The 72,089-nt window shown below is 37.1% G+C and overlaps 3 protein-coding genes and 1 pseudogene across 6 annotated transcripts in view; 3 read left to right on the top strand and 1 right to left on the bottom strand.

Annotated features, from left to right (window-relative positions):
- Nucleotides 1-3,318, top strand: part of LOC18791962 — a 10,381-nt gene extending 7,063 nt beyond the window's left edge. Inside the window, exons 11-12 of the mRNA XM_020554930.1 lie at nt 1-94; nt 245-3,318. The exon at nt 1-94 is cut by the window's left edge and continues 144 nt beyond it. Coding sequence (XP_020410519.1) covers nt 1-94; nt 245-3,000 — 2,850 coding nt within the window. The 3' untranslated portion in view covers nt 3,001-3,318. The remainder of the gene's footprint in view (nt 95-244) is intronic.
- On the top strand, nt 37,959-45,285 carry LOC18789962 (annotated as a pseudogene).
- LOC18789739 (protein MEI2-like 4) lies at nt 50,724-58,467 on the top strand. Of its 3 annotated transcripts, none has more exons than XM_020555950.1 (15): nt 50,724-51,580; nt 52,067-52,157; nt 52,373-52,418; nt 53,445-53,759; nt 54,084-54,496; nt 54,594-54,752; nt 54,935-55,051; nt 55,136-55,287; nt 55,550-55,647; nt 55,728-56,150; nt 56,287-56,956; nt 57,054-57,138; nt 57,256-57,324; nt 57,407-57,586; nt 57,736-58,467. In XM_020555950.1, exons 1-15 carry the CDS (start codon nt 51,321-51,323, stop codon nt 57,892-57,894), a joined length of 3,237 nt encoding a protein of 1,078 aa, XP_020411539.1. In that variant the 5' UTR covers nt 50,724-51,320; the 3' UTR covers nt 57,895-58,467. The 3 variants fall into 3 exon arrangements, with proteins under 3 accessions (XP_020411539.1, XP_007225366.2, XP_020411540.1); XM_007225304.2 differs by having other exon boundaries at nt 50,725-51,580; nt 55,740-56,150; XM_020555951.1 differs by having other exon boundaries at nt 51,499-51,580; nt 52,008-52,157.
- Nucleotides 59,276-63,318, bottom strand: LOC18789468 (ubiquitin thioesterase otubain-like). 2 transcript variants are annotated; one of them, XM_020555953.1, is made up of 10 exons: nt 62,913-63,318; nt 62,412-62,582; nt 62,258-62,323; nt 62,087-62,170; nt 61,825-61,947; nt 60,993-61,045; nt 60,825-60,874; nt 60,649-60,749; nt 59,968-60,248; nt 59,276-59,671 (listed from the first exon to the last, which is right to left on the bottom strand). In XM_020555953.1, exons 2-9 carry the CDS (start codon nt 62,577-62,579, stop codon nt 59,985-59,987), a joined length of 909 nt encoding a protein of 302 aa, XP_020411542.1. In that variant the 5' UTR covers nt 62,580-62,582; nt 62,913-63,318; the 3' UTR covers nt 59,276-59,671; nt 59,968-59,984. The 2 variants fall into 2 exon arrangements, with proteins under 2 accessions (XP_020411542.1, XP_020411541.1); XM_020555952.1 differs by having other exon boundaries at nt 62,412-62,585; nt 62,913-63,316.

Below are 72,089 nucleotides of genomic sequence, written 5' to 3'. Positions count from 1 at the left end.
GTTCTTAGGGAAGCTGCTGAAATATTTGATGCTATAGGCAAGGCAGATTCCGCTGCCAGATGCTTTTCTGATTTGGGCGAATATGAAAGAGCAGGTATGACTATTTAACATATGTTATCTTTAGTTTGTATTTCTTGTTTCAAGTACAAGATTTTATTTCACCATCATTTACAATCTTGCACCCCTGCCTGTAATGTTATGTACTTCCACTTAATGTTGAAACCTCTGGACTTTATTGATGCAGCTAGGATTTATTTGGATAAATGTGGCGTGCCTGATCTGGAAAGAGCTGGGGAATGTTTTTCTCTAGCTGGATGCTATAAAGATGCTGCGGATGTGTATGCTAGGGGCAATTATTTCTTCGAGTGTCTCACTGTTTGTTCCAAAGGAAAACTGTTTCAAATGGGTTTACAATACATCAAGTATTGGAAACAGCATGCAATAGAGGATGGCGTTGTTGCCAGAAGAGGTGAAGGAATAGATAAAATTGAACAAGAATATCTGGAGAGCTGCGCATCCCACTATTATGAGTTGAAAGATAAGAGATCCATGATGAACTTTGTTAAAGCGTTTCATTCGATTATTTTGATGCGGAACTTTTTGAAGAAGTTGGGTCTCCTTGATGAGCTTCTTTTGTTGGAAGAAGAATTTGGAAACTATCTTGAAGCTGCGGACATTGCGAAGCTGAAAGGCGATATTCTACTCGAAGCTGGTTTCCTTGGAAAGGCAGGCAAGTTCAGAGAAGCATCGTTACACATTCTATTCTATGTGCTTGCAAACTCTCTTTGGTCACATGGCAGAAAGGGCTGGCCCATACAACAGTTTTCACAAAAGGAGGAGCTTTTATCAAAAGCCAAGTCATTTGCTAAGAATGAAACAGAAAGCTTTTATGAGCTTGTTTGCACTGAGGTTGACATATTGTTAAATGAGCAGAGTAACTTGGCCTTGATAAAAAATTATATGAATGTTTGTCAGAGGCATAAGAGTACTAGAGGTGAATTATTATCTGCTCGAAAAATATTGGATGCTCATATTTCTTCAAGCGCCAATAAGTATGTGTGGGAAAAGGATTTGGTTGATGGGGATCTGATAATGTGTTCAGAAGGAAGAATATCTGAAAATCAGGTATCTATAGATTCACTGATATATTTCTGGATTTTTTGGAAGGATAAAATTGCTTTCATAACTGAATATCTTGGATGCCTTGAAAACCAAGATGCTAATGATTACAGAAGGTACGGAGAGCTTTGTTTGGATTACTTAGGAGTGTGGAGGTTGTATCATAATCTTACTCCAGTCTATGTCTTACTCATATCTGATGCTGATTGGGTTCGAGGTCTGGACAAAAGACATTTTAGAAATCATGGGAAGTTGGTCTCCATTAGCGTTCACCAGCTTGTCTCAGCTGCTCGTAGTTATTGGAGTTCAGAAATGCTCTCTGTTGGCATGAAAGTTTTGGAGAAGCTTGAAAATCTTTGCAAGTTTCCAATAAAAAATGCTGATGATGCAGTGTTCTGCCAAAGCAGGTGTCTTACCCATATTTGTGAGATCTCAGAATATCTTTTGCAATCAAAATGTTTGAAGCTAAGGAATCAAGATACCGAGAGATTGCAGAGATGTGTAAAGTCTTCTACTGATACTGTTGTTGCGAATATATTTCCTTTGGATTGGAGGAATTCATTGAGGGAGAACATGATTGCTCTTAGAAGAACTGATGCTTTAAAGAATGTGCTGAAACAAGTAATAGTTGAGTACACCAGCTCAAAGAAGGTGCTGTCTTTTGGGCAGATTGGACGGCTTGCAATGGTTATTCTCGGGTCCGGTAAGCTGAATAATAGTGAACTATACGAGAAGCTTGTGGTAAAACTGGACTGCCACCAGCCATGGAAGGCTTTCATTGAGAATCTATGTGGGAATATTGGCCCTGGAAACACCAGTGAAGAACCGAGAGAGGTGTCTGTAATGTTGAAGTTGTATGGAGCTTTAGTTGATACTTATAATGCGAACTGGAGGGTGGTTCGTGATTACATATCGCCTGGTTGCTTTTTGTACCTTGTAGAGCGCCTTCTGATTTGGGCAACTTGCTTTCAGGGTTATGCTATCACTACAAGTTCTTGCTTTGTTGAGTGGCTCATATACCAAGAGGAAGATACCAACTTAAGTTCCATAGTTGGTGGTGATGTGCAACAATCTTTAATTGACATCCTTGATTTTGTGATTTATGTGGTTCAGGGGTGTCTTTTTAATAAGGCGGATATGGTTGAATGGATTAAAAAGACCGACGCAAATTGGAAGAACAATTATTCTCAACTCATGTTGAGATTTGTTGTCGTGTTATGCTTGGTTTATTTAAATTTTGGCATGGGTCTAGATGAACTCTATGATTTGCTGGGAAGGGACTATATCATTGAGCAGCTGCCATGGGAATTTTTTGACGCCCTTAAGAGTGGGAGGAGACACAAATCTCTTAATATAAATACGAGGCTGCTAGCTGCAGCTTTTCAGAAGATTGGTAATACTTTGGTAATTGCAAGTTTCGGGTCCGATTGTTCAAGGTTCTTATGTTCAGATGTCATCTTTGTTGACATGAAGGCCAACCATTCCAGGGATTACATACTGAGAAAATTGTTTCCTAAACGGCCACCTGTCCTACAAGTTTCCCAAGCTACATCTGTTGAAGCAGGAGGTAATAATTCTTGCAGTCGTGTGCTTCATGCAACCAATTCCAATTATGAGGAAGGGAAGAGTTCTAAGATCCTGCCATCCAACTCTGGTGTGGTGGAACCTTTTGAGACTGGTGCTGTATCTGATAAGACGAGTGATGATTGCGCCGGGGGCAGAGACAGCCACAATACAGATGAGGAAAGTTGCATATCCAAAGAGTCAAATCCAAAGTCTAAGCAAGCAGATGCTGTGGCTTCTGGCAGTAATGAAACTGGAAACAAGGGGAAGAAAAAGGGCAAGAACAAGAAACCCAAGAAGAAAGGAGGCAAAAAGTAGCCATCACATGCTAATATATTATAATATATATTTGCTACGTGAATGAATCTTTTTATGTAAGAAATTGATGGTTTTTATGATGCATATAATAATAATACATCAGACAAATTATCTTGTCTTCTGTATGAACTTGATGTTGTGATGTCATGTTAGTGATGATTCCTGGATGATGCATGGGCTTAAAGCGGAGCTAGGTACGATTTAAGAAGTAAAATGATTGAAGTGAAAGATTTTGATTTGAATCTGTCTCAATTTGTATAACATTAGACGTTTGTTTCTGAGAGATAATCTCAACTGTAATTTATTTATTTATTTTTATGAACAAGGGGTGAAACCCCAAGAAAACAAACCAACTAAACTAAACTAATCATACGGAGCTTGTGAAAGGATTTGAATCTCTTCGATGCTTTTAATTGATAGACAATATAGGAAATATATACAGAGCCTTTACTTGGTGATTACAGGATGTATCTCCTATTCTAGGCAAGGAATAATGTCTTGATTACAATGAGGATATATATGAATAAATACTTGGTGATTACACAATAGTTCTCCTATTCTAGGTAAGGAATGATGTCTTGATTACAAGGAGGATATATAGGAATAAATACATATAATTGGCAAGTAAATCATATCATAATCAAATAAGGATTCATGTCCATTACACCCCCGCAAACTAACGGGGCGGTGGAGCATAGGCAACTTGGACCAAATTAAGGAGAACTGGGCAGGTGATAAGCCCTCAGTAAAAATGTCAGCAATCTAATCAACAATAGAACAATACGCAATGAGCAACTCATTCTGCACCACCCTTTCACAAACAAAATGATAATCCACCTCCACATGACAAGTGCGAGAGTGAAAGATCGTATTAGAAGCCAGAGAAAGAGCACTAATATTATCACACCAAAGCTTGGGACAAGGAGCTAGAAGATGAAGATCGATAAATAAAGCATGGAACCATGAGAGATTGGTGACAATGTAGGCAAGCTGGCGGTATTCCGTCTTAGTACTAGAGCGAGAAACACCACGTTGCTTCTAAAAACTCTAGGAGATTAAGTTAGTATCCAAGTAAACACAATAGCCCCCCGCCTAATTGGCATCAGAGTACGCATTGAGAAAGAGAGTGGTAGGCGAATAGAATAACCCATGTGAGCATGTCATTCAGATAATGAAGGATACTTTTGACAGCGAGCCAGCGAGCAGTAGTGGGTTGATGCCTAAATTGACACACCTAATTAACAGCAAAGGAAATATCCGAATAAGTGAGAGTTAAGTATTGAAGAGCCCCAACTGTACTACGACACTCAATGGGATCAGGAAGAGAATCCCCATCGGAAATGCTAAGACGACGGCCACTAATAGCTGAGGCAGGCATAGGTTTAGATTTATGCATGTTAACGCGCTTGAGGAGGTCGACGACATACTTGGTTTGGGTAAGAGAGAACCCAGACGGAGTACGAAGAAGCTCCATGCCTAAGAAATAGTGGGCGGGGACAAGATCCTTCATAGAGAACCGATGGCCCAAATCAGAGATAAGGGTGGTGATGCGAGAAGGATTGGAGCCAGTGACAAGAATATCGTCCACATAAATCAACAAATAAATGTGAATGGAGCCTTGAGTGTACACAAAGAGAGACGAATCGGACTTAGAAGCAATAAAACCTAACGAAAATAGGTGAGAAGAGAAACGTGGAACCGAGAGCGAGGGGCCTAGTTAAGACCATAAAGAGAGCGACATAAGGGGCATACATGATCAAGATATGTGGGATCAACAAAGCTAACGGGCTGGCGCATATAAACCTCTTCATCAAGATAGCCATGTAAAAAAACATTATGAACATCCAACTGACGAACATGCCAACGAAATTGCATAGAAAGAGACAAGATAAGGCGAATAGTAGAATGATTAGCAACAGGACTAAAGGTTTCACCATAGTCAAGGCCAGGTTGCTGATGAACACCATTGGTCACAAAGCGAGCCTTATAATGCTGAATAGTGCCATCAGAATTCCGCTTGAATAGGAAAACCCACTTGTTTGGCAACATATTCATGGCAGGGGTATGAGGAACTACAGTCCAAGTCCTTGCACAAATAAGAGCATTAAACTCATCTTCCATGGCAAGACGCCACTCCTTAAGCTTATTAGCCTGTGAAAAAGATGAAAGTTCAAAAGAATCATCAGTAGAAACCAGCCCATGATGCGCATATTTAGGATTAGGTTTACGAACACTAGCTTTAGCACGAGTAGCCATTAAATGAGTATTGGATACATTTACCAAAGAAGTATCAGAAGGTGGAGAAGATGTACCAGATGGAACTTGGACGGCATGTGGAAAGACAATTTTGGGGGGGTAGATCTATAGAATATGTTTGAGAAAAACAAGAAGGAGGAGGTACAGGCAGGGTGACCCGCGGCTGGCAGGATGGGGAGGAGAGGGTAGACTTAGGGGTATAGGGGACAACACAGGTGGTGAGCTAGGAGGAGGAGCGGACACGAAGCGGGAGGTGTAGAAGCTGGAGCCGGTTGAGAGGGTTGGGCTTGGGACGTTGGAGGAGACAAAGCTGCGGGTGGAAAAATTAGGACCATGGAAAAGTAAAGGCAGGTTAGTTGAGGACGACAGAGAACTGTCAAGAGCAAGAGCAGCGGAGGCCTTGTGAAAAGGAAAAGAAAGTTCATCAAACAATACATGACAAGATAAAAAGACACAGTAAGAAGAAAGATCTAAACATCGATAAGTTTGATGATTTAAAGAATAACCTAAAAACACACATTTAGAAGACCGAAACTGCATTCTATTATAACTATATGAGCGTAAGTAAGGAAAACAAGCACACCCAAAAGTTTTAAAAAAAGAATAATTCGGGGCTTTGTGAAATAAGATTTCATAAGGTGATTTATGACGAAGTAACTTAGAAGGGAGAAGATTAATTAGATAGACAGCGGTGTGTATAGCCTCAGCCCAATAGGAAGGGGGCATAGAGACATGGGCCAAAAGAGTGAGCCTAGTATCGACACTGGGATAGTGCTTGCATTTAGCTAAGCCATTTTGTTCAAGGTGATGGAGACAAGAGAGACGGTGATGAATGCCATGATGAGATAAAAAAATCCTTAAATCCCACCCCATTAGGTTGAAAAGCTTTAATTTTAGTAGAGAACATATTTTTGACCAACGCCTTGAATTTTACAAAATGAAAGAAAACTTCAGATTTTAACTTCATGGGGTAAATCTAAGAATAATGGGAAAAATCATCAACAAAGAGAACATAATAAGATAAACTAGAAATTGATTTATTTGAAGAACTCCACAAAATAAAAATTGTAAAGTAGACGAAGCAGGATGACCAAGACAAAAGTCCCACACGGAGTGACCAACACGAACACCTAGTAAAGCAACACGATCAAGCAAAATTTGAAAGCACTCATTTGGTCAGAAGGAAAACGGATATAGGCCATTGCTACTCTTGCCCCGGAAAAGAATCTTCCCCGTCGCCAAATCTTGGATAAAATAGCAATCAAGGAAAGAGGTGAAGAAACAATTGTTCTCATTAGCAAATTTATGAACATAAGGGGAAGAGAGGCATTAGGACAGGCAAAAATATTATTAAGAGAAAAGGAAGAGTTAAGGTGAGAGATACGGGAGTGACCAATATGAGTAATAGGCAAACCTGTTCCACCAAGCACAACTCCAACATTGTTGGAACCATGATACTCTCTAGCAAGGGAAATATGGCTTAAGGCATTGGTGATGTGGGTGTTAGCCCTAGTAGCATCAACCCGTTTTTGTGTGCCACCATGGGACAGATGGTGAGAAGTCATGCCTTGAAGACCAGTAGGAGAAGCAGGCACAAAAGTAGCCTTGGAAGGACAAACAGTAGCAATGTGTCCATAATCACGACAATTGTAACATTGCAAAGGCCCACGACGAAAAGAATGAGACCCAAAAAAGGAGTTATGAGGGCCCGAGGGAGGATGCCCAAGAACATCTTGATTTTGGTGACGACGCAGCTGTGAAGAGGAATATTGCGAGAAGCCGTAAGACCCAGAGCCAGGAGAAGAACCAAAACGCGGAGTAGAGAGCGAGGTGCGACAATCCAGAGCACGGCTAGGGAAGCCACCATGATCACCAAAGACGCGCCCACATTATTCATAACCACAACAAGAAGATCAGATTCATGAACTGGAGCACCTACCAAAGCCAAGTTATCGGTAATAGATTGAATACGATCTAGAAAAATCTGTAATAGAAGAATCACCACGGGTTGTGAGGAGCAAATCGTTGCAAAGTTAAAGAAGACGATTTTGATTCAGAGAAGCGAAACGAGCAAGCGGCGGCTGTGAAGAATGGGAACAATCTGAGCAAGCCAGGTTAGATAGTTATCAGGTTCGAGAAAAGAAAAAATAGACGATGGATTGAAGAAGATAAGTCTCAGGCTCTTGATACCATGAAAGGATTTGAATCTCTTTGATGCTTTTAACTGATAAACAGTATAGGAAATATATACAGAGCCTTTATTTGGTAATTACACAACGTATCTCCTATTAGGTAATGAGTAATGTCTTGATTACAAGGAGGATATACAGGAATAAATACATATAATTTGCAAGTAAATCATATCATAATCAAATCAAGATTCCCGTCCATTAGCTTGGACACTCCTAACAAATCATCCAACAGCACCGAGCCAAGCCAAAGAGCCAAGCCAAATAGGTGCCTCATCAAGCAAACACAAACCCAGGTCGAGATTATAACTCCAATTGGCTCATCTATCAACAAAAATATTCTTCTCGTGATAGATATGAGAAAGCTCCTAACTCTCAAACTTGTTCAAAATCCCCAAGCAATTGGAGATCAGCCCAGTAGATGGATGAAAGCCAAGAAGGCTAGGCTGCTTAATGAAATGTACTACTAGGGCATAATCCATCTCTATGATGAGGTTGGATATGCCTTTATCTACAGCAAACTTCAAACCAAAAAATAAGCCCCAAAGCTTAGCTTCCAACACTTGACCTTTCCTCACATTAACAACGAAACCTCTATGCCATTCTCCAAGAGAGTTACGAAGAATACCTCTGGCACCAATACAAGTAGAAGCAACTCAATGAGACCCATCCATATTGAGCTTGAAAACACCATGGACATGAGGGCTCCAAGCAAGAGAGACATGCATTTTCTCAACGGCTTTACCAGTGGGTATAAAAGCTTTAAACCACGCTTGAGCCGCAATAATAATAATCTTTTTATGACAAAAAGGCAACTCAATAACAAAGTTAAAAACATGATCATTCCTCCATTTCCAAATGATCTAGCACGCAAAAACAAAAATAATTTTCTACGGGAGTTGCTCCACATCAACATTAGAACACAAATGATTATAAAGCCACAGTCTAAACTCAGAATGAAAGAAGCTCCCAGACTGCCTAGCACTTAGAAGCTAGTCCCAAACCATACGAGCCCTCTAACAATCCCTTAAAATATGCAACACATATTTAATCCATCCACCAAAATACTGACAAGAAGGATCAGAAGCTAAATGCCTTCTAACCTGCTGCTCATTGGAAAGAATCTTTCCTTGATAAACCAACTAACAGAAAATGTGCAATTTAAAGGAATGTCTTATCTTCCACGGAGTTTTCCGCCAAGGATCAGACCACTCAGAGCCTTTACAGAATAAAAGATAAGCTAACTTAACAGAGAAAATACCATTAGAAGTAGGATACCAAATCTAAGAGTCATGCAATTGCCCACTTCGGAGCTTAGCCACATCCCACCAACCATCTTTAAGGATAGAACACTTTGGAGCTTAGCCACAACAAACAATTCTTTGAACCATCTCCTCAGAAAGAACACTTTAGAGCTTAGCCACATCCCACCAACCATCTTTAAGGAAATCAGAAACATTACACTCAAGATCAACCCCATTCATCATTCCCTCATGCTGTAAAAAGGGTAAAGTATAAATCTATCTAACTTGCCAAAACAGGATCTAGCCCCCCTTTCCCACTCTCCATCTCAAGTCTTTAGCCAATAACTGGGAACCAAACACAATGCCTCTCCAAGTGGACTGATGTAATTTATTTTTTTGTTAATGTTGATGATCTTCTTATTACGGGCAACAATTCCTCACTTATGGCAAAGTTCATTCAACTCTTAGCCACTCGGTTTTCTGTCAAGGACTTGGGCTCATTACATTACTTTCTTGGTGTTGAAGTCCTTCTCACAACCACCGGTCTAGTTATCTCTCAGCAAAAATACATTCATGATCTCCTGGTCAATACCAAGATGGATGGTGCAAAGGTTGTCAGTACGCCACTCTCCACCTCTGACTCACTTGTGCTCCATAATGGCTCCTCCTTAACTAATGGCACTCCCTACCATCGTCTTGTTGGTGTTCTACAATACCTAAGCTGTAACACCCCGACCCAACAAATTATTTTGATTTAATTATTTAATTGTGCAATTACATTTTTACCCTTAGGAGTAGGGGCACTTTAGCTACTTTTTGTTTCTAAAGGATTTTGGGGAATTGAGTGACACCGTTGCGTAGAGCTCGACGATATGAGTTTGTAGACAGGTGACAAGTTCAATTTAGAGTTAAAACGAAGAAGTTATGATCTACGGAAGTGTAGTGGCACAACCGTAATTTTTGCGAAGTCAAATTTTAAAAATCTGCCAGCCCTCTTTCTCTCTCACTCTCTCTCTTTCTTCACGAAAAAACTAGACCGACCATGTTTGGCCAGTGTTTTCTCAGCTCCAGCCATGCCAGTCGGCGCCACCACCCACATTCTCTTCGTCTCTTCCTCCTCTGCATGCCTATACCCATTTCCACCTTCGATTATGCAAGTATAGTCGTGATTTTGGACTGAAACTGAGCCAAAAACCCTCATTTGACACCAACGATTTTTGGGTGTTTTTCGGCGACTCCGGCCACCGATTTCATTGATCTTGGTATGGTTCTTCACCTACTCTTTGTGCTCTATTTGTTTATGTAGGTAGTTTAGATCGATTTTGAGATTTAAGAGATTGTTCAAAACACCCACTTAGGGCCGAAGGGTTTGGCCGTGTTTTGCTAATTTTTGGCCACTTTTTGGCTTGGGTCCAAGAACCAAAAATGTTCCCCTTGTTAGTCCGATTCTATTGGTATAGGTATTGTAGGGTGTTTCGTGAATTTTCCGTCACCGAAATTTTCTCAAGACACCCGTCGCTGCTGGCGGCGTGTAGACCAGTGGGTGGCAGCCTAATTTGGTCCTAGAATGTTCTCCACATCGTCTTGAGCATGACGGTATGCTCGAATTTGGAATTGGTTGTCGTTTGACGATCGAACAGATATCACGCTTTTTATGTGATATCCTGGTTTGATTGGTTTTGACCGTTCGATCGGTTGCAATTTCATTTATGTTATTCCTAGTAACTCTAGGATCATGTAGGAACTTGCGGATCGAGAATCGGAGTCCTGAATACTCCGATTCAATGATTCTAGGGTTAGGCCAATCGATCACCGTACGATCGTGCGATTGGTATAGATCCGATCTTTCGATTGAGACTAAACCTTTGGAACTTATTCAGTAGACTTTGTTGGACCTATAAGAACTTTCGGATCGAAAATCAGACGTCGTGGGCCTCGTGGGCTCGGTTGATCAATGTGGAAAGTTTGACTACTCGGTTGACCATGGGTCTTTAGAGAGCATCTCATCCTTCGGGAAGTAATAGAATGGCCATAGGAACTTCTTAAAGGCTGTGCACACTTTGAGACTTGAGAACTAGAGTTTTGAGTTAAAGTTTGTTGTTGGGTATGTTTATTAATTTAGTTCACTTATTCTCTTGACCTTGGTATCCATGGTTTGCGTACTCCAGAGGGCAGGCCTTTTCAGGGTTGAGCAGCATTGGACTTGTTGTGAGTGGACATTTGTTTTTAAATGTGCATTGTTTTTCAAATATGGAATTGCTTGCATAAATGTGATTTGATTGGAAATTGGTTTATATTGGGTTAATGGGGTTATGAGATTTTATCAAGGATTGAAATATCGGCCGATATATCGATATTTTCAACTGTCGACACCGATATTGGGGGGTAAGGCCATATCTTCCCCAATATCGATGATATATCCCTGATAAGTGCGATATCCCCGATATTTTGCCAATATCCTTGATCTTTCCCGATACCCATAACAAAACTAAAAAAAAATTCAAAAGTTATGTAGCAAATTGAAACCCAAAAGATTTTTTGGAGGTATGTGGGTAGTGATTAGATATGTGTGAAGGCTTTTTGCAATATCCAATTCAAAAGATGTTTTGGAGTATGCATTAATTATTACTATGAAGAATCTATGCACAGTCAATTGAGGGGACATACATGTTTTATCTCAAGCTTATTTACCACTAGCTTGGCTTCCCATCTTTTGGTCTAACGTGTATTGATCACAGCCACTATATTTGTAAATTTGTAGATTATATGATACACAAAATATTAGTATAATAATAATTAATAATGTAAAGAATGTGAGTGACTGTTTTTTGAGCCATAAAAAGAAGAACTTGGAAGAAGAATTGATTCTTTACTTTGTGCTTGGAAGACTGTTTTGGGCTTTGGGATTCCCTTTTTTGGCTTATTGTTCGGCCTTCAAACTGTTGAAAGCTTTTATCTAAGTTCGGCCCTTTAGGTAAATTAACTAGAAATGCTATCTGCCACTCAAAGTCTGAACTTCTTGTGGAACTCTTTATCATTTAATATTTGTTTCGTTTTTTGGCTGTTTCTTTTTCACTTTCGAAGTTAGACAGTTGGCAATATGCAATTCACTGCCCATATACCTCCAAAAAATTTGACTACTTTTAGTTCCATCAAAGTCAGAGAATCATCCAACTAGAATCCATAAAATAAAGTCTACAAAGCCCATATACCATTGTCCCCCAACCCCCAAAACTTCCCACTATTATCACAAGATAACCCTCTTTAAATCAGGGGCTATTTTGCTTTTTTTGGGACACCAAATCTTCCCTTCTCTTCTCTTTCTTTCTATGCGAGCTTTTCAATTTTTATTTAGTCTTTGAGCTTCTTTCCTTGTTTGCAAGTTCTCTTTGACTGCTATTTTAGGTATGTGGCTCTCCTTCATGGTCTGTATTATTTTTGTGATAAATTTGATATTGTAAGTTAATTTAATATATTTTAAGTGTGTTAGATTAAAAATGGCAAGTAGTAGTGGACTGAGTGGAGCTAGTGTGCCTGGTGGTCTTGATGTAGCATGGAAATATGCTCGTCCAATAGAAGGCAATACGCATGGCACCATATACACATTTTGTGAATCCACATTTAAAAGTGGTGGAATTACACGGTTAAAGTATCATTTGGCCGGATTTGATCCACATAAGAGTGTAAAGAAGTGCAAAGAAGTACCACCAGATACTAAGAATAAGGTAATTGCATGGATAAAGGAGCAAGAGTCTAGTAAACAACATAAGAAATCTGTTGAAGAAAACATAAGATCTACAGCAAGAGGGGGATACATGGGCAATAAACCAAGGATGCAAAGTACATTGCCAAATTGTCGAAGGATGTCATAAAAGAGGGTGGGCCGTCGAATGTTGTTCATATTATCACCGACAATGGTTCAGCCTTTGTTAAGGCTGGAGAGATGATGATATAGAGGTACCCTATTTATTGGACTCCTTGTGCTGCACATTGCATTGATATAATATTTGAAGATATTGGGAAGCAAGAGTCGGTGGCTAATGTCATAAATAAGGCTAGGAAATTAACCAACTACATTTACAATCATGGTTGGCTATTGGCTTAGATGAGGATCTTCTATCAAGGAGATTTGGTCCGACCCGGTGCAACTCGATTTGCAACAAACTACATCACCATCAATAACATCTTAAATAAGAAAGCTGGGTTGAGGCAACTTTTTAGAAGTAAGGAATGGTATAATAGTCGATTTAGTGAGTCAGAAGAGGGGAAGATAATTGAAAGTCGAGTCCTTGATCATAGATTATGGGATGCCATGGAAGGAGTGCAATCCATCTATGAGCCTTTATATAGCATCCTGCGAATTATTGACACAGAGGTAGTTCCTACCATGCCTATCTTATATAATATGTTTCACATAATGAAAGAGAAGATTGAAGGGAAAAAAATGGCTTCTCAAAATCATCAATCACAGATGGGATGTCACATTATCTCATCCATTACATCAAGCTGGTATGTTTTAATCTTTTAGTAAAAATGTGCATCAATTTTTAAATTTATACAGCGGGTATTAACTAATCTTCATATTTGTAGCCCACTAATTGAACCCTAGATATCAATATGAAACAAGGGTTGGCCACAATAAAGAGTTACTTTCAGGACTCCAACGCATATTTCAAAGGTTGAACCCAACTGGGGATAGTGGTTTGCAAGCATTTGGGGCCGAGGTATGTGAACACAAAACAATGTGTTCCTCATTAAATTTAGTTTTATGCATCTTGAACACAAAACATTGTGAATCTAAGTGATAAATTTTAGAGACTGTAGAAAGACATTTCGCACTGAGATGGCTGTCAAATCAAGAAAATCGATCCCCCCATCAGAATGGTGGAATCTTCATGGTGATTCTACCCCGAACTTGCATAAAATTGTTATGCGTATATTGTCACAGACAGCATCATCATCGGCATGTGAGCGAAATTGGAGTACATTTGCTCTTTTTCACATGAAACAAAGGAACCGTCTAGCATATACTAGGCTAGAAAAGATTGTCTTTTGCTATTATAATATGAAACTTAAGCTACATGATGAAGAGGCCGAAATGAACAAGGTTGCAGAAAATGACTACATAGACCTTCTTGACATTGCAAGGCAACCATCTGATGATGATAATAATCCAATTCAATAATGGATTATGACAGCTCACTTGGATGATGAACAAGGCAACCCTGATGCCGTTATAGCACAACATGTTGCCTGAGAAGGAGTTGATGTTGATAGAGTCATATCCGAAGATGTTAGGAGTGGGGATACTTCATCATTTGAAAAGGATATGCTTGGACCTCGGCAAGGTCAAAGACGTCCCTTGAGAGACGACGCCAATGCTAGTAGAAAGGAAAGTTCATCTAATTCGTCAGATAATGATGGAGGAAGTAATGTGGGATCAGGAGGTAATGAAGAAGGAAGACAATATAGCCCATTTACTGTTGAGGCTGATTTTACACATGCCACCTAAGATGAGGATCATGGATGTAGAGAAGCTGGACCCGGCATTGGTGCAATTGGGAAGCAATACTCAAAGAAAAGAAGCCAACCAATCAATCCATCTGAAGAGGACATGGCGATCAGTTTTGGATCTATGAGCATAGGAACTAGACCTAGTACAAACTCAAATGAATCTTATGATGGCTATGGTTATGTCATGTCTAATTATAGTGGAACTAGTTATGGAGCTGAAGATGATGAAACATATTATGGACCCACTAGTTGGGTTAATCCTAACTATCCCATATATAGGAGGACAGTAGGGAGCTCAAGAGAGACATATATGCACCATGTTCAAACATGGCTTACAAACTACTCGGGTTACATGACTTGGTATGACTATTGTATGAATCTAGATGGTTGTTCCTCATTGTTTGAACCTCATAGGAGCTTTTCATTTATGTAGTTGGACACTCTTCTAAATTGTAATCCAATGTTTAAATAAACTATGGATTTATGCATGGTTTATTCATTCTAATCAACATGTTATTTTCAAACTTTTCATTAACGCGCATTACATACTACTTATATTTCATCATATGTATATCTTATTATAATACATTCATTGATAATGTACATAACATCTATGAAAGTTTTACACCAAAATTATGTGTTTCAATGCGTATATCTGTCATTTTTGTTGATTTTTTCCCGATACCTAAAACAATAACAATATATCCCCCGAAATATCTGTAAATTGAAGGCCCGATATTATCTGTACGGCTGATATTTTAATCCTTGGATTTTATTATCGGGGCTAGTCTCGGCTTTTACAATGTGATATGGGATTTCAAGGGATTGTTATTTTAATATTAATATTAATAATGATAATAATATTATTATTAAAGTATATGGTTTTAGGTTTCGGATTTTGGTGATTTTGGGATTTATTATATTGGGTTTGTTTATGAAATTTGAACAAGGGAATTTTTTTTTTATGGATATTTTTATCATTGTCTTATGAGATTTTTGGTGTTGGTTATATCGGTTAAGGTATGAATCTTGTGTATTGAATATTATTGTTTTAACTATGATATTATCGGGATGTGTTTGGATTTGCTTATTGAGAATTTATTTTTGGATATGATTTTTGGAAATTTGGATTTTGGGAGAGTATTATATTATATATATTGGTTTGTGAATGTGGATTGCGGATTTTGGCTATGACACACCATTATATGTACCTCCCTTTGGATACTGATAATTCGATATGATGGATACTTGGATATGGATATTGGATATGTTAGAAACCGGGCACCCTTGGCGGGGTGTGTCGTAGGCCCTTAACGGGCAGTCTACACGCATAAGACTAGGTTTGGTTTAGCTGCACGTGTATTGAGTATTCTGCTATGCGTGTCTGGGAGCAATAGTCCTCGGCTCATCCTTGGTCACATGCGTATTGAGGATTCTTGCATGTGGTCTAGCCAAACAATCCATCGGTTGGATTGTTTTTCCCTTGGTACATGTTGAAGAAGTGTTAATTTTGGGGGTGGGTGTGTGTGTGTGTGTATATATATATGTATATGGGCATTTGTGTGGGTATATGTATATGGATTTATTTTCAAGTAGAGGTTTCTTGAGCATGTGCATTGAGAGTACTATACACATGTATGAACATTTGAAATGAACTTTGGATTGGAGATTAGATATTCGGAAATTACTTGGGATTTTATGTTTTGAAAGAATAAGCCTAAGAAAGGGTATGGTTCCAGGAAAAAATGATTTTTGGGTTTTGATGGTTTTATTTTATATTAACAGGCTTATTTTGGTGGTTTGAAAATTACGATTTTACAATAAGGATTAAATGAATAAGTTTTCGTTTTCCAAGAATTTGAGGAGTATAAATTAAATAGTATTCCTTATCGTATATCTTGATTTAAGTGTATAGAATTGAATTATTTTGAAGTATTGAACGTTACTATGTACATATGCAGGGGGTTATTTACGTTGAATATAAATTATGTCTAACGTTTTGTTTTCGTCCACTCATATTTTATGTTTCGCGCCCCCCATGTTCTAGATATCCGAGGTCGAGACCACCACGTCGAGGCATCGCTGCTATCCGTACTGTAGGAATTTCTCCTTTATCTTTCTCTACTTTTCTTTTCCCCAGGATATAAACTTAATCTTTAGTTGCTCTGCTTACTCGTTTTGAGTTTGGGTAAAGGGCGTGAAGCCCATTTGAATAGTCTCAATTGTAGTGCGTGTCTTTACCTTGTGCATGCTTGAAGTTGGGTTTGTTATGGTGCTTGTTTGCAGGCACTGTAAATTCGGAATTGTCCTAGTTATAGGGGCGATTTTGCCAAAATTTTAGTAGAAGTCGAATTGTCTATCCATTGAAATTGGGGTTAAATGGCTTTTTAGTAAGGTGGGTCCGTCATAGGTTAGATATCGGACGGGAAGCAGGGTTCGTCAAGGGTTTCGATGGGGAATCCAAGGTGAGTCCTGTCATAAGCCTTACACGGCCTAACATCTCCTTTGCTGTCAACAAGCTCTCTCAATTCGTGCATTCTCCTTCCGAGACTCATTGGCTAGCACTTAAGTGTTTTCTTCGCTACTTGAAGGGTACCATCTCTTTTGGTCTTCACCTTTGCTGCCACCCCTCTCATCGTCTCTATGCCTTTTTCGATGCTGACTGGGTTGGTGATCGTGATGATCGCAAGTCTACGACGGGCTATGTTGTCTACCTAGGCGGCAATCTAATCTTCTGGAGCTCTCGTAAACAGTTGTCCATTTCTCGCTCCTCCATCGAAGCCGAATACCGATCCATTGCTGCCACCACTGCTGAAATCATATGGATTCAGTTTTTACTGTGTGAACTTGGCATCCCTCTGCCATGTTCTATTGTGCTAATCATGTCCTCCATTCACGTGTGAAACTTATTGATATAGATTTTAAGTTTGTACGGCATCGTGTCACTTGTGGTTTTCTTTAAGTGTCCCATGTCTCCATTACTGATTAGCTTGTTGATGCTCTCACCAAACCCTTGCCGCGTCCACGTTTTACTCTTCTTCGTTCCAAGATCGGTGTCTCCGATGGTGCCACCGTCTTGAAGGGGCGTATAAGAGAATCTCCTACATCAAATGAGATCACATCACTAACAATGCAAATCATTCCACAATCATCTGCTCCTCTAAACGAAAGTCAACCATAACGTGTGCTAGCTATTTTTCCTTTTCTATTTGATCATAATTGATTTAGTCATTCAATTCTAATTGTATTTACCTTATTAGGATTGTATTCATCTGTATATAATCATAGGTCTTGTATTTATAAATCATCTATGAACTATACCATTATTCTTAAGCTCTTTAGCACCCATATGTCTTTCATCAATCATTCTTTCTAGTTAATGTTTCTTTTTCTTTTTTCTCTTAGGATTAAAATTTGATTGCATATATGAGATGTGGTTGTTGTCTCTGTTCTAAAAAATAATAGTTTTCCTCTTTCCGTAAAGCCAAATACAAAATATTTATATTATAAATAACATATAAACAAATTGAAAAGCTTTGAAGGTATAATGAAATTGAAGAAAACAAAATAATAGGTAAGTAAAAGGAAAATAAATAATAAGTAAGAAGGTGAGTTTGGTACGGTGAAGCACGTCAAAGACGCCGTCCTAAAGCCTTTGTAGCCTCCCTACGTGCAGGTACTGACGGTCTACAAGACTCCAAGATACGACCCCTTGTACACAAACTCAAGATCCGCTATGAGCACGTTCACAGACAGATATAGGTATCCAAGTCACATAACCATTCCCAAAATAATAATAATAATATAAAGTAGAGAATATTTGTAAAAGTAGACAAGGAGAGAATTAGAATGTGTATGTGACATTCTGATAATGTATTGTGTGTTATTGTGTATGTTCAAATGTGAAGGAGGAGTGGCCTTTTATAGGCATCCAAAAACATGTAACCTTCACCAACCATAAAAGTTCACCAACCAAAAAATTAAAGCTTTCACCAACTAGAAATAAAACCTGAATATTAAATATTTATAACTCCCACAATAAATAAAATAAAACAGCCAAAATAATTAAATAAATAAAACGGTTAAATTTTTAAAACCTTTTAAAATTCCAACAATCCCTCACAAGGTTTTCAAAATTTTACCGTGACAAAAAAACAGTGAAAAATATATAATATATATGGGCAATATAATACTATGTAATAGGTGTAGGTGCCTTCTGGGCTTGAACCTTCACTTAGTGATGATAGTCTCCATTTGAGGAACCTGAGTGTACACAGTATTGAACTCGGCACCTTTGACCAAACTTCAACATATCCCACACATAGTATTAGTTGAGACTTGGATGCGGTGTAGCACTATTTATGGCCATGCGCTAATCTTGATTCTCATGAGAGTTACTAGAGAATAGCCCAATTCTCACAGTCGCGGCCCCACGACGTCCCTCACTTAGGTGAGTTCTCCAAGAGTACAAGTGACCTGCACCCTGCGGGAGATTGCCCGCCTCGAAACTCATTCAGGAATAAATCCCTTCCTAACGTCACATAAAATTGCACTTTTGCCTTAGGGGTGAGCAGAAGAATATCTCAAGGATATCTCCATAGTTTTATGAGTGCTATATGAGTCACGCAATATGGATTGTTTCTACCACATTGAACTTCCTTCATGGGATCTCCAATCACAAAAGTTGGGTTACCTCCCTAGGTGACTCCCTTATGGGCTTAAGCACATCCCCCTCGATATTTTGCATTAATAGCCTCCTCCACGAGGCATGCATATCAAAACTAGCCTTCACAAGGCATATATAATGTAGGTCATGTATTTGTTCTCCATTTTAGCGCGCTTTAAACCTGCATGTTATTAAAATATTTCCTACACAATCTTACACACAAATGATTACTGGATTTCACCTCAGTATAATTGGAAAGTACATATGCATTGGTATACATTAAAGTATAATGGAAATCCCACTGCATATAAATTCATATAATCCGAATACCTCTCAAATATTGGTACTCAAATATGAGCCTGCAATAGTCTTTGAAACTTTAAGTGCACCTGATGAAGTCCCTTTTGTGCACTCCAAGTGGCTGAAATCATGATCACATACGCAAGTTGAAATTGTATCTTCTTGATTCTCAATAGGAACCTATAAGACAATAAGAAGTCTCTACCAAAATTGTATACCAAGGTAATCATTAGTTGCACACATTTTCATATCAAAATTGAAGACAAGTTAGTCTCATAATAAAATTTTTATAAAGAAAATAAATTTCACACGGACACAACATGTTTGCCAAGGAAATATAAAAATTATTATATCACTAAATGAATATAATGAATCTTTCCCATTAGAACATAAAGAAATTTAAAATACACACAAATTGTGGGAAGAGAAGTGAGAAGAAAAGCCTTCGATATTAAAGCAATGCAATTAGACTACATAAATGGGTCTACTGTTTTTCAACATAAAACAAAAACTACTCAACATTAGCCACACATAAAATTATAGCATTAAAGTTCCCATTGAAAAAAAAAGTAAATCAACTCCCACAAAAAGTCTACACAGTTTTAAAATAAGTCATAATTATTATTATTATCAAAAGAAAATAACGTAGACATTTCAGGGCTAATTAAAACAAAATAAGATATATCTCAATAAAAGTACAACATAACTTCAGTTTTAAAGAGGTAATCAAAACCACTCAAAATTTGGAAAATTACATTCAACATAAAATAAGTACTGAGATTAATTTTGTGTTTGAAATACCCACAAAAATTCCAACAAATACTCACATAGTTAACAAAAAACTCAACCCCAACAAAATTGAGGGAATTTTCAAAATATATGAAGACTGTACCAAATTTTTATTTAATTTTAAATTCATAAGATATGCCAATAATACTTTAGAGGATTTACGAGTTGAAAACCTTACACCAAAACTCAAAATTAATACCACTTACAATGATATAATTTATTATTTCATTTCAGTTTTCTCAGGAGGATTCCACAATGTACACTTCATGGCAATTAACTCAATGTGGCAGCTATCAAGACTTTATAATCAAAAGAACATTAGATTAACTCAAGAAACTAATATGAAGGATTGCACAATCGAAATATATAGGCGTTGGCAACTTTAAAAGGAATCCAAGGCATTAAAACAAAGATGTAATTAAATTGCATAAATGTTCAGAACATTAAAGGCAATAATCACCTAACAATATCAACAATTTTACTGCCAAAATAAAAGCTCTAAATGTCATGAAATTGACATTAAAGTTTTGAAAGTAAAGTTGCATAAATTAAAAGTAAATAAAATCTCGTAATTGAATGTGAAATGCACAAGCGTCCAAAAGAAGTTAAGAGCAATTAACTAATTCTGGAATCAAAAGGAGCTAACGTCCAAGGTGTTAAAGTGATACATTTATCCTACAAAAAAAAAACTGTAGGTTTTTCTCCCAAATTCAAAGCAATGACAGCCATCAAAATAAAGAATAATTAGGCTCAATAAAACTTGCAATAATATCACATAAACTCTCTGCACGTTTTCGCAAAAATTAATAGATATAAATAAAAATAAGAATCAATATAAAAATTGAATACACAGATAGGCCAAATCTAAAACTGACTCAATATTAGATGTTGAATTCAAAATTAAACTACAAAAGAACAGTTTGCACCTTTTTTCTTTCAAGAATTTGAAACCAAAGTAAGTAGTATACTACACAAATTTGCAAAGATGCAACAACTGAATATTCAAATCAAATTTATCTTCATAAAAGGAAAACTTAATTGTCTGTTGACCAATAATGCTTTATTCCTTCATAATGCATTAAACCACATAAAGATAGTGTATAAAAAATCAACATTAAAACTATAATTGCAAACAATAAACTTTAGTGCCAAGAATATATTATAATTGCTTCTAACGTTGATATGAAGGATTTCCAAAAGTAAAGCAGATCTTTTTGGCAATTGAGAACAATAAAACGATATTAAGTCCAACAACAAAAAATAATATAAGGGACCGTTATATAAAAGAAGATTGATGGCAACCAAAATGAAGGAAGGCAAATGTAAAAGGCCCAACACAATAAAATCAAATATATACTTGCTTTGAAATTATCAGACCAAAGATTTTGAAACACTTCAATGTTTCGGTTTTAAACACTTCAACCATTCAATATTGGATGTTTCACCATAAATTGATTAATGAGTAATAATTAAGTAATCGGTAATGAAACAATACAAGCTATTTAAAACAAACAGTAACTTAGAAAAACGTAGGTCACTTCAATATATATATTTTCATTATTTCAATGGTCATTAATTAGCTTTTGAATGCTATTAACATTTTTAAGATTCTGAAATGTATTTTAAAAACAATTGTGCTGTAAAAAACGGACACACCACATAAAATAATAATACGTTGAGCTATAATAATAATACCACATAAATTAGTCTGTAGGTTTTATTGTCAAACACTAGCAGTAATTTTCCAAACGTTAGCAACAAATTATAAACATATAAATGTACCAACAATATTTAAAGCAGTTGAAATTGTATAGACAATATGAAAGCTTCAAACTGCATCTACCCAAAATAAATCGTAATTTTCATTTTGAAAATCCAATACAAATGCAAACGCTTCAGTCAAAGAGTTAAAAGATATTAAAGCTAGGAATACGGGAAGAAAACAACTTTAACTTACAAAGGCTTTAGATTGTTATAAAAAATAATAGTTTTTCTCTTTCCGTAAAGCCAAATACAAAATATTTATATTATAAATAACATATAAACAAATTGAAAAGCTTTGAAGGTATAATGAAATTGAAGAAAACAAAATAATAGGTAAATAAAAGGAAAATAAATAATAAGTAAGATGGTGAGTTTGGTACAGTGAAGCACGTCAAAAATGCTATCCTAAAGCCTTTGTAGCCTCCCTACGTGTAGGTACTGACGGTCTACAAGACTCCAAGATATGACCCCTTGTACATAAACTCAAGATCTGCTATGAGCACGTTCACAGACAGATATAGGTATCCGAGTCACATAACCATTCCCAAAATAATAATAATAATATAAAGTAGAGAATATATGTAAAAGTAGACAAGGAGAGAATTAGAATGTGTATGTGACATTCTGATAATGTATTGTGTGTTATTGTGTGTGTTCAAATGTGAAGGAGGAGTGACTTTTTATAGGCATCCAAAAATATGTAACCTTCACCAACCATAAAAATTTACCAACTAAAAAATTAAAGCTTTCACCAACCAGAAATAAAACCTGAATATTAAATATTTATAACCCCCACAATAAATAAAATAAAATAGCCAAAATAATTAAATAAATAAAACGGTTAAATTTTTAAAACCTTTTAAAATTCCAATAGTCTCTCCCTTGTCCTTTGTTGGTTCAAAGGACAGGGGAGAGACAAAGAAACTGTGATGCTTAATTAATTGGTACTGACTTGGCTTGGTGTTGGCTTGAATCATTGAATCACAATAGAAATTATAGACTATTACCTTTATTATAATTGATTTGTAATTATAAGAATACCGGTTTGACTAGGATTGTATTTATTTCCTTTTTCCTTATTGTCATTACTTCCTAGATAGACTTGTATTTGTATCACTATAAATACCTCCTTGTGAGAAGAAGATAAATATACTGAATTATTCATAACCCTAAATTCTATTTGAGTTGATATTGGAGCAATGATCCTAGGATCCTGCTACCGCTGCTATTCTTTGCTATCGTCGTTGTCGTCGCTGCTGCTATTATTGTTGCCGCAAATTGTTATTATTTCTCCTTGCCCTTGCCGAAATTTGCTGCACTTTATTCTACACCTTACCCTAAATCTACCTTTATGGCTCGTGAAGATATTGAGATTGGCAACTTTTTTTTTATTTTTTTATCAAGAGGTTGCTGCTGATGCTTTGATTACTTCTACTTCTACGCCAATTGTGACTGTTGTTAACAGAACTAATGTCTACTCCTTATGTATCAAGTTAAATGGCACCAACTGCACCCTTTGGTCCCAAGTTGTTACTATATTTATTGCGGGCTAAGGGAAGATGGGATATCTTAGTGGTACTATTCCAGAAACTGCTCCTGATGCGATCACCTATGACAAGTGGGTGATGGAGAATGCTATTGTGAAAGGTTGGCTTATTTGTCACATCCTGGGATCGGCTCCGTCGTAGCACGATATTGTCCGCTTTGGCGCCCCCTCTCTACCCTCACGGTTTTGTTTCTGGGAACTCACGAGAACTTCCCAGTGGGTCACCCATCCTGGGATTGCTCTAGCCCCAACTCGCTTAACTTCGGAGTTCCCATGACTCCGAAGCCAGTGAGCTCCCAAAAGGCCCCGCGCTAGATGGAGGTGGGCATGTACATATAAGGCACATCACCCCCTCTTCGTTGGTCGATGTGGGATGTTACATTATCGGTGCCATAGAACCGAGTGTGATAAATTTGTTTATTCATCTTCCCACTGCCAAAAATATTTGGGAGGCCGTGTCTCAGACATATTATGAAGGTGCTGATAAATCGATTATCTATGATTTATCTCGCAAAGCTATGGAGACTAAGCAAGCAAGAAGACCCGTTGCGTCCTATTTTTCTGATTTGAAGGCTATCTGGCTGGAGCTTGATCACCGCAAGCCAATTACTTTTACCCAGGCTGATGTGATTAAGGTTCGCCAGAAGGAGATTAATGAGAAACGTGTCCATCTATTTCTGATTGGTCTTGATGATATTTATGATCCTATTCGAGGAGAAATTCTTCATATTTATGATCCCTAACCTAGCGATAGCGTTTGGCACTGTGAGGCTTGAGGAGCAACGTTGCAATACCATGCTTAATCCGGCTAGTGCTTCCAGTGTGGCTATGGCTATCAAGAAACATGGGAATTAATCGTTGACTCAACATTCATCTCATGGTTCTACTACTGGGAAGTGTACTCACTGTGGCAGTACTTGCCATTTTGTGGAGCAGTGATTTTAGAAGAACGGATACCCCGAATGATGGGACAACTATAAAGAGTGAAGGGCCCATGAGGGTCGTGACAACCGCCTTAGGCAGAAGGAGGGAAAAACCGCAGTTTGTCGGTACCTCTTGTTGCCGCCATATCTCCTATGGTGTATGCTACCTATACTCCTTCTAGGGTAGATACTGCCTTACTCCAACAATTAGGTAATATTTGTAATAACCCAAACCTTAATTAATATTTAATTATTAGTTTATTAGAAGGAAAGACAATTTTGCCCCTAGAATAATTTATTAAAGGAAAAGGTTGACTGTTTGACCGAGAAAGAATTAGACAATTCCACACGTACTGTTGCGTAGAGCACAATGAAACGAGTCCGTAGACACCTAGTGGGCTCGAATCGGAGTTATAACGAAGAAAATACAATCAAAATACGTAAAGGGGCAAAATAATAATTTTAGTAACCAGAAATTTTAAACCCTCCTTTCTCTCTCTCCTGTCGCGCAGAACATCCCTCCCCTTTGAAAATTAGCTCCAGCTGAACCCTTCCCTCCACCCTAGGCTCCGCCACCGACCACCCCAAGCTGCAAGATCGGAGCCAAAACGATCGGCCAAGCCACGCCGTCAACCTCAGCCCACCTCGACGCCAATTGCCACCATGGTCTTGTCAGAAACCACCAAATCGCGTCGAATTTGGGTCGATTTTTCACAGCTTCATTCTCTCTCATTTAGCCACCAAATCGGACGATCAGGGTATGGATTCTTAGCTATTTTTCATGATTTAACTGCTGGTGGGATAGGTGTTCATCAATTCATAGCGTAGGTAATCTAATTTCGAACCTAGAACTTGACCGGATTTCAGGTTAAGATTTCAGCCATTTTCAACCACTTTTTGGGGCAGGTGAATAAAAGTGGTTCCAAATAGGGTGTTTTACCTAGGGTAGGAGTTTGGGCCGGCGGTTTGGAGTTTTTCCGACCGCCAGAAATTTATCAAGCCACCTACGCGCTGCCGGTGTGTGTGGCGGCATGTGGATAGTTTAGTGGGGACCACATTTAGTCATAGAATGATCCTCGTGTTGTCAAGAGCGCGTAGGAATTCGCGGATCTCAATTTGGATAACGTTTGAACCCCGAACGGATCTCGCATATTGTGTGATTTTCGAGTTCAATACATTTGAGTCGTCGGATCATAGTCATTTTCAGATATGTTAATCTAGACAATTCTAGGATCGTTTAGGATTCGACAGATCGTGAATCGGAGTCCCAGATACTCCGAAATCGCGAACCCTAGGGTTAAGGTTATAGGAACCGTTCGATTGTGCAAAAATGATAAATCCGATCGTCCGATCGAGACCAAACTCACAAGACATGCGTTGTAGGTATATTGGGACCTCTAGGAGCTTCCAGATTAGAAATTAGAGGTCATGGACCTGCGGGGTCCCAGGTTGACTTTTTGGAACTTTAGCGCTTTTTGAGTCCTGAGGCACTTCTAAACCGTTCCAAATGGAAAGAACATTAATGTGGGCATAAGAACGACTTTAATTTGATGCACGCACTTCTAGGAGCCGGGGGTCAGGGTTTTAATTTATTATTATATTGAGTAATATATTAATATAATATTATGATATTTGAATCAGGCACCCGTGCACCAGTTGACCCGCAGGAGGGACCTTCAAAAGGACCAGCGAGCACGGACCAATAGTGAGTAGACTCTTTATTTTCATAAATGAATTTATGCAATTCAGTTATAAGATTTGATCTTGAATAAGTTTTATTCAAATATTAGTGTTTTCATAATTTGATATGTGCTTTTGAATATTTTAAGTTATATGCTGCCAAGTGAGATATTCTTTAAGGATATAGGAAAAATAAATTCTAGCTAAATAACAGATAAATGGCAGCAGAGTTTTAGATTTAACAGAAATTCAGTTATTCATCAGATGTTTCAAAAAGTTTATATTTTCTTAAGCCATCTTAGGTACCCAAATATAAATATGTGGCCTTCGGTATTTAAGTTGCCTTCAGATAAATTGGTTGCCTTCGGTAAATATGTTGCCTTTTAGATTTTATTAGTTGCCTGCGGTTTAGTCAGCATGCTTGACAGTTGCCTCACGAGTTCTATGGTACCCGGACTCGTGCGGAGCGAGGAATGCGGATCAGGCTGACTAAGGTCCCATGAATCCTGCGAGTTTGCGGCTCGGATTGACCTTGTGTCACCGAGACTTACGAGGACGTGTCACCAATAGTGATACGAGGAATTGACGAATATTAGGAATTGACAGAAATAAGAGGGTACACGTAGCTGGTAGTTTTAAACTGATTTCATCCCTTATATATGAATGCAGTACGAATATAATAAAGAGAATGATTTAGTACGAATATAATGAAGAGAATGATTTAGTTTTGTGTAACTGTTTTTAAAAGTGGGGTTAGTATGTTCTTATATGTATTTTTCCAAACTTGGTTTTTGGTCCACTCACAATTTTCAATGTTTTGCGCCCCCAGGCTGTAGGCATGCACAGTGATCCACCATCGAGCCGTTTTCCACCTTCCGCGCTTTCCTTTCTGATGTAGGACTTTTCTGTAAAAGAATTGACTCCTTTTGTAAATTCTTAATAGTTGCTCTGATAACCTGTCCTAGAATTAGAATTTAACTGTTGGAATGTATATATATACGTATGCTGGCAGTTGGTTTGTGTATATATGCTTGTTTGACCGGTGTAAATTTTGAGAATTGATTAAGTTACAGGGGAGACTATGCTGAATTTTCGGTAGGAGTCAACCTTATTATTTTTATCATACATTGAAGGAAAAGGCAATTAGGTCATTTGTGCTCGGCACCTGCTAGGTGTTGGACACCCACAGGGTTCGGCCCTAATTCCAAAGTAGAATTTGGGTCGGGTCATGTCAATGTTGGTCTAACTCTCCTTGCTAATGATTCTCAAAAGGACCATGGTTGGATTCTTGATTATGGAGCTACTAATCATATGATGTTTGATGCGTCCCTCCTTCACCATCATCGTTCTCCTTCTTGTTCTACTGTTGCTAATGCCAATGGTGTGCCCTCTCCAGTCATTATGCTGGAAGTGTTGATTTAACTCCCTCTCTCACATTGGATCATACTTTATTGGTTCCTACGCTCTTTAATAATTTGTTATCTATTCCACAAATAACAAAACAATTAAATTGTTTAGTATTAATCTATCCTACTTTTTGTCTTCTTCAGGATCCCAACAACGGGGAGATTATTGGACGTGGTACTAAGAGAGGGGGCTTGTACTATGTGGATGATGTGTGTGCGGGCAAACCTCTGTCAGTCAAAGGTTCGAACAGTGCATTTGAGGATCAACTGTGGTTATGGCATCATCGTTTGGGTCATGTTTCATTTGGCTATTTACAGCATTTGTTTTCGTCTTTATTTTCAGCTTGTAAACCTTCGAATTTTAAGTGTGACACTTGCATTTTGGCAAAAAGTCACCGTGCAACTTATCCTATTAACTCTAATAAAAGATTTGTGCCTTTTGCTTTGGTACATTCTGATGTTTGAGGGCCTGCTTTAGTTACTACTACTTCTCGCTTCCGTTAGTTTGCTATTTTTGTGGATGATTGCACTTGCATGACGTGGTTGCACTTGATAAAAATAAGAGTGATGTTTTTGCTTGCTTTCAGACTTTTTACCAGATGATTAAACTCAATTTTCTACTACTTTAAAGTTTCTTCGTTCAGATGATGATGGTGAATATGTTAATAAGGTCTTACACATTTATTTTCAAGAACATGGAATTCTACATGAGACTACTTGTCCTTACATACCTCAGCAGAATGATGTAGCTGAAAGGAAGAATCTCCAAATTCTTGAAATTACTCGTGCTAGTCTTATTGGTGCCAGCATGACCCCACAGTTCTAGGAGGAGGCGATCCATCTTCTTAATCGTGTTTCTACTAGTATCCTACAATTTAAACCCCATTGGACAAATTGGAGGCTTTTGTTTCCCTCCCATCTCATCTCACTTTTCTAGGTCGTGTTTTTGGGTGTGTTGCTTTTGTGCACTTGCAGAAACACCAACGTACAAAATTCGACCCGTGCGTTGTGAAGTGTGTATTTTTGAGCATGAGATGTATTTTGCTCACCCCATATCCCCTTCTCCTCTTCTAGGGGAGAGTAGCGTTGAAGATTCAAAATGGATGAAGTTATTTCAAGATAACATTAAGGTCAATTGGCTAACCACATGTGACTTGACAACTAGTAACGAACCGATCTGCACAGAACTGGCCTATACAGATTAGGCCAGTACTGTACCTGCGACTGAACCTACCAGCACCGCCGCACCCACAACTGATAACGTCAGCGTCGCCTTTCTCTCTACTACCTCTCTAGTACCCGGCCCTGAGTCTCCTCATGTTGACATTCGTGAGGTAAGTATTAATCTTTGATTAATACTAACAATGATTGTGAAATTGTTAAGCGTAGTGTGTTTCAGTTATCACTAAGGAGTAATCGTGGGAAGCCACTAGATAGATATTCACCAGAGCCTGCACAAAGGTGAAGTATCCTATTGCTCATTATACGTCTACTCACAGATTATCTAAAGCTTGTCAGGCATTTGCAAATCAAATGTCTACAGTGGCTATTCCTAATAAAGTACAAGATGCATTATCTGATTCAAAATAGGCAGTGCTATGACTGAAGAGATGCAAGCTTTTGAGAAAAATAAAACCTGGGAATTGGTGCAACTGCCAGAAGGGAAGAAATTAGTTGATTGCAGATGGATTTATATAATAAAACACAAACCAAATGGTTCTATTGACAGATATAAAGCCAGACTTGTGGCCCAAGGTTTTCCCAGACTTATGGTATTAATTATCAAGAGAATTTATACTGGTGGCTAAGATCAATACCATTTCAGTTCTATTATCTTTAGCTACAAACTTTAACTAGCCATTGCACAATATGGTGTAAAAAATGCCTTCTTACAGCGAGACTTACAGGAGAAAGTCTACATATCATTGCCGCCAGGTTATAATGCTCCTAATGATGCTAGTGTTGTGTGTAAATTGAAGAAGGCACTGTATGGATTGAAACAGTTTCCAAGAGTTTGGTTTGGGAGATTCTGTCTTGCCATGAAAAATATGGTTATGAGCAGGCTAATGCTAATCATACTTTATTTCTTAAAATGAAGAATGGTAAGTTAATAGCTCTTTTCTTATTTATGTGAATGATATAATTGTGACTGGTGATGATCTTGATGAAATTGGCAAACTAAAAGGCTATTTAGCTTATGAGTTCGATACGAAGGATCTTGGTGGATTAAAATATTTTTTGGATATTGAGGTATCTCGTTCTGAGCAGGGAATTTTCTTGTTATAAATATTATATGTTCTTGATTTGCTAAAGGAAACAGGTATGCTTGGGTGTGAACCGATTGATACCCATATAGAACAAAATCATGGTTTGGAAGAATATCCAGATCAAGTTCCAACTGATAAGGGATGATATCAAAGGTTGGTTGGTCGTTTGATTTATTTGTCTCACACTAGACCTGACATTGCATATGCAGCAAGTTTTTTAAGTAGGTTCATGCATAATCCAAGTGTACAACATATGGATGTAGTAGTCCGAATTTTGAGGTATTTGAAGTATGCACCAGGAAAAGGTATGATGTTCTTAAAGCATAGGCATGTAAAGGTTGTGGGCTATATAGACTCAGACTGGCAGGAAAAGGGGATAAGAGGAGATCGGCATCTAGTTATTTCACATTTGAGGAGGTAACTTGGTTACTTGCAGGAGTAAAAAGCAGAAGGTTGTCTCTTTGTCGAGTGCAGAGGCTGAGTATCAAGCAATGTTGAAAGGTGATTGTGAACTGCTATGGTTGAAAAGGCTTATGGGGGAGCTAGGTTTTCCTACTGAGGATACTATGAAGTTGTATTGTGATAATCAGTGAGCAATTAAGATTGCTGAAAATCCAATTCAACATGATAGAACGAAACATGTAGAGATTGATCAAAACTCTATTTATGAGAAATTGGAAGAGAAGATTATTGAAGTTTTGTATGTTAAGACTACTGAACAATTGGTGGATATGTTGACCAAGGCCATATCAAATCAAGCCTTTACAGATTCACTTGTCAACTTGGGCATTTGCGACATCGATGCACCATCTTAAGGGGGAGTGTTGGCATGAATTACTAAATCACAATTGGAATTATAGACAATCACCTTTATTATAATTGATTTGTAATTATAAGAATACTGGTTTGACCGGGATTGTATTTATTTCCTTTTCTTTATTATAATTGCTTCCTAGATAGGCTTGTATTCGTATCACTATAAATCTATATATATAAAGCAAAAGGCAGAGAATGGTGAAACATTCAAAATACCAGAAAATGCCCTTGGTTAATGCAAATATTAAGAATTAAAATTATTAATTAAATGAGGATAATATGGTAAATTCACAATTTTTCATATTAAAAAAATTAAAATTAAAAGAAAATTCAGATAATGGATCCTATTTTTATGGAACACAACTATCCATTATCTTTTTTAATTCTAAAATAAATTTAAATTTTTTTAAAGAAAACCTCTCGCAGGGGCAGAAGCGCGTGCAAAGAGACTAGTACCTCCTTATTAGAAGAATAGAAATATAATGAATTATTCATAACCCTAAATTTTAATTGAGTCTTGGTACCTTTTCATTTTGATGAGAGAGAGAGAGGACTTGGCATGCACCCAACCCAAGTTCCCAATTACCTATGGCTATGGTTGGTGGTAATAAGAATGGAATTTGGTATTTACAAATGAATTTGGATTATATAAAAAAATCTCATCATTACGATTTCTTCATCATTTTATAATTTTGTAAGATCCATATAAAGGGTCACCTAAATCATAAAACATTTTAACCATTTGATGAAATGGTAGCAGTTTTATTTTATTTTATTTTATTTCTCAAAGATGATCTGAGATAAAATCTTGAAAAATTAAATGTTCATATCATATCATTGAAATACAATATGAATTTAGTTTTATAAGGAGGTCTTTCAAATAAATTTATTTAAGAGATCATTTAATATGAAATATATATACATATATATATATATAAACATAATATAAACAATTCGTTAATAAAAAAATAAAGCTAAAAAAAGTAGAAGAATGAATGAAAGATATAGTGAACAAATAAAATTAAATACGGGTGTTAAAGAGTTGTCCCGTCTCAGTTAGATTAATTAGTAAAAAGTGCATCAACGGATCTAATTCAGTGGAAAAAAACATTGACTTGCAGGCTAATAATCTCATGTTCAAACCTCATAGCACATTGACAGTGTATGTGAAACTCCCTCCCGCTTCCTAATTTTGGGAAGAAAAAGAAAGTAAAAAAATGCACTCCTCATATAGCAGAGACGTTCCGAGTTACTACTGCAGGCGTGTGGTGGGTTTGGGTAGCTAGCTATTGATCAGCAGTAATTGCGCAACAAATCTGCCAAACGAGGGTCAAAATTAATAAAGGTTCCACATACGAATCAACAAGTTCTCATGCTGCTCTTGTGTAAGAGGATATTGCGGTGAGTTACAACTTACAAGTCTTCATGTACATACAAGACAGAGTTATATTCATACCTTACCCAATTCAACTATTAATACTCGAGTATATTTTTATTATTCTTACTACTATAGGGCTTTGTTAACTGCAATAGCACTTTTATACTCGAGTTTTTTTATTTGGTCCTTTAACTCTTTCATTCAAACACGAGTTAGAACACCAAAATAAAAGTCAAGTATAAATTCAGATACTAATGAAATTAAAAACTCCAGTACTGTATTATAATACATATGAGTAATATTACGTGACACCTAAGAAACAACATTTGTTACTAGAAAGATTGAAATATTAGCACATATAGAAGCAAGAAGACATGTTGTCAATCAAGCTGATAACCACATCAGCAAAAGACCCAACAAGGCAGCGGCCGGCAAGACATCCGTAAATAAATGAGAGCATTTTTGCTCACTATTTTAACTTAAGGTGTAAGGATTCTTCTCAAATGTTGACATATGTCTATGGATTTAACTATAATTAACTATTTATTTTTTATTGGCTTAAATATCAAAATGGACCCAGTATTTTACTGTGTCGGCCAATTTGGTTCCTGTGTTTTCAATTTGACAAATTTAGTCCATGTGTTTAGATATGTTAACCAATATGACCCATTTCATTAAACTTTCTGTTTTAAAAAAAATTAAAAGCTATTAAATATTAATTGAAAAACTATAACTATTTGAAATCAATTTATAAATAAATAAATAAATAAATAAGAACTAAAGAAATAAAAATGAGATCTAAAAACTAGAAAAACAAAAAACAAAAGAGACCACCATCAGCGCCTCCCCATGCCAGCCTATCCATCCCACTCCTCTCTTCTCTCTTTCTTACCAACAGCAACCTACCACCAATACAACCCCAGACCACCCAAGCTACACGCACCACAACAACCCCAAACCACCCAACCTCTAAGCTCTCTCTCTCTCTCTCTCTCTCTCTCAAGAACAACCCAACCCACACCTCAAGTACATACTTATACATTTTCCTTGACAATTCCTCGGCCATTTCCCCCGCCATCTCTCCCCATCGGTCATCGCCGCACTCCCCCCCTCTCTTTTCAACCGTGTTCCTCCGCTCATCACCCTCCCCTTCAAATTACCTTTTTTTTTTTTGTTGTTGTTTTTTTGTTTTTCTAATGTTATGTTTTAATGAATTTTTAATATTTTTATTAATTTAAAAAAGACTTAGATTTCCAAAAGACAAAAAAAAAAAAAAAAAGTTTATAAAGCTTATTTAACAGCAAGTGTAACAGAATGAACTATATTGGCTAATAGTCTTAAACACAAGGACTAAATTGGCCAAATTGAAAACACAGTAAAACACAGGGATCATTTTGACATTTAAGCCAAAGTATTATGCACAAGGGATATATCATATATGGCCCTTTTACCAAACGGACCTTTAGGGTCTTCCACAAAAAATTTCAACGATCCAAACTGTCTATTTTTCAAGTCTTCAATCATAGATCATCCTTGCCAAAAAAAATCAAGAAAATTGAAAATCATTCAGGCATCTAATTGGAACCAACAAAATAGATGAATACGGTACTTTAAGAAAAAAAAATATAATAACAACAATCTAATTGAGTGGTCAAATGGTTTCGGATTGAAGCCATTTAATGCATAGATGATCTTTTATCTCAAAAAAAAAAAAAAGCATAGATGATTTTTGAGGGAATATCTAAAAACTAGGCAGTTCGTCATTGAAATATAAGGCAGGAGATGCATAGGCAAGAGAGGCCGGCGTTGAGGTTGTGGTCTTCTTTGATTGTATTTTGTCTATAGTTTATATGTTGTTTTGGTTACGAATTCATTGTTTCCTCTTATAATTGCAACTTCAGTCATATAATTCTTTTTGTTTAGTTGATTTCTTATGTAAGGATCCTTCTTATCTATGCTTACAATATGTGTACTGAATCATATCAGAGCACATTTATATAATGAAGCATATGGATTTATATTTATGTAATGACTCATATTTATGGTATAATCAACAGAGGAGTTCACTTGGTATGATTAGAATGGTTTGTAACTATTTTTTCGAGAGCATCTAATGATGTTTATGGCATATGATTCAAGAATGGCAATGGTGAAGTTCAGTATTGCTTAATGATAGAAGTAGATTGGAACAATCCATTTCACTATGTTTTCCTCATCACTATTAGAATTTTTTTTTTCTAAAATTCCCAAGAATCCCACTACAACTTCCAACGACATAAATTTCACATCATTTCACTATATTCTCATCATCACCATAACAAGCTTCTCTTTCGGCTAGGTCTTCCCAAGGACCATCGGCCATAAAAATTATTGTATCGCTCTCTTATTCTCGAGCCAAACTTAACCCTGCAGCGAGAGCTCATTGAGCATGCAACTACTGAAATAGGACAAGGCCACATTTATTACCCAAACAACATAGGCTCAAGATCCGCAGTGATATCGTCCATTTGCTCGGTTCCTTACTATGTTAGGTTTTTTGGTTATTACTTAGGGCTCGTTTGGTACACCGTATTAGACTCTGGATAGGAGTGAATAATCCATGTCAGGTGTTTGGTGTCAGCTTGTATTATTTAATTACCCGACTATTTTATACGGGTTGGGCTTTTAATACTCTCCTTACCTGACTAACTAATACAACCCACACACTCCGGTTTATATAATACACGCTTAATTATACGGCTAAGCACGCGTTCTACAAAAAAAAATCAAACGCTCTTTTCATCTTCTTCTCCCTAGGGTTCTTCTCTGCTATCTTCTCCATATGTTATTTTCTTCACTCTTCTCCAGGTACTCATCTCTCACTCTCTCTCTCTCTCTCTCTCTCTTTCCTACTCTCTTCAATATGCTTCTTCTCTATTCTTTATATATTTCAATTTTTTAATTAAATTTTTATGGAAATTAGGTTATGTATTTTTCGTTTGTGAAATTAGGTTATGCTTACTTGCATGAATGAAAGCTAAATCATAAAATGACCTGTTTTACAAATAAGAAACATTGGACATGGGATCAATGAATGAATTGCAGAGTCTCAGAGATAGCAATGCTTTATCTTTATGTGAACAGGCACTTGGAAAGTGATCAAATTCCACTGATATTTTTTCCCAAAGACTTTGACCCTTATATTGATTCTATCTTCAATATTCCCACCACCTTAATTCATATGTCCCTTCCTCCTGCGATTTACCCAACCCAAAAAAAATAATAGTAAATAAAACTCGAAGTACATAATAATATATGAACCTTTTATTGCTTTTGTTCTCCTGCTACTTTCTCCTTCTTGTTGTACATGGAAATTTTGATGTCTAGTACAGATATATGCAGATCAATATTCACAGTACAATTCTAATAAAAACAGTACTATAGTTAAACCACATATATTTCTGTATATGCAAGCGGGATGGTATTTTGTAGTCTTCTGTCATGTGTAGAATTCTACTTATTGTTGTATTATTCTAATTTTACATGTAGTCTAGTGCAATGCATAATTATTTATATTGCTAAAATTAATGCATGGTTATTTATATTACTTTTACTGAAAAAATTTCCTCTATATTATGCCTAGATATGGATGAAAGAAAGATTGTGGCATACTTTATTATTAGATTGTGGTTCTTGCATATCATGGTTTGGTGCATGATGTGGTTCATGACAAACTACAATTTGGAACAACGACGCCAACAACGGAATGCCATTAGGAGTCAAAGATTTTTCAGGATTGCAACTCGGTCAAATTATTTAGATAGCATTATAGGAATTGATGACATACAATGTGTGAACCAAATTAGGATGGACAGGAGAACTTTCCATTATTTATGTCAATTAGTCCGTGATGATGGGAGAGTGAGAACAAATGGTTCAGTAACCATTGAAGAACAAGTGTGTATGTTTTTACATACACTCGCACATCATGTGAAGAATCGTACAATGAGTAGTAGATTTAAGCGATCGGGGGAGACTATTAGTAGGTACTTTAATTCAATCTTGGATGGAGTGATAAGATTACAAGGTAGACTTTTGAAGGTGCCGGAACCCATACCTGATAATTGCACCGATAATAGATGGAGATGGTTTAAGGTACTATAAAATTAAATTAAGATTGGCCAATTTTATTATTATATTTATATTTTAAGTTTCTAAGGTACCTTATTTTTTTAATTGAGTAGAAATGCTTGGGGGCATTGGATGGGACTTACATTAGGGTTCGTGTCCCTGAACAAGATAAACCAAGATATCGAACACGAAAGGGGGAGGTTGCAACCAATGTATTAGGAGTTTGTACTCCTGACATGAAATTTATATTTGTTTTCCCTGGTTGGGAAGGATCTGCATCAGATTCTAGGGTGTTACGAGATGCAATTAGTAGACCAACAGGATTAAGAGTTCCTATAGGTAATATTAGATTTTTGTGTTTCATTATGGTAATATTAAGCTTGATTATCTTTTTGGTAAGGTACATAATATTTTGTTTAATTGTTAGGATGTTATTATCTTGTGGATGGAGGGTACACAAATGGTCAAGGATATCTGGCTCCTTACAGGGGTACAAGATATCATTTATCTGAATGGAGGAATAGAAGGGCACCTAATAATCATGAAGAGTATTTCAATATGAAGCATGCTGCTGCAAGAAATGTGATTGAAAGGTGTTTTGGACTTCTTAAGATGTGTTGGGGTATCTTGCGAAGTCCAACATTTTTCCCAATTGAGACACAATGTAAAATCATTACAGATCATTCTACCTCTTTGCCAAGATCAAATCAACAAAACTCAGCTAGCTCAAGTAGTCGACATCGCAAACGAAATGCAGATACTGATATTCAAAAGGAAATGGCTAAAGCATTTGGTGAGATGATTTCTGAGTCTGTTGACCAATTGAAAACTATAACTAATAGTTTGGTGAAAGGATCAGAACCAAGACCTGACATTGCTGCTGAATTGGCAAAGATGGACTTGTCTATTAATGACCAAATTAAGGCACTACGGCTAATTTTGGAGAAAGCAAGTGATGAGAGAACATTCCTGACATTGGATGGTGCTATGCGAAAAGCATTTGTTCTTATCTTACTTGGGGCGAGGGAGCTGTGATTCACTCTTTGATGTAGTTTGGTTCATGAACAACTTTCCCTTTTGCTTTTATCACCTTTGTATGTGATCACTTTGAATTATAAATTATTTGGTACTGTTTTTATTAATGTATGCGAGTATGTTGGGAATTTTTATGAGATACTACAATTATGATAATGGGTTATATGAACAAAAAAATCTTGGCAAAAACAATTGAAAAAACAAATCTTGTCATATGAATCTTACCAAAAAAAAAATTCGTGTAATTTGAATCTTAATTTCCATTAAAATTATCAAAGAATTTTTTTAATTTTAAAAATAGTCTGGTCTGATGTTATTCGGAATATCACCAAACACAGTATAACTTAGTCAGACTATTTATCCGAAATAGCACCAAACGCCTTATAATATTATGGATAAATAGTCAGTACTCTCCGGAACAGATTAATACTATCCGACGGAAAATAGTCAGTACAGTCCGACGTACCAAACGAGCCCTTACCTATTTATTTAGTCCTATTGTAATTGAGATTTATTTCCTATTTGTATTTAGGGTTAACCAATCTTTGTACCTCCTTATAAATACCTCCATATTGGAGAAAAATACATATTTGAAAATCTGCCATATTTTATTTGACTCCGTATAGTTTGGGGGTTTACTGTAGTTAATTCAAATTTTAACTATGCTTTTTAATGTTATATTTATTTATCACTTTTTATAAAACAAATATGATGGATCAATGCACTTCTTCATTTTTAGAGGTCAAATGAGCAAGGGAGGGGGGGTGAAGTTCAGAAGAACTATCCACACATGGCAGTGCTCGTACTATTACAACTTTACAAGATTCCTGGACTTCTCTTTTCCTTATTTCTTTTTCTCTTATGATGGACACTGATCATATATATTTTCTTTCTTTACTAGCTTTGTGGCAAAGAAATCGAATATCTTTTTATCTCTATTGAAGTGGGTTTTTGTGAACTGGGTTCCAAAGCATATATGCTTTACTCTGAATGCGTGTAAGAAAAGCCAAGTGTGGGAGTGGTTTTTATGTTTGCTTTAAAAAGATCTTCTACTGCGTTAGTAAACCTCGTTCATGACTAATTGAGAGGAGATGATGGAAGCTAGAACAGATCGTTTCACTGACACTGTGTTTTCTTGGTCGTTTGAAGACATTTTCAATGAAAATCTTTACAAGAACCAGGTATTTTCATGCACTTTGTTAACGTTTTCTCATGAATGTTATCTACCGGTTTGCCATAGTCTCTGAACCTTTTTTAGTACTGTTTCAGGTGCAAAAAATTCCTGAATCATTTGATTCGGTTAAGCATTATTTTTCTTCTTATTTATATCCATTATTGGAAGAAACTCGAGCACAGGTGCATTCGAGTATGGAAACCGTTGACAGATCACCATTTGCTGAAGTTGTTGCTTTTGAAAAATGCAATCCTTATGGTCCTTATGGGGAAAATGTATATCATATCAAGGTTGATTGCTGGGAAAACAGGGTCAATGATCGTGGCAAGGAACCATACAAAACTTTGCCGGGGGATCTTTTAATTGTCTTAGCAGATTCCAAACCCGAAACGGTTTCTGATTTACGAAGGGTAGGGAGGTCCTTCTGGGCTTTTGTTTCAGTCACATATGTCCCAGAAAATGAGGACGAGGATGACATTGACAGCCCAGAAAATGAGGATGAGGATGACATTGACAACCCAGAAAATGAGGATGAGGATGACATTGACAGTACTTCTCTTTATTTTAGAGTCAAAAGGCATCCAAAGAGTTTGAAGTCAACGATAGCACTCATACATCACTGCTTTTGGTTTTCCTGGAGAATTTAATCCCTAATAGCAGAATATGGAAAGCATTGCACATGTTTGGAAATCTGAAGATTATCAAGGAAGTTTTGTGCACCGATTCTGTGGTATGACCTTAAGGATCAATACTGTAGGTTTCGTAATGTATTGCATTGACTAAAATAAGACCTATTCATGGCATATGAACCATACATGATGCAAGATGTAATGAAATACTCACCACACATCATACCAAAAATATCCGTTGTTATACTTCAGAAACTGACGTTTATTTTTGGGGTGACTGAAAATCTTATGCTTGCTAACAGGCTCAGAAAAACAATTATCTCTGTTCTGAAACGAATGATGACATTCGGGATAAGTGGTTAGTTGAGAGTTCATCATCAGGATTGAATGAGTCCCAAACTGGGGCAGTTTTGGCCTGCCTTGAAAGGCTGCGTTGTGATTCCAAGTCTACCGTGCAACTTATATGGGGTGCACCCGGGACACGAAAAACTAAAACCAGCGCGACGCTTCTTTTTACTCTGTTACGGATGAACTGTAGTACTCTAATTTGTGCTCCAACAAATGTTGCAATAACTGAAGTTGCTTCTTGTGTTCTAAAGATGGTAACTGAAGCAAAGTCCAATTCTTTAGGAGAAATTCTTCTATTTGGGAATAAGGAGCGACTCAAAGTTGGACCACACATTGAAGCTATATATTTGAATGAGCGTGTCAAAAGGCTAAGGGAGTGCTTGGGGCCAGTGACTGGTTGGAGTATTTGCTTCGCTTCAATGATAGGTTTTCTTGAAGATTGTGTTTCTCATTACCATATTTTCTTGGAAAATGAGGGTGTTAGTGAAATGAAAGAGAAAGAATGCAGAACTTACACTCAAGTTATCAAGGGGAAGTGCAAATCATTTCTTGAATTTTTCAGAGATAGATTTGTTTCTACTGCATCAAAGCTAAGACACTGCATTTCTACCTTCTGTACCCATATAGCCAAAAATTACTTTTTGGCACATACTTTCCAAAACATGATTTCTCTCATAGGATTATTTGATTCCATTGAATCATTATTGTTGCATGGTGACATTGTTTCTGAAGCATTGGAACACCTTTGCTCTTGTTCAAAAGTTGAAGTTGTGCCAGAGTCATTTGTAGATAACTCATTTCTGCTGTGCATGAAGAGAAAAGAATGCCTTTCAGTATTACGGACTCTACAGGATTCTCTTAGTGGACTTGACCTTCCAAATTTTAGGAATGGAGAAGCTCTAATGGAATTCTGTTTTCAAAGAGCTTCCTTAATTTTTTGCACTGCGTCGAGTTCGTATAAGCTGCATAGAGTGGCAATGGAGCCACTGACCATTGTTGTTATTGATGAAGCTGCACAATTGAAGGAGTGTGAATCAACAATACCCTTGCAACTACCAGGTGTGAAGCATGCTGTTCTTGTTGGTGATGAATGTCAGTTACCAGCTACGGTGAACAGCAATGTACGTTGATAGTACTTGGTCATACATGTTTCTATATATATATCCTTCGTTTCTCTTATTGCAATTTTTCATTCCACTTCTTAGTCCTTTGCGCTTATACCTAACTTGTTTTCTTCCACAGGTTTCTGTTAGGGCTGGTTTTTCAAGAAGCTTGTTTGAGAGGTTGAGCTCAATGGGCCACTCAAAACACCTTCTGAATATGCAATACAGAATGCATCCCTCAATAAGTTTGTTCCCAAATTCATATTTCTATAACAACCAGATCCTAGACGCTCCAAATGTTAAAAAAAAAAAAAAAAGCCATGAGAAACACTATCTCCCGGGGTCAATGTTTGGTCCCTTTTCTTTTATAAATGTAATTGATGGAAGAGAGGAGAAGGATGAGGATGGACGTAGTAGAAAGAATATGGTCGAGGTTGCTATTATTCTGAAAATACTGCGGAAGCTGTACAAAGGTATGTATATATGTCTAGCTGCTGAGTCATGTTCATGTTCTCAATTCAATGTTTTCAATGATTTTGATTTCCATATTCTTGTAAGAAAAATGTGGGGTTCAAATAGAAAAACTCTTATTTTATATGCTTGTAAGCTTGATTGAACTGTAAGAAATGTTAAAATCTTTGTAATTTTACTCTGCATAAATTTTTTGGTTGGTCTGGAACATTTACGGTGTCAAAGCTATCCTAATTGCTTTTTTTTTTTTGGTGGTTTGGATAATACTGAAAATTCCTGTTTGTATACAGAATGGATTGTTTCAAAACAGAAACTCAGTATTGGGGTGGTATCACCGTATGCTGCTCAAGTAGTTGCAGTTCAGGACAAACTTCCACAGAAGTATGACAAGATGGATGGCTTTACAGTGAAGGTGAAGACGGTTGATGGGTTCCAGGGTGGGGAAGATGACATAATTATTGTGTCCACTGTACGATCTACCATTCGTCAATCCATTGATTTTATATCAAAACCGCAAAGAGTTATGTCGCTCTTACAAGGGCTAGGTATGGTTTTATGTAAACTTGTATCTTTTTGCATCATTGTTGATAAGTTTGGTGAAAATAACTACTCTTCCCTAATGACTTTAGGCATTGCCTTTGGATTCTGGGAAGTGAAAGGACTCTATCTGATAGGGAATCTGTTTGGAAGGACTTGGTCCTTGATGCCAAACGTCGTCAATGCTTCTTTAAGGCTGATGAAGACAAGGATTTGGCCGGGGTCATATTAGAGGTGAAGAAAGAGTTCGACCAATTGGATGATTTGCTTAATTCTAACAGCATATGTTTTAGAAGTTCTAGATGGAAGGTAATCTGTATGTAGTTATTTATGATTTTTTTTTTTCTTCCAAGAACTTCCTGTTCTCATACTTTTCAATATTTGATCTGATGTTGGACTTTCTATTAAATACATACATAGCTTTTTTATTTCATTTTATAATTTTTTTTTTCTTCCCCACAATACATTATTTTTAGGTACATTTCAGTGATAACTTTCTGAAGTCATTCAAAAAGCTGAAGTCAATCAGTTTGAGGAAGTCTGTATTATATCTTCTGCTGAAGCTTTCCGATGGTTGGAGATTTAAGAAGCCAAATGTTTGTGGAAGCTCTTCACCAATCTTGAGGCAATATAAGGTTGAAGGTCTATACATTGTTTGCACAACTGACATTGCAAAGGATGTGAAATACATTCAAATATTGAAGATTTGGGACATATTGCCTCTAAGGGATATTCCAAAATTGGTAAAACGTCTAGAGAATATTTTGAAAAGATATACAGATGATTTTATCAATCGGTGCAAGGAGAAATTAATTGAGGGGTATGTTGTTTGCATTCTCGTGTATTCTTTTGAACATACTATATAATATGGATTGATTCCTTTTGGATATGAAGGTATAAATACTTCTTCATGTTTGAAATTCTAAACTAATTTTTACATTTCTTTGTCATTTGTGACTAGTAATTTGGAAGTTCCCAAGAGCTGGCTACCCTCTTTGGACATTGTCCGGTTCAAGGATCTTAGCATCACTGAAAACCAGAGTGATTTAGTTGGTGATAATGATTCTGACCGTAGAAGTTATGTTGACAATGCACAGGTCAGCGAGAGTTTGCAGCTCATGAAATTTTACTCCTCGTCATCTGGTGTAGTAAACCACTTGCTTTCTGACCATGAGGGTAGAGAGTTGGATCTTCCATTCGAACTTACAGACCAGGAAATGGAGATTATTCTTCATCGTAAAAGTAGCTTTATATTTGGACGGTCAGGAACAGGTAAGACCACGGTTTTAACCATGAAATTGTTTCAGAATGAACAACGTTACCAATTGGCAGTGCAAGGATGCGTTAGTTGTCAAAATAGCATGGTTGAGCAGAGTACTTCAGCTACTAAGGGAACTCTTCACCAACTTTTTGTGACCGTGAGTCCTAAACTGTGTTTTGCCATCAAGCAACATGTTTTAAACTTAAAAAGGTATGTGGAATATTCAACAAAAAGATACTGCATTTTTCTTTTCTTTTGTTCGGTTGCAGGGTATTCGATTGTGAATCATGATACAATATTATTCTTGAAGGATACATTAGGAATCTTTATTTCTGTTGCTCAAGCAAAATTTTCTTTCTTGTTCCACAAGTTGCTGACTTTCGTATATTCGCAGTTTTGCATGTGGTGGAAGTGATTCAACTGAAAAGAGTTTGATTGATATGGCTGATTTTGATGAGGAGGAAGCCCAATTCAAGGATATCAAGGATTCATTTCATGATATTCCTCCCAATTCTTACCCTCTTGTCATAACATTCCATAAGTTCTTGATGATGCTTGATGGAACACTGGGGAACTCATACTTTGAACGATTCCTTGATGCAAGAAAACTTTCACACGGTCAATTGCAAAGTTCAAGATCAATTTCTTTGCAGACCTTTATAAGGACCAAGGAGGTGAAGTATGAGAGATTCAGTTCATCTTACTGGCCCCATTTTAATATCCAGTTAACAAAGATGCTCGAAGCTTCAAGAGTCTTTACAGAGATAATATCTCATATTAAAGGTGGTTTGGAAGCTATGGAAGCAGGTGATGGTAAACTCAATCGCGAGGACTATGTTCGATTGTCAGAGAGCCGGGGTTCCAATTTAAGCAAGCAAAAGAGAGAAGCAATATACGATATATTTCAGGCTTATGAAAAAATGAAGATGAAAAATGGTGAATTTGATCTGGGTGATTTTGTAATTGATCTTCACCATCGTCTGAGGCATGAAAAATATGGGGGTGATCAAATGGACTTTGTTTATATCGATGAGGTTCAAGATCTCACAATGAGTCAAATTGCTCTATTTAAACATATGTGCATCAATATTGAAGTGGGATTTATTTTTTCTGGTGATACAGCACAAACAATTGCAAGGGGTATTGATTTTAGGTTCCAAGATATACGACATTTGTTCCACAAGAAGTTTGTGTTGGAATCAAGAAGCAATAAGCTTGAAGAAAGAAAGAAAAGAAAAGGGACAAAAGCAATAAGCATGCGAGAGGCTTTTTCTAAAAAAAATTTAATTTATTTTAGAATTAAAAACTATAATGTTCTATAAAAATAGGATCCATTATTTGATTTTTCTTTTCATTTTTAATTTTTTATATATGAAAAAGTGTGAATTTACCATATTATCCTCATTTGATTAATAATTTCAATTCTTAATATTTGCATTAACTAAGAGCATTTTCTGGTATTTTGAATGTTTCACCATTCTCTGCCTTTTCCTTTATATATATAGATAACATATTATATTCCCATCAACTTTCCATATTAATATCATATCAAAGTGTAATGGACAAGGATCATGATTGCCACATTAAAATGGTCATGGAGGATTGACCGCATGCCTCTGCTTTTCTTTCTTCCATCAACACAATGGTTAGTAATATAAATAATAGTGTAGCAGAAAAAATTATACTAAGAGCTTCTCGTGCTAATAACGTGTTGTAATAAATGAATGGTATATACGGGAATATTGAGTTGCACGTAAAGTAATGAGACAAAATATTTAATGAGGTTCGATCATGCCTACATCTTCGGAGAGCAGCATCAATAACTTTTCCACTATGTAAAATAATAGGGCTATAACTTTAGTGTTTACAATCTCTATAACTCATTGATTTTTCTCTCTTAGAAAATTCTCTGCTCTCACTCTCCTTTCTTTCTCCCTTTCTCTCTACATGGGCTCTCTTTCTTCTCTTAGTTGGTGCAAGAAGCATTTGCAAAAGGTGGAAGCTTTTTATAGGCAAATGTCAAGCCATTCCTGTGAGTGTGCAGGAAAGCATTATGCACCAAAGTCTTCAAATCAATAGTAAGTGGACTCCACATGTTTATTTTTTACAAGAATTATCTTACTCCATTTAGTCCTTTCTTTTTTTAATTTTGTGGACTTCCTTTACTTGAACATTGGGTACAAATATTGTTGATGGTAAGCTAAGAGTTGTTTAAAGTTAAAAGCTATCACATTATCTTTTATCATTATACTTTGACGAATTTATACACTATAGTATATCTGACATGTCTTATTTTAACATCAGATTCGATGAAATACATAAAATGTCACCAATTATCCAACCAAGAAAGATTATTGTGTCTCTATATGACAGTTCCTAATTAAGTGTAGTAAAATCCGATTAAATCGAGTGAGCTAGACAGTTCCTCATCCTCATATTTGGTACTGATATTGGACTCGTTGCGATGAGAGGAAGAGGAACAGATCAATTGGTGGGGCTGAATCAAAAGCCCTTTGAAGCCTTCAAATCTGACGAAACCGAGCCCAATCTATCAAATTAAACCAATGGACCTTAGACTAAAACAAGAAGCTCCTTAGAAGACTTCAAACCAGCTTGTTCTTTCTTTGTTTTTTTTTTTGGTTTTTTTGTTTTAAAATTAAAAAAAGAACCAAGGTTTTGCTGCCTCTTGTGATTAAACATATCCTCAAACGTTGAAAACATTAAACAAGTACATCATAGGGGAGAATCTCATAGGGTGGCTCGCCACCATGTAGGAATCCGAACAACAAGAGACTCTCAGAGCAATCTATCATTGCACCCACATGGCTTTCATTAATCATTCTTTCTAGTTAATGTTTCTTTTTTCCTCTTAGGATTAAAATTAGTATTTTAATCCCTTTCTTCCGGCGGACAGTTATGTTCCTTAGTTTGTAGTTTAGACTCCAGACAAAGCATCTCCCAGTCTTGCTGTCCGGGGTTTAAGGAAAAGCTAATTATTAACTAACTTATGCTTTTCTTCTTTCTCTTTCTTTTTTAGTGTGGAGGAGCTAAGTACATAAATCATGCAGTTGAATCTGAACACAAATTAAAATGAGAATTGGAGTAGTTCATGTGTAAAACCTAGCTAGGTTATGGAGCAGTCGGTGAGCATAAATATATATATATATATATATATCTGATTGCAGATATATATGAGATGTGGTGGTTGTCTCTCCCCTGTCCTTTTGTTGGTTCAAAGTGACTTGATCTGCACAGCTTTTTACATGGATGGGATGCACGCAGTTAAGCTGTCAATTTGTGCAGTGGACAGCAAAACTAAGATCACGCAACTTATATATATCGTACCACGATGACCTAGTTAGCTTAGCTTTTAGATGCTGGCCACCGCAACAGCAACAAAGAAACTGTCCTGCTTAATTAATTGGTAATGACTTGACTTGGCACCCTTTCATTTTGACGAGAGAGAGAGAGGGAGGACTTGGCATGTACCCAACCCAAGTTCCAAATTACCTTATGGCCATGGTTGATGATAATATAAACAATTGGTTAAAAGAAAAGAAAAAAAGCTAAAGAAAGACAGAAAGATATAGTGAACAAATCAAATCAAATCTAGGGTGTTAAGGAGTTACCCCGTCTCAATTAGATTGATTAGTAAAAAGTGTCTCACTTCCTTCCTCAGAGTAGAGACGTACCGAGTTACTACTGCATGCGTGCGGTGGGTCTGAGTAGCTAGCTATTGATCAGCTGTATTGCTCAACAAATCTGCCAAAAGAGGCTAAAGCCACCACTCTCCTTGTACGAGGCTATGATCGGGTCAAAATTAATAAAGGTCCCACATATACGAATCAACAAGTACTCACGCTACTCTTGCAAGAGGATATTGCGGTGAGTCACAACTTACAAGTCTTCATGTACGTACAAGGCATGGCTATATTCATACCTCACCCAATTCAACTGATTAATACTATATCTTTATCATTGTTAGTACCAATAGCTTAAAATTTAATGATTTTTAAAATAAATAAATAAAAACAAAAAGAAGAAAGCAAACAATCAAAACTATAACTTCCACGTTTATGATCTACACGTGGATATCATTCATTAGTTTTAAATAACGGGAAATATATATATATATATTAAAAAGGCCTTCAAGAAGCACATATTGTAGGCCATATAGGTTTTTTTTTCTTTAAAAAAACTGGCCAGAAGGAAGCAACTCTTGTTGTTGGCCAATATAGATACAGGTTTTTCCTTCAAAAGTTACCCCACCTTAGTCGTGGTTGTTGTTCTGCCTGTGGTTAGTACTATAGGGCCTTTAACTGTAATGGCGCTTAAATTTATACTCGAGTTTTTTTAATTTATTCTTCTAAGTCTCCCATTCAAACACGAATTAGAAACCCAAAATAAAAGTGGAGTATAATGTTGCAGTTACACCTAATGCATTTTTAGTAAGAAAAATAATGAAGAAACGACATTTGTTACTAGGACGAGTGCATATAGTGCATACAGAAGCGTGAAGACACGTGGACCTTAAAATTAGGAAAGCCAAACAAGAAGACAGCCAGCAAGACCCAACAAGGCAGCGGCAAGGCATCCATAAATAAATGGATTTTCAGCCGTTTTATGAACTATGTCCCATTGAACTCAACTTCCCGAACTAAAAAATCGGCTAATTTAGCACTTGGAATTATTAAAACAACCAATTTAGCTACTGTTAAATTTTTTGAATTGCATCCATTTTTTCGTCCAAACAGTCACTTGTCCTTCACTGGATTTTCTACTTGATTTTAATATTATTATTATTATTAAAAACTAAAATAATAATTTGGGCATGTTTCTCAAAGGTGAACTCTTGCTTATCGTGTATTTGGGCATGTTTTTCATACCCTGGTATTTGAAATTCCAGTTTTCGTTCCTAAAAAAAAATAAAGCTTATTGCCTTGTTCGTGGCTCAAATTCCAAAACCCTAGAAGCTAAACGTGACGTCATCGGCCAAGAACAATTAGACCCAGAAGCACCCACTTCATGATTCAAACTAATTTGGTTTGAGGAAGGCTCGTTTGGGGGCTTGGCGGCCCTCGACGAATCCAATCTCTGGTTGAATTTTTGGCTACATAGGTTCGGGTTTTGATGATGATGAAGCCATGGTGTTGTCTACGGGGTTTGAGTTGTGGTTATTGTGTTTCTTAAACGGAATTTTGGGGAGGAAGAAGGGAAGAGAGGGGGTGGTGGCTGGGTTTGGGCAAGGGGAGGTGAGGATGGTGGCTGGGGGTGGCTGTGTTCCCTTTTGTTTCATTTTTCTATTGGCTAAATATTTTAGCTTTGGCTTTTTGGACGGAAAAGAAGATGAAATTCAAAAATTTAAACGACAAGGGCTATATCCGCTGTTCAAATACATTCAAGTGCTAAATTGACTGATTTTTTTAGTTTGGGGCATTACGTACGATTGGGGTACTAGTTCAGAAGGTGTACGTCAATTTACTCTAAATAAATTTCTATCCCATATGAATTTTCTATACAATTTTTTTTTGTATATATTTTCTTTGACTTTCTATCATTATCTTACTCCATTTAGTCCTTTCGTTTTTAATTTTCTTGCACTTCCTTTACTTTTACATTGCCTACAAATATTGTTGATGGTGAGCTAAGAATTCTTAAAGTTAAAAGCAATCACATTATATCTTTTATCATTATACTTTGACGAATTCATACACTATAATATATCTGATATGTCCTATTTTATTTTAAAGGTTATCTAATAAGGCTCTCATTCTCATTGATGGACCAATCATAACATCATATTTGATGAAATACATAAAATGTGACCAATTAACCATGAAAGATTATTACATCTCTATATGATAGTTCCTAATTAAGTGTAGTAAAATCATCACGCGACATGCGTATGTGATCTTAAAATATATCTAACACAAATTATAGGACTTATAATACATTTATTAACAATTGTTCAAGTATTATTATTTGGATGAGAACCGTAATATTATGTTGGGTTGTTATTTGCTGTTATCGACACACCAAAAATAATCTTCAACAAATAAAGACTGCATAGGAAATTTAGTTTCTTTAACTGCATTGAAGAAGTTGAGTATAAGAATGCAGTCTCGTATATAGTAACAAAGTCGCATGAGAATTTAAGATTATCTTGACTCTGGCTCGTACGTATTTATCAACTTCATCTTTAATTCATTGCATGTTTCCCTTTATTTTCATCAAGTCACATACATAGCCTCAAAATTAAAGTGTTTTTCATCTATATATCTATATATCTATATATATAAAGCAAAAGGCAGAGAATGGTGAAACATTCAAAATGCCAGAAATATCTTTGGTTAACGCAAACATTAAAAATTAAAAATATTAATTAAATGATGATAATATGGTAAATTCACACTTTTTCATATTTTAAAAAATTAAAATCTATATATATAAAGCAAAAGGCAGAGAATGGTGAAACATTCAAAATGCCAGAAATACCCTTGGTTAACGCAAACATTAAAAATTAAAAATATTAATTAAATGATGATAATATGGTAAATTCACACTTTTTCATATTTTAAAAAATTAAAATTAAAAGAAAAATCAGATAAAGAATCCTATTTTTATGGAACACAACTAACCATTATCTTTTTTAATTCTAAAATAAATTTAATTTTTTTTTAAAAATAAAGCATCTCGCAAGCGCGTATAAAGAAACTAGTGAAAATTAAGTGCAAATTAATGGACCATGCCTATTACTGTAGCATTATGCCCCGTATAAATATGAGATGGTCAATTTATCTACTACCTCAACAAGAAATTATAAAATACTATGATCATGTATTCCATCATCTCTCTACTTCAATATGATGTGTGCAACCGAATAGGATAATCATATATAAACCTGAACCAAGCAATGCCTTTTAAAATTAAAAATTAATTAAAGGACAGTGCTACTTGATTAACGTATAAAGACCATCTAAGCGTGTCAAAGATTAAATGTTATTTTACTAAGTTATTCATGTGAAGCTTCCCTGATAAACTCTTTTAAGAATTAAGAGGCCAATGTACCCTCTACATCTGGAAATTAATATGAGAAAAAAAAATGTGTACACCTTGCAAGCATCAAAGGTGAACAGACTCCGTTTTTATGTCTTTGTCTTTGTATATTTTATTGGCTTTTCAAACAGCCATTAAAGACATTTACTATTATCACAACCATTAATTATGAGCAACATCACCTCTCTCTCTCTCTCATCTAATAAATCCTTATTTTTTTAAAAAAATTATTTTATTTTTTGATAATACGATATTCTAAATTATTACTCTAATGTGGAACATTGAGGATAAAAACTCTCATGTAAGGAGGCAAACACCATACATTAACTAACTGACCTAACACACATTTGTCCTGATAAAGATTAATTAAGTGTCAAGGAAAATTCATAACTTACCGAAGATTAAATTTGTTGCTCTGTCTCGCTAAGAATGAAAGGTTTTTTTTAAATTTTTTTCTCTTGTGATTTCTAAATATAATATGCTATATCAGTATCTTTTTCGACATGGTATATAATTCAGTACTCTTTGTAAATGGCACATTCAACTTTATTGTCGGTGTATTATTAAGTAATAATTAAACAAAATATATTCCGGTTTGAAATATACAACACATTATATGAGTTCTTTCTGCAAGTCACATAATTCATCGTGATTTGCCTGACCATACCAAATCTGGACCAACCCAGAACCCACCCAGCCACAGTTTTTATCAGCACTAACTAATCCGGTCCGATTTTTTAATACATTTTTGTTTTGAGCATGAGAGATGGGCTCTTTTGTAATTTTATAGCGGTGAATGATAGGCAGGCAGAACCTATTAGCGGCCACGTGTCCACGTGAACAGAGAGTTCACGTTTTCCATTACATCACTAATAAGTAGGGATATCATTTTTCGGTTTGTCTATTATGGCCACTTAACTGCCATTATGATTGTCGCCACGTAATCAGGTAAACAGAATCCTGATTGCATTTTGTACAAAGGAAACGGTTACAGCGGCTCCCACCTGGACGCGTGTCTAATAATATCTAAAACTACGTTTCTCATCCACAAAACCGAAAACAACAGCGTGTTTCCGGTTGCAGCAGATTAGTTTCTCCCCGATTGCAGTAACAATTTAAACCGCGCACGTATCTCGAGGCGTGAGAGAGAGAGAGAGAGAATTTCTAATTTCCGTATGGTACCGAACCCCATTGGTCACCCTCAGGGCTCAGCTAAATTACCTAAAAAGTAACTGCCGTTTCGACAAGTCTATCACAAAAAGAAAGGGCATATCCGTCAATTGAGAAGCGACCGGCTCAACTCAAACTCAAAAGCCTTTATCTCTCTCCTCGCATTGCCAGCGTGGCGTCGAGACAGAGAGATAGTTACCAAACCCAGCAAGGCCCTCTACTCTGAGACCACACAACGGATTGGGATTTAACGGCGTTAAACAGTTTTAACGGCCACCCCCCCGTTTCTCTCTCGTGTTTGTAGTAGCCTGGTCTAGTCTGTCTGGTTTTTATTTTTCTTCCGTTTGTCCGGAGGAGAGAGAAAGCCCAAACAAAATAAATAAATAAAGGAAAAAGCGTATCCCTCTCTCTCTTTCTTTCTCTGGCGAGGGCTTGGATTCTCGCCGGAGAATTCCATAGATTCCGACGAGATAAAGCTTCGGTGGAGCTGGAAAGAGGAAGAGGGAGACCAAACGTGTAGCTTGTGAGCAAATTAAACCCAAAAAAAAAGAAGAAAAAGAAAAGAGAAGAGGAAGCAAGAGAATGAAGGCATAAAGGAAAAAAAAAAGAAAAAAATGGTTAACGTGCAATGCAGGGAAAAAGAGCATCAAAGAAGCTTAAGAGGATCTTACACGGCACAGATGCCTAGATGATCCCTTCTCCAATCCCCTTGCCTTATGCCGTAATTTATTCGATTTTTTATAGTCTCTCCCTCCGCTTCCTCCTTGTTTTAAATTCCTCTCTCTCTCTCCCGTCTCTCCCATCTCTCTCTGTGTCTCTGTCTGGTCTGTCTTCGATATCATACTCCAATTGCGATTTCAACGTCTGTGTTTGGCTGTTCGTTCATCCTCTGACCGATTCCTTCCGCAGCTCAGCTCAGACTTTGATTTCGTATCAGCAAGTTCACAGGTAAGCTCCGGCGTTACCTCTTTACTGAATTTTGCCTGAGTAATTTTCCTTTTTAATATGTTTGGTTCGATTGCTGCTCGTGATCTTGCTGATCTTCGTGAGAATTGCTCGCAGATTTGCTACTAAATGAATTCTGTAATTGTTTATGATTTGGTAATTACGATAGAAATGCATTCCTATCATCTCTTATATTAAATGATATTTTCATTTCTCTGAATTCGTCATAATTTAGCTACTTATGGTCGAGATCTTAAGCTCATTCCAGCTGTAGATTTTTTTTCCCTTTTAATTCTAGCTTAAAGATTTCACGTATCTCCTTGTCTCCCCCTGAGCACCTAATTCTAGGAAGCATAATCAAAGTTGTCAAAGCATGTTATGATTTTTGGCGTGCGGCTCTTTTTAATGCTGGAAGAACAATTTTGATTAGGTTTAGGCGTGGCCACGCGAGATGGAGAGCCTTTTCTGAAATAATTTTGGTTTGTGCAGCCTGAGTTTCGTCATGCCATCTGAGATAATGGACCTCAATGGTTTGTCCTCCTCGTCGTTGTTCTCCGAGGATGTATCTTTTCCAAACGAGGTACCAATAGTTGTGCATCCTTCTGTTCCCAGCTGCAGTTCAATCGATTGTCTATTACTGAATTCACTGTTTTATTCTATTAATATAGACTCTTTACTTTTTCGGTTTATGTTGTTCTAGTGCATTCGTTATTGAGAATCTTAAGTTTCATCTTTCATTTTTATCTGTTAGCTAGTTCTCGTTGTACTTATTCTCTGTGTTGAAATCTTTGGCAGAGGCAGGTTGGGTTTTGGAAGTCAGATAATATGCCCGATAATCATGGTCAGTACCATCAATCTATAACTGCTGTCTTATCGTTTTGGTCCGTAAATAGTATTCGTTTGCAGTCTTACCATTTAATTCTTATCCAACCTGTCGTTAAACCATCGCCTTAGAGTGCATTAATGACTAACTCTGAGAATATTTTCTTTTTGGTAAAAACTCACTCTGACAATTTTGTTGAACTAAGATCATTGCAATTAATTCACATGTGTGACAAAGTACCCGACAGTTGTAATTTTCTGTTCTTTTTCTGGTATCCAACCTGTCATGAAGTTTCCCTTACCGTTTTTTATTATTTCCATTTTAGTCAAGATGTTTCTCTACTTGCGTTCATGCCGAAAATTTTGTGCCATCAGCCCTAGTAAGCATCTTAGGTACTGATACAGTAACTGGATTTACCTCGAGTTTCCAGAAGTTGTTCTCACCATCCCCGAAAAGAGATGGTGATATGTGGTATTGATAGGGATTTCAGTGTTGAGGTCTGAATTTTGAGCAGGCAATATGAGCTGTGATGACCATGACTTGATGGGTTTTGATCCACATGATGAAATGTATGATTACAGTGATAAAGATAAGGAGTGGAGGAATAAATGAGAGGATGATTGCAATAACAATTTTCTATTGAGCTAATTAATCGTAAATCTTCAATATTGAGTGAATTCTATCTGAGTTTCTGACTGCGGTTAATATAACCTTTTGCCTTTTCGAACTGTCTGTCTCCATGGGTCTCATTTTATGGAATTTTAGAAGAGTGTGTGTTTTCGTTCTTGTTAAAGCATTTATAAATTTTCATATTCATGCCTATAAATTAAAATAGGCTGCCAGGAGTTTGGCGTGGCCCCTCAGTGCTAAGTTCCACCAAAGCTAATAATGCATTTGTACTCCTAGTATGTAGGTGTCAAGTTCTATTGGTATAATTTATGGGTGATCACGATTAAGTCCTGAATCAATGCCATAACTCTATGAGTTAGAGTTTTCTGGCCCCTCTTTTGTACCTAATATGCCCAATTCTAATTTTGTGAACAGCCAGTAAGAAGTCACTTGCGTCATCATCTCTAGAGAAGTGTCAAACAGTGAAGTCTTTGGACCATCCCGAATTTTTCTTAATGCAAGACCAGCAAGTGCATCCCAGCTTCAATAGACAAGCAGTGGGGGCAGAGAGAGCCTTAAGTCATTCCTTGAGTTTATCGAGAACCATGAGCCATGATGTAGCAGCAAGATCGAATGTAAATGTTGAGACAGCATCTTATATTGGAGAAGTTGGTAAAGTCAATATGATGGGAGCCCAGTATGAGAGTAGCCTCTTCTCAAGTTCATTGTCAGAGCTATTTAGTAGGAAGTGTAAGTCTTCTCACTTCAGTCTCCCTTGTGTGCACATCTGTATCCAGTGTCAACTAATATGCTTGAACTTTATATGAAGTATCATTCAACTATCTTAATGAATATTGTGTTCGCCGCTGTAGTTTCTTTAATAGATTCAGTTTCATTGCATATTTACAACGTGATTTTTGTTGAGTTTCTACTGTAGTGATATTATTGTCGAACAATATGGCCAGTCTGTTGATATCCACTATGTTCTACGCTGTAGTTTCTTTGATTGATTCAGTTTTGTTGCTTATTTGCTATGTGGTTTTTTTATTAAAAAATTGAAATTTTCTGATGCAGTAAGATTATCGTCGAACAATACACTATATGGCCATTCTGTTGATACTGTTGCCTCCCACTATGATGAAGATGAAGCTTTTGAATCTCTTGAAGAAATTGAGGCCCAAACCATCGGAAACCTCCTCCCTAATGATGATGAATTACTTTCAGGAGTTACTGATGGGCTCGACTATAATGTCCAAATCAGTTCTGGGGATGATATGGAGGAGTTGGACCTTTTTAGCAGTGTTGGAGGGATGGATTTGGGAGATGGCGGTTTGTCAGCTGCTCTAAAGGATTCTGAGTCTCCTGGAGGAGTTTCTAATGGTTCAATAGTTGGAGAACACCCTAATGGTGAACACCCTTCTCGGACATTGTTTGTGAGAAATATAAACAGTAACATTGAAGATTCTGAGTTGAGAACCCTGTTTGAGGTATGCTAGATGTTTTAGTTGTGGAATTTATATTCATTTTCAGTATTACATGCTGTTTGGGCATTGACTATTGCAATTTCATAACTGGAATATGCAGCAATATGGAGATATCCGCACTCTTTACACAGCCTGCAAGCATCGTGGTTTTGTTATGATATCCTATTATGACATTAGAGCATCCCGGAATGCAATGAAAGCACTGCAGAACAGACCATTGAGGCGCCGGAAGCTCGACATACATTACTCGATTCCAAAGGTTAGTTCCCACGATATTATCCCTCTAAATGTTGATATAACTATGTTATTTACTGTTATGATGGTTGCTTTGAGAATGTCAGTATTTTTTCATGACAATTGATTTTTATTTGGTAATTTATACATCATTTTATGTCGTGCATGAACTTTTTATTTGACTTATTGTGTGGGTTCTCTTGTTAGGACAACCCTTCTGAGAAGGATGTTAATCAGGGAACTCTGGTGGTTTTTAACCTGGATTCTTCTGTTTCAAATGATGAACTATGCCAGGTTTTTGGTGTCTATGGAGAAATCAAAGAGGTATACGTTTTTGCCATTTCTTATAATTGTGCACGGCAAAAGCATTAGCTCTAATGCATTGTCATTCTTGAACCTGGATTGCAGATCCGTGAAACCCCAAACAGAAGTCATCACAAATTTATTGAATTTTATGACGTTAGAGCTGCAGACGCTGCTCTTAATGCGTTAAACAGGAGTGATATTGCTGGGAAGCAAATTAAGCTTGAGCCAAGCCGTCCTGGAGGTGCAAGACGAAGGTATGGTCCTAGAACAATAACTTTGCCTTCATTCCTTGTATATTTATTTTCTTTGTTTCTTTTTACTCAAGCCTTGTGTTGAAATGTCATTTAAGTTATGTCAAGAAAGCAACCAAATACTTTTACACACTTCTGTGGGAGAAATTTTTTCACTAATCTAGCTTTGCTCAATATTATGTGCTGAACTGAGCTTTAGGTTTAGGTCCACTTTTGATATATTAATAATATTCCTTTCGTCTTGTATTTGTTTTTTTCACTGCAGCTTTGGGGTACAGTTATCTCCAGAGTTGTTAGAGCAAGATGAATGTGGCCTTTATTTGCAGCAGAGCAGCCCTCCTAACTGTGTCACTGGTTTTTCTGGTAAAGTGTTTGTCTTAAAAACCTCATGCTCATTGAATCTAGTTCTGAAGCACAGAAAATCCTTATTTGGTCTCATAAAGAGTTGTTAACAGGCCCAGTTCCGCATGGACCAGTTACATCCAGTTGCACAGATAATGGAACTATCATGGCTGTACACTCTGCAGTACAAGCTGCATCCCTTGAAAACATGTTTCACCATGGGATCTCTTCTAGTGTTCCTAACGGCTTATCTTCTGTGATGAGAGCTGAATCAGTTGGCAATCTGTCTGGCCCTACTGAGTCCACTCATTCACCAGGCTCGCTGAAATTTGACATCCATGGCACACCAGCCTTTCATCCTCATTCACTTCCAGAGTATCAGGATGGTTTAACTAATGCTGTCAACTGCAGTTCACCGGGCACTGTATCTGCAAGTATCAATGCCAGACCACAAGAAAGAATTGACAACAGGCACTTAACCAGAGTAAGCTCAATTGGGCGTTCAATTGAACTCAATGAAAGCGGTAAGTGAATGAATCACAAAGTACACACTTCTTTAATTTTCTTCAGTTTGATGTCTTTTTTTTTTTTTTTTTTTGGGTTTTGTTTTGTAGATATATCTTTTCTTATTTTGATCATCTGTTTTTGCTATCTTCCCAGTTTTTGGCTCTACTGGTAATGTTAACTACCCTATTCCTGGACATCATTATGCATGGAACAATTCCTATCACCCTCAGGCTCCAGGAATGATATGGCCAAACTCACCATCATTTGTTGACGGCCTTTCTTCAGCTCATCCTATTTCTGCAGCCCATCCCTCAACGCGGGTTCATGGACTTCCTAGAGCACCATCTCATATGTTAAACCCAGCTTTAGCCATACATAACCATCATGTAGGGTCAGCACCAGTGGTTAATCCGTCTCTCTGGGACAGGCGACGTGCATATGCAGGGGAATCCGCTGAGGCATCTGGATTTCATCCTGGCTCTCTTGGGAATATGAGAATGTCAAATAACTCACCACATTCAATGGAATTTGTTTCTCATAACATGTTTCCCCACGTTGGTGGAAACAGCATGGACCTGCCAATTTCCCACAAAAATGTAGGACTCCAGACCCATCATCAGGGGTGCATGATGTTTCCTGGAAGAAGCCAGATGATTCCCGTTATGAATTCATTTGATCCGCCTACTGAACGTGCACGAAGTCGTAGAAATGAAGGCAGTGTTAATCAGGCTGACAATAAGAAACAGTATGAACTTGATATTGACCGCATAATGCGAGGGGACGACAACCGAACAACACTTATGATAAAGAACATTCCTAACAAGTAAGTGGCCTGAATAGAAAGTTCATATTTTTTAATGCCTCCTTCTATTACTTTCTTGGCACTTATGATTCTCGGATGAATGTGTTTGAATCGACAGGTATACTTCAAAGATGCTATTGTCTGCCATTGATGAACGCCATCGAGGAACTTATGATTTCATTTATCTACCAATTGATTTTAAGGCAAGTGACATCCTGTTTGGATTATTTTCTTTGATATTGTTGAGAACTGAACATGGAAAGTAAATTTAATATCAAATTTGTTCTGTCTGATGAACATGGTATTCATATCTGTTGCAGAACAAATGCAATGTGGGTTATGCATTCATCAATATGACTGATCCTAGGATGATCGTTCCATTTTACCAGGTTTGTTTTCTTTTCTGTAAAGCTTTAAAAATATAAAAGGCATGTGCAAATTAAAGCTAAAAGAATTGTCTGATTTTTGCAGGCATTCAATGGGAAGAAATGGGAGAAGTTCAATAGTGAGAAGGTGGCATCACTTGCATATGCCCGCATTCAAGGAAAAGCTGCTCTGATTGCACATTTCCAGAATTCAAGCTTGATGAATGAGGATAAGCGATGCCGTCCCATTCTCTTTAATACTGATGGCCCAAATGCCGGTGATCAGGTATGCCGATGGTGACAGAACATGCACACTTGATTCAAATGGCAGTAAATGGTGCACTTTCTAAATTTAAAAATATATCCAAATAAATGAGAATAACAGTTATTACCGTGACATAGAGAGATTACATGCTGACTGTTCTTGATCAACAGGTGCCCTTCCCAATGGGGGTTAATGTTCGCACGAGACCAGGTAAAGCTCGAACAACCACCCATGAGGAGAACCATGTTGGAAGCCCACCAAGTTTCGGAGACGGGGAGCATTCTTGCAACGGAGAGACAACTACAGGTTCTGCTAAGGAGTCAGACTAAGCGCCGCTTATTTTTTCTCGGCACTAACCTTATAGTACAGAAGATTCTAATTTGCTTCCACCCTGAATCTTTGGTGACGCATATTTAGGGTGGCTAAAGAGGGCCAATGAAAGTCTCTTTCAGGGTTTCTTACAGACCTGTTTTAAACCTTAGAGGATGAATGCTTAGCCAACGCTAAGCGATTTTCCAGTTTTCTTTCACCATTTTTCTTTTAAATTCTGAAACAGTTAGGAGAAAAGACAAAAGACGAAAAGGAGCATCAGCTGGAGCTTCAAAATTTTGGATGGTCGTAAGAGTATTATTTTAAGAGGCAAAGAAAAAGTATTCTAGTGTATAGGAGTTTCTGAGCAGTGAAGAGATTCTACAAATGCTCTCTATTTTTTTCCCCATTTTGCAAATTTTCTTTCCCGGTTATGTGTTATTTAGTTATTCGGAAGCCAATTTGTAACTATTAAGATATCAGAGTTTTAAATTTTTTTTTTTTTTTTAATAACTACTCATTATTCTTGTATTGTCGACCCCTTAATAATCCTCACTTGTGAATCCCATACTCCCCCTTTTTGCACCTGCTTAGTTTGCACGGATTCCATGGGATGAATATCTTCGCTATATTTTGATCGGAAAATGCGAGTCACAGTTGTTCATGTGTTTCGACCCCAAAAAAAAGTAGTTGTTCATGTATGCGTAAAACGCGTCCTGTGTTATGTTCGCTTAATTTTTTTAATTTATATTTTATGAAATTGATAAGAATGGGTATTAAAATCATTCTGATTCATAACTTTCCATGCATTCTTAACTTTTCATGCATTCTTGTCTTCGCTATTTCCATACATATGGAATCAAAAAATACATGGGTTTCAAGATATAGTCAGTGATTTAATATTTGAAAATTCAGGAATTAGATTAATTAGAGTAAGTGATTGATCTAATTTAATATTTGAAAAACCAGGAGTTATATTCCTAAATTCCTATTATAAGTTAACATGCTATTAGATCTTGCAATGTGGGATCTACCCATAGCCAGCCACTCATATAAGCAACTGTGGCTAACGGCCGGTGGGTGGCAGCCGGTTATATCATGTGGTTCAGTTGCTTCATGTAAGTAGGTATGATGTATTATAGTTTCTACTTCCAATCCCAATCTCTTGGATCACAGGAGTTCAAGAGATTGTGGTCACTCACCGTTGGATATTAATTCAATGGTTCAAAAAGTTTCTTAAAAGGAGTGAAAGAGTGAGTGAACCGTTGAATTTACATCCAACGGTGAGTGACCACAAATCTCTTGGACCCCTATAGTGACTGTTTCTACTTATTTATTTATAATTAAAATTGTTCTGCCGTTTGAAATAAGCATATCATTATGTGTAAAATGATTCACGTATATCATCAAAATTCACCAAAAACAAAGACCTTAAATTCCCTTAAAATGGTTAGGGCATAATGTGAACCCCAAGCATGGGTATCTAAGTAAACATTCATTACAGAAGCAACAGTTACTTCTTTTCAAATTGCAATTTCTTATGGATGATGAAACACCAGATGACGTCCTGCTCATTTACAGTTAGCGCAGTCCTGAATTCATACTTCCAACTATCCCTTTTTCTTTTTTGTTTTTAAGTCCAATGCCGTGTTTATGACCTCACTCAACGGCTTATAAGTACATTTAACATTTCAGAACAAAGTTACATTCTCCAACTAAAAGAGAGCTTTGGCCTTTACAGCTCTTTGCCAACACATTCATCTTGTCTCGATCACTAACCCGGACATTGCCAATTGCCTGTAGGTACATAAACAAAATCCCAAATTAACACCACCTCTTAATGGAAAACTGTACACACAAAAACAGAAATAAACGTGTACATCTAAACAAAATGATTGCCACATAGCTTGTCACCAATTACAAAAGAGCACGTCATACAATCCAGGATGCCAACATTCTGATGAACATTGTAAAGCAGCTGGCATCTTGGTTTTGTAGATTTTGAATAGGTCCAGTTTATAATTTTTTCCCCTTTTTTTAAAAGGCATAGCGTAAACTCTTAAAGCGCATAAAAATATGTCAGATTCACTTACGGGAACAGGTGAGAGCATCACTTCGGGTAGAGAATATCGTAGTGACCTGGGCGATATAGCAAGGTAATAAAGGGACTAACTTTCTCAGAGCACCCACTAGCATTTGGAAGATCACTTCCAGCAGGGACGAAATCATGATGATTCACGCTAACACCACCAGTATCACACGAACTACGGTCAAGGTACACAACACGGATTGGCACGCCCAATGCATCTGACAGGGCAGTGATGTGCACATGGTCGCTTTCTTCACCCATTGGTTCCACTGATGACTTGCAAAACTATATTAAGACAAATCAATAAGAGAGAGGGAGATCAGATATTGGCATCATTGCTCTATAATCTTAAGCTCATAACAATGAAATCTCAAATTGCTTCTCAGAATTAAACAATTTCTGTGAGATTGACTTGCAACCACACAGGACTTAGTAATTTAATGCAGGGAACAAAATTAGCAGCACACCCCAACATGGAGAATGTAGATAAGAAGTGAAGAGACCACCATTTTCTTGACAAGGTATATTGAAAATACATCAGCAATCTTATGCTAATATGATTTAATCATCTTCACATTATTTCTAAAGAAGCGGTACCTTAATGGAATAATTTGGTCAACTACTGGAAAGAAGAAATAAAATCATGTGTATTGATAGATGGCTGAATAGTTTTTATTGAACAAACCTGCTCTACGGTTGCATTGGTCAATCCTAATATAAAAGGTTCAAAAAACTCTGCGCGTTTCCGTATTTCACCAGAGGTAACAAATCTGAAAAACATCACAACTAACAAACCAAATGTGTCAGGTAATGGAAGGATAAAACAACACACTAAGAACCATGTCATTTAATGTCACTCACCATAGTCGGATACTGACTGATCTCGGCTCCTAAGTATGAGCTCATCATGACTGTATGAAATAATAAATTACGTTTATTGCAGTTAAACACACAACTCAAAACTAGCATCAAACTGCACTTTGATTTTTAATTGCCAACACAAACCCAAAGTAAAGGAACTATCTGTACCTTATGGATGCTTCATTTCCTTGAAGAACACTGTCCAGCTGCTCAAGGAATAACTGAAAAATTCTCCACATCAATTAGGGATTAATACTTTTTTTTTTTTGGCAAGTGTGATCAAATTATATGAACAGAGAAAAAGTCCAAATGGAACTAACTGGAACAATATGGTGACTGAAATACTTCTGTATGTGTCACATTGTGACAATGGCCTTATAAGAACAACTTTAAGCAAATCCTTGTGCCCTGAATTTATGTGAAAACCTCCTCATCCAACAAAAAACTATGCATTAGGAAGCACATATATCACTTTTTTCTAAAAACATGGATCATCTTTCTTCCCTGACCAATTTACACATGATAGGATGACCACCAGATTTAGTTAGGATAATCACCTCTCAATGCATGCATTCCTATGGTAGCTTTTGTAATGCAAGTAAGCATCAAATGATAAAACTGTGACCAACTTAATTATATGTTAATCAGCAATGATAGATTTACGTAATGCTGTGTCCATTGAAATCCTATACATCAACAATATCTGAGCTGAAGCTGCTCGAAAATGGGAAGAAAGAAGATGTGCATCCCTGTTCATATGCACTAAATGCATAAACACATGGTACAGATTTATCAGCTATGACATTTAATCACCACCGAATTCCAATAGTTGATCATACAAAAACCTTACTCATCTGTAAACTGTCAAGCCGTGTTCAAACAAAAAGAGCTTACGCATAAAGCCGGTGGCTCTACTCAATATCAGATATCAATTCGAAAAATTAGAAGAAGAAATGGATGAACCAATTATACAGTGTAAAATTGCAGATAAAAAATTTACCGCAAAGAAATCCTCAAAAGTAAAGTCTGCATAACCCAAGCTTTGAAGTGTTTTTCTACACTGTTCAACATTGGCCTTGATACGGTCAACTTCACTTTGATCTTGTGATTCCAAAATATGCTCCTATTCAGACAGCCCAAGAATTTGTTAGCAGCTAAAAGACTAGAATGCATACTTGCATCCAACAAGAAGCTAACATTGCAGGTAAACACCCAACATACAAAAATCAAAGCAGTTCCAAGGAGCATATACAAGGGCATACAAGATATGAAAACATAAAACTGCGGAAGAAGCAGTTCCCATCTCCCCGTGTTCGGCGAATGGCAGCATATTGTTCACCAAGAACCTGCATAAAGGGTAGTTACAATTTGTTCCATAAGAATTTAATATTAGAAAGAATGAAAGAAAAAACAACACACAACAAATAGAGAACCTTGATTTTCTCCAACAAGATCGCGCTGCCTGATTGATATTCAGCTGCCAGGGACGAGAGTGGTTCCTGCAGATTTATCACAGCAAAGGGTCAAAATCTGATTGCGTGATATTGAAAGAAACTAAAGGTTGGTCTCTTGAGTTTCGAGTATTGCCTTGTCCCCCAGAAAGGGAATTTTCTCAGCCTCCTCAGCTCGAATTGCAGAGTGCTGCTGCATGATATCTTGGTCCCCAAAGTTTGCCCACTCATCAAACTCAGGGGTCGGAACTGATGTTGCAGACTCCACTTCCCCATCCACTTGGACCCCATCCTGATTCTGCATTGTCTTCTATTCACACAAACAGCAACAACACGCCAATTCAAACAAGGCTGTGCCCTAATTCCTCTATCACTTTAAATATGTACATTTCAATTTATTCATAATTGAACAGCCATAAATACCCAAACAAGAATGAATCTTTCTACCATTTTGAAAAATTTGTCAGTCTAAATCTATTGATTCACAACAATAAGAAGTAAAAGAAAACAGGGTGTTCATGATTTGTGGCTAAAACCCAATAATCTACTTGCAGATTTCAATTGAAACCAGCAGTAAAGAAGCAAAATTTAGCTAATATAAAGAAGATGACGACGTACATCTGTCGCACATACATACCTTAGGAAGGGAACAACGTCGTGTTGTCACTGGGTCTGGGATCGAATTGGAAGTGGAGTAGCTCACTCTTCACTGATTTTACAAAGATGAAGAACACTTGGGGGATTGATTGATTCCAAGAGGGAAAAAACGCCTCGCGGTGGAGTCCAGGGTGTGAGTGACCTTTTCTGTTTGGATGTCAGGTTTGTATTCGTTTCTGTTTTTTTTTTTTCTTTAATTACCTTTTTCACGCATTCACTTCATTTTCATGCCTAACTCTTCAATTCATCCGACGTGCTTAAAAATAAATTAAAGGCTTAAGTGTTAGGGATATGATTTCCGCACGCTTATTTTCTCCACTTATACTTTTTTTTGTTTTTTTAAAATATTTTTTTAATCAATTTTGTTCTTTCTTTAATGGGAGTGGAGAAATCAGCTCCCTAAGTGTTATAGTGTCCTTGAAACATTGGTTAAATCTCACTTTACCTTTTCGAAGTTAAAGTGACTCATTTTGTGCTCTTGACCAAGGTTTGATGTTTCACATTGTCCCTTACCGTCAACTACTTCCAAAAGTCCGTTAAGTTTGATGACGTGGCAGAGGTGTTTTAGTAATTTTGTGCATCTAGATCATTTACTCACTAATTTGAATGGGTAATGTGGCAAAGTGGAGCATACCTCTAGTAAGGATAAAAAAATTAAAATACAAAATAATATTTATAAAAATTAGATTAAAAAAAAAAAAAAAAAAACCTCTACATATCCCTTCTCCCCAGCTGCACAAAATCCACCCCCTCATTGTCAAACCCCCTCTTCTCCCTCATATCAACCAAACCCCATGTTAGACCCACTTAGTGTTGGGCCACTTCTCATCTGGCTCATAAGCTAGCTAGAGGTTGTTCCTATCATTTTCAGACGGTTAGCCACAAAATAATCATGTAATTCCCTTTCTATTATTCCTTATAGTTGTCAAGATTTCATTAGGTGTGCTCACTCCCATAAGTGACCTAATGATTAGGGCAAGGCTGCCTTTTTTCATTGTATTTAAGGATACTTACCTACCCTTTTAGAGGCAGCTATGAAATGAACATTTAAATTCCTTTATCTTTTCCTTTGTTTGCCATGTTTTCTAGATATTATCCAGGTCTGGTCCTAGCAATTGGTACAAGAGTCAATCCTATGGGCTCACGCAAAGTTCGTTCCTCCGAACCGTCGGCCGCTGTAATCTTTTTTGATGTTCACCATGACCAGCTCAAGACTGAAATCACAGATACCCAAGATACAGTCTCTTCCCTTTTGGGACATCAAGAAGTTACGCAGTCCTTTCTGATGACTATGCAGAAAACCATTGACTCCTTGGCTTCTTCCCAAACCTCTCTCCAAACTTCCCTCAACGCTCAAATCACCAAACTACAACAAACTTTCTTGGAAGAGCTTCATCATCTTCATCCTCTCCCACCCCACTCCACTATAACCGATTCCATCACCCAATGTAACATCTCGTCCTGAAATTTAATTTAATTTTCAAAATTCTAAAGTGACAGGACGACTTTAACCTTAGGGTTCCTTGCTGGTTTAGAGTTGACTCTTTGTTCGGGGCTAATTTCGAAAATTTTCTTGGTTCCATGTGCTCGAGCTCACGAATTCGTAGACATGTGGTGGGTCTAAATCAGAGTTGAAACGAAGACGTTTTGGTCAACTAAAATGTAGTGGCACAACCTTAAATATTTCAAAATCAGATTTTAAGTAGGACACAAACTAGTCCAAGCAGAATGCTTTTTTCTCTCTCGTCTCTCTCTCTCTCTCTCTCTCACCCAGAATTGGCCCACATCGCCTCTTTGACTTCCCAGCAGCACAACGCCGCTGTCCGGCCACCTCCTCCGACGATAAAGGTTGGAAAATGACCGCCACTGACCGGCGACCACGTCTGGGCCAAGACCACGCCACCCCAAGCCGTCATGTTGTCGCTGCAAGCTCAAAAAGAGCTAAAGATTTCCATGGTTTCCCTTGCCATTTTTGGCTATTGTTGACGTCGATCCATGTATAGATTTTGATCCTCTCCTCATGCTCTTGCTAATTATGTAGGTGGTTAAGGTTGATTTTGTTGTTAGAGATCAATTTGTAACCCCAAATTTAGCCGACGATTTTGGCCCTGATTTACCTAGTTATGGCCACATTTTGACGGGGTCCAAGAACCAAAAGTGCTCCCCTAGTTGTGCATGATCCATTGGTATAGCTATTGGCCAGTGTTTTAGGGATTTTTTGTCACCAAAAAATTACTCAAGACACCCACATGCCACCATCAGCTCATGGGCCAGGTGTCATAGGCCAATTTTGGCTCTAGAATTATCCCCGCGCACAACAGTATGCTCGGATGTGTGAGATTCCACTGTTTGATTGGTGAATCAGAATTTCGCCTATTATGTGAATTTCGGGTTTATTGTGATCAAACTGTTAGATTAGTTCCGTTTCAAGTTATGTCGTTCGTCCTATCATTAGGATTGTATAGGAACTAGTGGATCAAAAATCGGACATTTGGATTTCTGAATCCTCAAATTTAGGGTTTTAACCATTGATTACCACTCGATCGTGCAGTCATTGATGATTTTATTGTCGGATCGTAACCAAACATTTGTGATGTACCTTGTGGATTGTTGTGGACCTATAGGAACTTTTAGACTGGAGATTAGAGGTTGTGGGCCCCACGAGCCTAATTGACCTAGATGGTGGGTCTTTCCGGCCTGATCGGGACCAATTGTTTAGGAGGTGTTTGTGATTTGGTGTAATGACACGATTTGAGAATAAGGAATATTCCCAAACTCGGGTGTGAGTCATACCATAGTCATAAGAATAAAATCCTACAACCATGATATGATGAGAAATAGAGCCACAAATAATACAAATTTACTTAACAACATAGAATCAGAGTCGCAGTAGCTCGTAGTTAAATACACACTAAGGCCTAGTAGCTTGGTTGAACAACAAAAGCCTAGTAGCTTGGTTGAGAACTGCTTCCTCAAACTTCGCCTTGAATCCTGCATAATCTATTAGGGTATAAGCATTCTAATGCCAGATAGAGTACCGTCAAACCCCTCAAGGTGAGCTATCAAAGTTAATCAAAGTGTCATGCATCAAACATATGATACATAAATTATGCAACCAGACCAGATAAATTTACATATGCGGTGATGTCATAAACTCACTCCCTAAAATCCCACTAATTCATACCTTAGGGCAACAAGCCTGCATGTCATATACCATGTGTTTTACCACTGTGGTCCGAATACCCTAAAATACGAACTAGCGCACATTCATCCCTTAATTTCTTTTTTTATTTATGCATTTCTCAACTTTCACTTTTCATTAAAGGCCCTGCTCCCATCACCTAACTATATTCAGGCCCTTCTCCCATCACCTTAATATATTCCACATTTTTTCTCAGATATATCTAAGGCCTTCTCCCAACCCTTAGATGTACCTTGACCCAAACACAAATCTAAAACACAACCGTATTTATGATGCATATGTAATGCAACTCAAATATCATTTATCTATTTGGAATAATAATACAGATGATAACAATAATATTTCAACTTTAATCACATGAATAATAATATTCACCCAACATCAAATAATATTTCATCGAACATCAAATAATATTCACCAAGCAAAATAACAATAATATTCATATTTATAGTATTATATATATAAGCACCATGATTAAAAGTGACATAGCCCAATCATCGAAAAATCAGGAAACCCTACCTCGTGTCCAACTAGTTAGATTACCGAATTACCCTTCCAAACCTTATGTTTCCACTCGAGGCTAAATCGAACAATGGAGACAAATAATAATTAGTGCTTTTGCTTAACACAATTTTTTGTCTAAAAGTTACAGGTCTCGGATGGTCATGAAACCAACGTTAACGGACTTCAAATGAAAAACCAAGTTGGGGAGGATGAAGAACGACACCAACATCGCACACATGCGCTGAACACACATATGGTTACTACATGGTACTATTCATCGTCTTCCCCAAAGACCTTCTTTTTTCTTTTCTTTTTTCCTGTTTTTCACGTTGTTTTTGGCATAACTAACAATAGCAAAACTTTGCAAGACTATACTCAAATTGAAGCTTATAACCTTAGTTTTTTATACATATAAAGATATGTGAAAACGGAGCTAGTATTAGTGAGAAATTTGAACCCAAAGACAGACCCAAAAATCTGAATTTTCATTTTAAAACTTCCTCTGTTTTGGCAGTTTTGAAAACCTAACTCCACTCCAATATTTGATTCCCCGAATCTTAACCAAAATTAGTGAAATCAAAAAGGTTTTGACCCTTGCTATTCCTAGTTTCCAAAACATCATAAACTTTTAAAAATACTTCACAGATCAAAGGAACTTGAGAGCCAAAGTAAGGCCCATAAACTGAAATTTCCATAAAAAATATAAAATTTCATAATTTTCTCAAAAGTCTCTTTCAACGCACCTCAGATACCATCCTTAAGGCTCGAAATCATACTCCAACATCAAATACTTGGTCTAAGCTTCCCAAAAACAAGATTTGGATCTAAAGTTTGAACACCCAAAATCCGAAAATCTTGACTTTAAAATTCTTCTTTTGATTTTCTTATGCCTTAAAAGGTTCATAAATCATTCTCTAACTCAGTTACAACTGTAAATCTACTTAAACAATTACTTATACAAAAACTCAAGAATTGAAAATGAACTTAGAACAAGAGTCCTTTCCAATTGTTTCAACACTTCACCATTTTCTTTTCTACCTCTCACAATTGATTTCTTAATTCTCTTATGGATGTAATAGTAATAACATCTCCCTTATTTTCAAGTCTTCTCCTTCTCTTCTATTCATTAGGGAAGATCCTTTAGGCTAGGTGACTCATAACGTTAGGCTAGGTGACTCATCCTTTCATAATGGTGGATTTGAAAGCTTGAGGTAAGGGGGAAAGAATGGGAGGAGGGTGGGTTGATGCCTCCACATTTCAGAATTTTTTTTTTTTTTTTTTTTTTTTTTGCGCTTACAAGGTTACAATGGTAATTTTTACTCATAGAGGTATTTTGGTCATTCTAGCCCAAAATTCATAAATGATTTCCTATGTGTTCATTGAATCGATAGTGTCGTACTACCTAAGAATCATAATGGTCTCACTTTAATTTCTTAAATATCCTTTGAAAATTTCACAAAATGTTACGTAAGGGCATTTTTATCCAACTTAAAATAATCAAGTATGGGAATTAGTTGAACCTTACAAGAGCCAAAAATTGGTAGTCTTGAAATGGGTATTTAAAACAAAGAAGGATAAAGATGGAAGAATCGAAAGATTTAAGGCTAGATTGGTAGTAAAAGGATTCACCCAAAGGGAGAGAATTGACTTCACTGAGACGTTTTCTCCAGTTTCCACCAAAGATTATTTCCGCATCATTATAGCTTTGGTGGCACATTATGACCTACTTTTACATCAAATGGATGTCAAAACTACCTTCATGAATGGTGAACTCGAAGACGAAAATTTTATGAGGCAACCTGAAGGGTTTGCAAAGGAGGGAAATGAGCATATGGTTTGCAAACTTGGCAAGGCAATTTATGGACTGAAGCAAGCAAGCAGGAGGTGGTATTTCAAATTCCATCAAACTATTTAATCTTATGGTTTTGAAGAGAACATAGCCGATCAATGCATTTATCTGAAAAAGTGTGGGAGCCGATTTATTTTTCTGGTATTGTATGTCGACGATATTCTTTTGGCTACAAATGACCATAATTTACTGAAGGACACTAAGGAACTATTTTCAAACAAATTTGAGATGAAAGATTTGGGAGAAGCTGCTTTTGTGTTAGCAATTGAAATTCAATGAGACCAAGCTCGAGGCCTCCTAAGCCTGTCGTAGAAAACATACATTGAAAGGATACTCAAGTGTTTTGACATGAGTATGTGTTTCGGACAGAAAGTTTCATTAGCTAAAGGAGATTTAAAGAAGGAGCATTGCCCCAAGAATGAAGAAGAAGAAGATGAGATAAGGAACAAGCTGTACACTTCTCTAGTTGGAAGCATTATATATGCATAAGTGTGTACAAGGCGAGACCTAGCCTTGTGCATCAACAAGATGAGAAAATTTCAGTCAAATCCTAGAATGCAACATTGAATAGCTGGAAAGAAGATTCTAACGTACCTACAGAGAACAAAGGCTTATATGCTGATTACAGATGCACAGAGAATTTAGAGCTCGTTGGTTATGCTGATGTGAATCTTGGAAAAGCAGAGGATGATTACATCTCTACTTCAGGTTTTCTTTTCAAGATGGCAGGAGCAACTATTGCTTGGAAGAGTGCTAAACAATCTGGTGTTACGAGTTCAACCATGTTTTCAGAATACATAGCTTGCTATGAAGCCACTTCTCATGCAGTATGGCTAAGGAATTTATTAAAGACATTAAGGTGGTGGGCTTGATTTCTAGACCAATACGAATATATAATGACAACACTGCGGCTGTTTTCACGGCATGAACAACAAGATGTCGTCTGGACTTCAGCATATTGACAGAAAATATTTAATAATGAGGGAGAAGGTAGCGGACAAACTAGTCAAGTTTGATCATATTAGAACTCAAGATATGATTGCAGATCCGTTCACAAATTTTTTGCCTTCAGAAGCTTTTCTGAGACATGTTGAGAGCATGGGATTATTTCCTAGCTTTGATGCTGTAATATAGTGGGAGTCTTGTTCCCATTCTGACATTTTACTAGTTTGTTTATTTTGCTGTTTTCTAGATTTAGGGATTTGCATTTAAGGATGTTAATTTGGTTGACATTTTTATTTATTATCGAATAAATTCTACCATTTTGACTATTTAGCTGTTTAAACTTATTATGCAATTTTGTTTATGCATGTGAGTTTATAGTCTCTTCTAAGATACTATTGTTTTAATAACATTGCGGATTGACTCTTGCTAAGTCGTAAAGAGGCACATGTACTGAAAAGCATAAAGATTCACATTACAGATCAGTACATATTAAGGTTCGCGTTTGTAAGTGCTTCATGTGTTTTAAGATTGTATTATGTGATTATAGATGGCCTGTTTTTAATAAAGAAAGAAGTGCTTGTCTATAGTTCGTTTTGTTTAATTGCTTTTCACTGGATATTGTCATGGACTTCATTGAAGGGTTGTCGATGTTCAAGGGAAATACTACACTTCTAATTGTCATCGATCGCTTCACCAAATAAGCCCATTTCATTCCGTTAGCTCATCTTTACACGGCTTCCACGATGGCTGAGTTATTTATTCAACAAGTCTTTCGGCTCCATGGCAGCATGCCCAAGACCATCACCAGTGACTAGGATCTTGTTTTCACAAGTCAATTTTGGGAGGCCTTCTATGGGCAGCAAGGCACGCAACTTTGTAAGAGTTTCGCTTACCACCCGCAGTCCGATGGCCAGTTAGAATCTCTTAATAAGACACTAGAGCACTAATTGCGGTGCTATGCATGGGATAAACACTCTTTATGGGTCTCTTTCTTGCCTTGGTCGAGTGGTAGTACAATGCCACATTCCAAGCATCAATCGAAATGACTCTCTTCCAGGCACTTTATGGTATTCCCCGCCCTCCATTCACACCTATCTACCTGGCTCCACTGCCTTTGCTGTAGGGGACAATGTGTACCTAAAATTGCAAAACTTTAGAAGCAGACTAAGCGGCACTTTGCTGTAGGGGACAATGTGTACCTAAATTGCAACCCTTATGGTCCATACCATATTCTCGCACGAGTTCAGCACACGTTTTTATGGTCCATACCATATTCTCGCACGAGTGGGTTCAATTGCCTACAAGCTCCAGCTACCTCGTGGCTCCAAGATCCACCCAGTTTTTCATGTGTCTTTATTGAAAAGGAAGCTTGGCGATCCCCTCTTAATCTCGGCCACTCCTCCTCTTTACAATCATGATGACTCGTTCACTTGGGAACCAGAGACTATTCTTGACAAGGGTCTTTCCAAGAAGGGAACACACCAATCACCAAATGGTTAATTAAGTGGGTTGATCTCCCTGCCGATGATTCTACCTCGGAACCAGCTGACAACATTTTGGCTTGCTTTCCAACGTTTGAGCCCTGAGGATAGGCCTCATTTTAAGGGTGCGTGTGGGAACATATATTTTCGTCTCCAATCAGGGCACGCCACGTGGAAAAGAAGATTATCTCTTTAATTAATTAATTAAATCAGTTTATCTGGCTAATTGATTAATTGGGATAAATATCTTAATTAATATGATATTATCTTTATTTAAAGAGATAATATCATTAATTAAGATATTATCACAATAAAGAGAAGATAATATCATTTAAATCAGATATTATGATGAGGCAATCTGAGAGTTGACCAGCTAACTCAGAGAATGGACGACCAAAACAATTTGATGAGGCAATTCTTCAATCAAATAAACTTGGCTCAAAACCTTGGCCTTGGACAACAGGGCGAAGAGAGAAGGATAAACGAACGCGCCGATAGGCAGTTCGGCGGGAACCAAGCAGGTCGAGCAGAAGTAAGCAGACAAGGAAATGCGCAACAACGAGATCAGCTCGCGGACATGTCGCAAGCATCCGCAAGTCACACTCAGAGCAGACGAAGTTTCCCATCCAGATTGAATTTAAGGACCAACGTGCGCGATAGGCTGGGCCCAAGACCTGACATCCACGCTCGCCTGGGCCAGTATGAAGACGTTCATGAAAGGCTAGGCTCCCAGGGAGGTCAACTTGACGGCCATCGAGACGAGGATCGAGAAGAAAGGCGCTCTGCTGCTCGCTCGCAGAGAAATATTCACGAAAGGATAGGCACCCAGGGAGGTCAACACAATGAGGACCGTGAAGAAAGGCGCTCCGCTACTCGCTCTCGAAGAACCAACTCTCGTCGCCAAGCTATTGGAAATCCTTCGCAAGCGCAGTCCACCAACACGCCGCCTAGACAGCGCAACCGAGAAGGTCGACCCTCGCAAAGCCAATGACGAAGTCAATCAGCATCGTCTAAAATCGCGAAGGTCATCAACGTGACCGACTAGCCATGCGTGCAGAAGACGTTGAGAAGCTTGTGAATAACTGACTTCGAGACTTAAAAATTGGCGGAAATTTTGAAGATGCACTACGCATTGAAGGTAGACCAAGCAAACTCCTCACCTTTCACCGCCAAAAT

This window comes from Prunus persica, chromosome G1, assembly GCF_000346465.2.
Source record: "Prunus persica cultivar Lovell chromosome G1, Prunus_persica_NCBIv2, whole genome shotgun sequence".
NCBI classification, from domain to species: domain Eukaryota; kingdom Viridiplantae; phylum Streptophyta; class Magnoliopsida; order Rosales; family Rosaceae; genus Prunus; species Prunus persica.
Note: the sequence above shows the minus strand (reverse complement) of the source record. Positions and strands in the feature narration are given on the sequence as shown.

Coding starts and splice junctions, on each gene's coding strand:
- LOC18789739 (XM_020555950.1), top strand. CDS start 51,321: ATGATCCCTTCTCCAATCCCCTTGCCTTATGCCGTAATTTATTCGATT. Junction 56,151..56,286: donor AATTGAACTCAATGAAAGCG/GTAAGTGAATGA, acceptor CTATCTTCCCAG/TTTTTGGCTCTACTGGTAAT. Junction 56,957..57,053: donor ATAAAGAACATTCCTAACAA/GTAAGTGGCCTG, acceptor TTGAATCGACAG/GTATACTTCAAAGATGCTAT.
- LOC18789468 (XM_020555953.1), bottom strand. CDS start 62,579: ATGCAGAATCAGGATGGGGTCCAAGTGGATGGGGAAGTGGAGTCTGCA. Junction 60,750..60,824: donor TCAGTCAGTATCCGACTATG/GTGAGTGACATT, acceptor TTGGTTTGTTAG/TTGTGATGTTTTTCAGATTT. Junction 60,249..60,648: donor CCAATGCAACCGTAGAGCAG/GTTTGTTCAATA, acceptor GTCTTAATATAG/TTTTGCAAGTCATCAGTGGA.